The following is a 72,089-nucleotide window of genomic DNA, read 5'->3' on the forward strand; positions in this document are numbered from 1 at the left end:
TATTGTATTATTTTATCATTAGATTGAGATTGGAGAATATTAAAATTAAATGATATTTTATAAACTAACGAATAGGATTTGGGAAAGCGAAATGAAGGAAAATTATGAAAATTGAAAATTGTATGAGATCGAGAAAAATTAGGGCCCTTATATGTAAAGATGGAAGGTGAGATCCTAAGCAAGAGCTCATGGTGCTCTCCTAATAACGAGCTCTGGTCTAGCATGTGACTTGGTATTAAGACGGTTCATTCCATGGTTTTATTTAATTTATAGGTAAAGTATATAAATAGTTATTAAATTTTTAAAAATTATAAAGTGATTATTAAATATTTAATTTAATTACAGAATGATTCGAAGATAAATGGAAATTCACTAATCTCAAGTATTTGAAGTGAATCTAGATTTTGAAACCAACGTGGCAGTTCCTCAAGTTGGGGCAACAGTCGATTTGAATGAACTCCAAATGGCTAGCAGATGCTTTAAGAAGCAATCGGTGCAGATCCCTCAAATTTGGTAAATTGCAAAATATGAAACTATTTTGGCTTAAGCGAAGGTTTTGGTCTTCTATCCCTTGTAAATTGCAATGATACAAATTCATTAAAGACAAAAATCTAAGAGATGAGGGGGAATAATTGCTTAGCAATATTAAAAAAAAATTAAAAATAAGATATTATTTATTAATTTAATATATAAGTCGTTTTATTTATTTATTTTTCAATTTTTATGTATTTATTAATCTAAGAGATAATGGGTGTTCATGTCAAGTCATTTTATAAGTAACAATTAATGGTACAGTGACCATTTTATAATTAAATAAAAATTTAATAATTATTTAAAAAAATAAAATTTTAGTAGCTAAAAAATAATTTTAATACGAGCACATGTTCAAAGTTTGATGAATATTATGATTTCATATTCTTGATTGATCATCATGTGAACCGCCCACCAGTTTTCTCTAAAATTCTCATCATCAGTGGTACGGACCGAGCAAACTATTATGTGTAATATTAATATAGTATATACACTATTAACTAGTCCGATATCAAGTATAATCATTGACTATGAAATGCAGCAAGCATTTGGATTTTCATCGCTGAAGAGCTGAGAAGCCGGTGGCATTCGTTCGAAAACGTAGAGGGGCTGGTAATAATATATCATTTTCTTCATAGATTCATCCTCATTGTTGCTGCCATTATTGTTGTCTTCTTCCCTGTTTTCAGCAGTAGCTTCCTTGTTGCCTTCTTTCTTAGATTCTTCTTCGGCTAATGGTTTTTCTTCTTCTTTTTTCTCTGGGCTCTCTTCTGGTTTGGGTTCTTCCGATGGCTTCTCTTCGCCTTCCTTTTTCTCTTCTTGTTTTTCGGGTTCAGATTGTGGATCAGACTCCGGTTGGGGCACGATCCGAGCCTGCTTTTTGGTGCGTGTATATACATAATCAACTAGCTCGTTTGCGTCCATGGTACCCGTCACTGTAACTTTCCCTGTGCTGTGCTCGGCTACCACACTTTGTATACCTCTCATTTTTAGTATCTTTTTGCTGAGTTGCTCAGCACAGGCTTGGCAATGCATGTCTACGATAAGTTCCAGGGTTGTTACACCAGTAACCTGGAATACTTAACCCAAACATTAAGATTATTGGTTAAGGATTGAATGAGACATTTTATCATTATTTTGTTGGTTGAAATTGTAAGTGGAGAATTCCTAGATAAGTCAGCCTTCCCCTCAATGATATGTGTCTCATATTAACCTGTCATAAAGTCATATCATGCTTAACAAGAGTTATTGTCTAAGTTCATTAGCCAATCGCATAGCAACATATCCAAATAGACAAGTTGTGCATCAGTCCACAAGCCACAATACAATTTCAAAGTCACATGTACTTTTGAAAGGGAGATCCTGCATGATATAGCGAATGTTAGAGTGCAACCTCACTCTTCAATAAGAGTACGATATAGGTCTTACAAGCTCCAAACCGTCCCTAAATATTTTTATCCTTGAGAGACATTGTATCATCTACTTGGTTCCATGCTAGCATACCTAGTCCCTACACGAGCTTAGGAAAAGATCGTTTACACTATGATAACTTCAAATGCTAACTTAAAGTAAGGGGATGGTGGAATAATTAATTAATATAATTTTAAAAATTAAATGAATATTTAAATATTTTTATAATATTATAAATATATATTTTTAGAACGATTTAATACAAATTTATAAAATTATACAAATTATTAAATTATAATTCAGTATTTCCAAAGGAAGTGAAAAATTATTCTTTAGTTTAATAATGATATAAGTGAGTATTAAGTTTAATATAATAAAAAAAATTCATGTTATAGTTGAATGACTAAGCTTTCGTCATTAATTTAAAGTATCTCATATTTGAATTTTATAACCATCAGAAAATATTTATTTTGTGTTGATACTATTATATAAGTTAAATTCAAAATATGGTGAAATTAACTCAAAGGAGTAGTTTAACTCTATGGTTAGAACCTTGGATCTCATGCAAGAGGCTTGAGTTCAATTCATGTTGAAAGTAAGAATTATTTCTTTCATGTTATCCTCATATGTGGTGACATGTGTCATCACCTAATTGATTGAATAAAATTAAGTAAAAAATATTGACGAGAAAAGTGAAAATGATGTGAAAATAAAAAAAGTTAGCATATCATATATCACATCATGTTAAATTTTTAACGGTTATATATCAAATTAAAACTTAAATTAAATGTTATGTATGATTTTGAATAAAAATAAAGTTAAAGTACTAAAATAAAATAAAAATGATAATTTAAATACTAAACGTATAATTTACTCTTTTAATATTTACTTAATAAAAATAATTTTAATTAATGATGTGTTTTGGTATATGGCATGATGTATCAATACACGAAATTTACCGTAGAATTTTTCTTATTATACTCTATAATAATGGATGATTATGACGTCTTTCTCAGACTTGCCTTCAAAGCTTGTGGAACATGATTTTCCAATTGTCTTCCACCAACTAAACGGTTAGCTTAGAAATTTGAATACGCTTGACTGTCCACCATCTTAGTGATTGTCTCATGAAAGGCAGATTAATATACGATTAATATATGATTAATATACGATGTTATCGGATATATTAAAAGATATTTGATAAATTCAGTTTAGTGCTACTGGAAATATCGAGTAATAATAATGTAATAGGTGGAAATCATGAATAAATATTAAAAAATTTGGCAACCGGTAAACTTAGCTTGTCGGTTTGTATCGATATTTTATAAAAATATATTGATCCATAACAATATAACAGGTAAAAAAATGAAAAACCGGTCTATAAATGACAAAACAGGTAAAGCGCTACCGGATATATTGAAAGTGTCGATACTTTATAAAAATGTATCGATCCATAATAATATAACAGGTAAAAAAATGATAAAACCGCTCTATAAATGACAAAACAGGTAAAGCGCTGCCGGATATATTGAAAAGTGTCGATACTTTATAAAAATATATTGATCCATAACAATATAACAGGTAAAAAAATGATAAAACCGGTCTATAAATGACAAAACAGGTAAAGCGCTACCGGATATATTGAAAGTCTCGATACTTTATAAAAATGTATCGATCCATAACAATATAACAGGTAAAAAAATGATAAAACCGGTCTATAAATGACAAAATAAGTAAAGCGCTATCGGATATGTTGATAGTGCCGATACTTTATTGTAAGTATCGACACTTTTGGAATTTAAAAGAGAAGAAGTTATAGCGCTAATAAAATGTCGATACTTTATAAAAATGTATCGATCCATAACAATATAACATGTAAAAATATGATAAAATCGGTCTCGAAATGACAAAATCGGTAAAGAGCTACCGGATATGTTGAAAGTGTCGATACTTTATTATAAGTGTCGACACCTTTGGAATTTAAAAGAAAAGAAGTTATAGTGCTAATAAAGTGTCAATACTTTATAAAAATGTATCGATCCATAACAATATAACATGTAAAAATATGACAAAATCGGTCTCGAAATGATAAAACCGGTAGTAAAAAAGTGTGCTTGTGTGGTCATTTTTATTTTAGAATTTTCATTTTTTAATACAAAAAGTTGGATATTTTAAGCAAAACCCAGCAAGAAAAGAACAAAAACTTTACAGTAACAAAAGAATAACATTGGGAAACCCACCATGTTATCAGTTTCTTAAAGAACAAAAACCCAGAAACAGATAAATTTACAATGTAACCGGTAAAAATATACTGGTTAATTAGCAAATATGTTTACATTATGTATCGACACTCTTTAAATATGTGTCGATACTTTTTTCCCAAAATGAAAGCACGAGGTGCACGCATAAAGTGTCAATACATTTAAAATTGTATTAATCTCAAAAACATCAAAACTGATAATTATAATGTAATAGCTAAATTTACAATATTACCGATTTAAATATACCTGTTTAGTTAGAAAATATGTCAATATAAGCGCTACCTATTATATTATATAAGCGCTACCTAATATATTATTGTACTTGATAATATTTCCGGTTAAATAATATAACATAACCGGTCTAAATTTTAACCGGTCACTTATCTAACAGGTCACGCCAATTTTTAGACGCCGCACAGCAAAAATTCCCACCATCTCAGGTTCAGCAGACAAACACGTAGAATTTTATATTAAAAAAATTTATTAATAAAAATATAAACAATTTTAAAATATATATAAATTTTTTAAAAAAAATATGACTACTCTCACTCACTACCTTTTGATATGTTCCTGGGCTTCGGGGCCAAACTTTTCTATTTATCAGTTAATTTTTTAACTATAAAAAGATTTAATTAATTTATTTAATTACCTTTTTTATTTTCTTCTTTCTCGTGTCATGTTTGGTTAGTGTTTAAATATTGTAACAGTAACTTAATCTAATGTATTGTACACAACAATTAATGTAATTAATTTGCTTAAAGTTTATTTCATTTCAGTTTTACCTATAATAATATATTATCAACCTTTTTAACAATGTTAGACCTAGGAATAATGTTAAGCCAGTTTTTGGGACTTGGATTTAAATCGCAAGTCTTACACAAATTAACTTTTTATTTCAATCAACTAACTAAGTGGTGACGTATGTCACCACAAAATGATGACACATTTCATTTATAGAAATCAACCATTAAAATGAAATGAACCTAATTTATTGATTAAAACGATAATGAAACTTAAGTTCGGTGATTTATTTGCTATTTTGTTTTCACCTTTTAATGATCGAAATGAGTTTTTTTTATAGTTGAATGACCAATTGAATAGTTTGCTTTAAAATAAAAGAAGGGTGACACGTGGTTTTTCTAGTTTTGCTGAGAAATAAATCATGAACGAAGAATTTGCGAATTGGGAGGAAAAAGACAAGTGTCGGTATGGATGAAACGTACCATTTGGAATCCCAAAAATGTATATAGTCTTTGCGTGTTGAGATCTTTCGTATTGGAAAAAGTTGAAATATCAGATGGAATGCCAACCGACCTTCGAACTGCAAAGCTTCATCTTCCATTTTACTATTTATTTCATTTGCCTTTATAAGTTTTCAAGCTATTGAAATGGATGGATATAAAAAACAACATATTATTCATTTATTAATAATATTAATATAGTATGATTCAAAGAAATAAGAGTACTTAACAGTATCGTGTCAATATTTTAGGTAAATTGTACTATTAGTTATCAATTTATTCTTTCTTTCTTATTTTAATCTTTGAATATGTAGTTTTTTTTATTATAAAATCGATGCTAATATTAATTTTTTTATTGGGTAAAGTACACAAATTGTCTATCGATTATAAGATACTGCTTTGACTGAGTCCCTGACTATTAAAAATTACAAAATGATTCATCGACTATAGGGAGTTGCTTTGTTGAGTCTCTCGACTATTAAAAGTTACAAAATGGTCAACTGACTATTAATTATGCACTAAACTCGTCCTTTTTCCGTTAAAAATTAATGTTCGTTTGAGCTGGACGTTAACATGCTGACTGAGAATTGATAGCCGTTTGAGATAATGAGATCATATTTTACCATATCTCAATCAGTAGGTTAACGTCCAACTTAGACTACCATTAATTTTTTAACTGAAAAGAATGGGTTTGGAACATAATGAATAGTTGGATGACCATTTTGTAACTTTTAATAGTTGAGAGACTCAAAGCAACTCATTATAGTTGGGGGCCGTTTTATAACTTTTAATAGTCAAATGACTTAATAAAAAAAATATCCTATAGTCAGGGGACTATTTGTGTACTTTACCCTTTTCTATTTTGATCATTGATGATTAGATATCGGGAAAACGACTTCAGGTACCTGAACTTTGTCAGTTGAATCATTTTATACCGTTGAACTTTTAATTTTGTCAAATATAACACTAAACTTTAATTTTACAATCAATTATATTACTCAACAGTTAAGTCAATAACGAGACAATTGACATGGCTAACGATTGTTGACATGACATGCCACACCAAAACGATGTCATTTTGGTGTGATTGTTCTGATGCCTAAAATGATGTCATTTTAGACACTGAACTTTAGGGGTGTATCGATTTTGCCACTAAACTTTTAAAAAAAAAAAATTTTAACATTGCACTTACCGGCCGTCATCGGCAGCCAAACACCACCTATCATCGGTTATATTTTGCGGTAAGGTCAGTACCAAAACGTTCATATTTCACTCCTCTTTCTTCTCCTAGGATTGGTTCTTCATGAAACTGTAACATCCTCAATACTGGGTTAGTGATTAAATTATAAAACTTTAGAATTTGGTGACTAAAGTATAATAATTGAATAGTTCAAGGACTCATATGAAAAATGTTATGTATGATCAAATTATAAAGAATGAGGAATAGAAGGACACAAGGGTCATTTGATAGCAAGATAATTTTTTGTAGTGGTTATATTAACCCACGTGGAAAATGGAGAAGGAAAATTAAGTTTCAGAGTTCTCTTCTCCTTCTTCCTTCCTTCATACGTGAGAGCCAAGCAAAAGTGAGTTTTCTTGTTAGTTAATTTATTGCTGAATTTAAGGTTGGTTTATGATCATTAGATGATAATTAAGCTTAAGGAAAGTTTAAGTTATCTTAAAATCAAAGGATGAAGGAGTTAAGAGGGATTAAAGATGGAGGGTTCTTAAATGAAATCTTGGTAGAAAGATAGTAATTAGATTTTAAGACCAAAATTGACTTGTCATCAACCTAATTTAGAAGTATGAAATGCTAGAGTTAAATTTAGAACAAGAAAATTTGGTATGATTTTTGAATTCCATATGGAGGATGAGAGTTTGAGGATCAAGATGTGTTAAATGTCTAGAATTTTGTTTGAGTATGTATCCTTGAGTTAAGGGTATTAAGGGAGCTAATTTATGAAGGATTTAAGTTGATTTAGAGTGATTTTCGGGCTTAAAAAGGAAAATCTGGGCAAGAGGTATCGGTACTGCTTCAACAGGTACTGATACCTCAAGAGTAAAAATAGTGAATGCATTCAAAGGGTATCAATACCTGGGAGGGTAGTATCGATACCTGGGAGGGTAGTATCGATACCAGGAAATATCGAATGCAATTCGGTATCGATACCCAGGTAGGTATCGATACCCCAACTAGGGGTAGTATCGATACCCTATAGTGGGTACCGATACCACTTCAAAGGGAAAATGGAAATAGACTTTTCCTTTAGTTTAAGAAATTAATAATTAGAGTATGCCATTTGGAATACTGATATGTATCAATGTATGATTATATAGATATTGAAGGTAACCATGTTCCAGAGCAATCGAAGAATTAGAAAAGGTCGAGAGAGAAATAAAGTGCTAGAATCGATTCGAATCAAGTGAGGCTAAGGTGAGTGCATACCATAGTTAGTATAGATATGGTTTTATGGAAATAAGACTTGTGATAAATCTATTTCCTATATTTAAGTTCATGGTTCCATATTCATGTAAATGCATATGTTATGATTATAATGAGTAGGTACATGAATCATACATGTTTGGATATAATATAAATATGCAATGTATGCAATTACAAAAGAATGAATTCAAGTATTTGTAATAAGCAAGTGATCATATGTGTGCATGTGAAGTGAGTAATGTGTATATGAAAAGTGATAAAAAGAGATATGAAAATGTGAAATGTATCCATACTTAAGCCCATATTATTTAATATGAGAGTTGTATGTATAATTGGCATGCCAAGAGTCGAGGGATTATAAGTGGTCCTTCGGGACATAGTGGTCATTCGAGATAAAGTGGTCCTTCGGGACAAATTTTCAGTGCCCCTAGTGGGAATTTATTCGAGCTGTGGTGACAGCATTCGTGCACAACCTCAGTGTACTCATATACATTCTGTTCTCAATAATGTACATAGACAATCAAAGATAAATTAAATTGAACTCTTATAAGAAGTTAAGCTCCATTTGTGCATGTTATGATCATATATGTGATAGTTAGTAATTAACATGCAAATTGTAATGTCATGAGTGATTGATAGTAGTGCATGTTCATGAATTTATCATTGCATGTTCTTTTATGCCTCACTAAGTCTGTGACTTAGCGTGTAAGTGGTTTACACGTAGGTACCAAGAAATAAGAAGATCAGAATTAAGAGTTGCAAGGACAGTATCCCTACTAGAAGATCAGATCAAAAGTAATTGACAAAGTACGTATTTTGTTGTATATAGTGTGTTGGCATGTAAACAATTTGTAAATTACGAATGCTCTGATCGATTTTGTATTATTTTGGTCAAACTTGTGTAAGTTAAAAACTTTTGTTTTAATGAAAGTTTAAAATTTCCATGATTTTCTTTAAGAGTCAAAGTTTGAAAAGTCTACGTGACATCTCGAATTCGTATCCGGGTAGGGTACGGGTTGGAGGTGTTACAAAAACACTCTCAAAATCGACGAAAATTTATTTAAAAAATTCGATGTATTAATACTCTGATCAATTTCAATGACCGTTTGATGATGATAGTTTTGAGGTATTTGTTCGTATTTTCAAAATAATGCTCCTCATTGTTCAAATTTTTGAATAAACAACCCAAATCTCACAAATCTAAGAAAGTCTCCAAACTTCTAAAAAAGATAGATTTTGTGTTTAATTTCATCGATTTTGAGTGGATTTCGTAGAAAATTAATCATATGAGAAGAATGAGGAGCGAAATACTAAATTTTGGTATTATTTTTCTACGAAAGATTATCGATAACGAGCGGTGTTTGACTACCGACGATGTTTTAGTGTTGCATGTCACGTCAACAATCATTAGTCATATCATTGTCATATTAGCGACTTAACGATAGAGTGACATAATTAAATGTAAAACTAAAATTTAGTTTTATAATTGACAAAATTTAACGGTATCTAAAGTAGTTTTCTCTTAAATATTTAATGACATTGACATAGATTTATTATTACTATTATTTTTTTATTTTTCATGTTAATTTTCTTTCCTAATTAAGATTGATATGTTAATTTTTATTAATTTTATTTGGACCAATTAGATGATGAAATTTTTCGGCACCTAATCGGTCAAAATAAAATAAAGTAAATTTGTGCATTTGTTATGAAGAGAGTTAAACCACGTACCCTTTGAATGAGTATCCTACACCTATTACTGAGTTGGACTTGAAATTTGTTACGAGGAAAAACAAGTGTAAAGCCGGGACAAAGAGATTTCAAACCCAATACCCCTTGCATAAGAGGTCATGCACTTAGCCACTAAATTAAGCTAAAAATCTGTTAGAATTTCATCAAAATTAATATTTAAGTGAATTTTATCGACACTTTAAGATTATATTAAAAAGGTACTAGGAATTTAAGACTAAATAATATTTTTGTTTGAATTTTGATTAAAATTAAATATTAAATTAGAATTATTTTTCCATTTTGTTTGGAAACAAAAATGATTAATTAAATAATTATTTATTTGTTTTTATAAAATTCATATTAAATTAATTTAAAAAATTAAATTTGTAATATTTATTTAGAATATAATATTACTTTTAAATTATTTGAAAATAATCATTAATATTTAAATTTTTAAATAAAATTTAATTGATTTAAAAACAATTTGATTCACTAAAAATTAAATATTTTTAGTGAATCTAGTTTAAATCTACTTCTAGCGAACCAAATTTAAATCTAATTTTTTAGTGAATCAAAATATTAGATTTAAATTACATATAATTTTATAATATTGATAAATTTTGTTTAAATGTTAATTTTGATTTAATTTAATAAATGTTAGCTTAGTTTAGTTGATAAGTGCAAAACTCTTTGAAAAAATATTAAAATAAAATTTTAATTATATTTAAAAAATCAAATGATTAATTTTAATGTTACCACATAATCTTTTAACAATAATTAATATTATGATACACATTTTATAATAGAATTTATTGTTTAATGATTATCTTGTAATTTTTAAAAGTATAATGTTGATTTTTTAATAGTTTAGAGTGATTACAATGTAATATTTGTTTAGAATTTTTCATAATCATTGACAATGTACACATACTCTGTAAACTCAACTACTCGAGCTAAAACCTATAAAGAGAATAATATTTTTTAATCACTAAGCCCGATGGTGAGTGAGTGGATTTATTGTTAAAGATAGTTTGATTACCATGTTTAAGTTTTACAAGTTAAACAAATCGCTTCATTGTAGTTTGGGCTCAAGGGAAAGTGGAACAAAGCCCGGCTCACTCAATGTTCACGGGGGAAAGAACAGAGACTCGCAGAAAAAATTTGATTATGATTTTCCAGTTCATTTCAAAGGTTTTACTAGGGTTTTACATGTCCTTCTTGATTCGGGAACAAGAAAAACAAATTTGGAAAGAAACAATCGTAGAAGTAGAAACCAATCCAATTCCGAAATAAATAGCCAAAACACTGAAATGGGTAAGATTTGCAGACTGAATTCCCTGAGCAACGCCGTCAGGACTCTTAGATATCTCCAACAATCATCCTTCACAACTGCGGTTATCCGCCAGCATTCTTCTTCCACTCCGCGTCTCTCTTCGCCGCCGTTCTCCACCACCGTCCGCCTTCTTCGCACCGGTCGTGATCCTGGCATCAGGTAGATTAAAACTCGTATAATTATACTCTATTCTAGAACCCCAAAAAGAAACTATATCGGTTCTCGCTTCAACTTTTTGTTCAATTCTTTTAGGTACGAGACTGCAACTCCGTTAAACTGGGGCATCCGCATCGTACCGGAGAAAAAGGCTTACGTGATACAAAGGTTCGGGAAATACTTGAAAACGCTGCCGTCTGGAATACATTTCCTTATCCCATTCGTGGATAGAATTGCCTACGTTCATTCCCTCAAGGAAGAGGCTATTCCAATCCCGGACCAATCCGCTATTACCAAAGACAATGTCAGCATTCTCATTGACGGCGTTCTGTATGTCAAGGTCTTTCTTCCATTCGACCTCTGCTTTGTCCCTTTTTTTTCAATCTTTAAACCCTTTTCATCTATAGTTTGCTTTGGAATATTTGTAGATTGTGGACCCCAAGCTTGCCTCTTACGGCGTTGAGAACCCAATCTATGCCGTCATTCAGCTTGCTCAAACTACCATGCGTAGCGAGCTTGGTAAAATTACCCTCGACAAGACCTTCGAAGAGAGAGATACTCTCAACGAAAAGATTGTGGTTCGTTTTCTTTCTTTGATTTCCCCTTCCTATCTTTTTGAAATATTACTTATAGATTAGATGAATCAACCCAAGATAGGATGAATTGAGTTTATAATACACTTCTGGTTCTATATCAATAATGGAAAAAAAAAAGCATAAAATAGGCAGAGACTCATTAACAGTTTGAGTGGAGTGATTGTGAATAACTGCCCTACTTACCTTTTGCTTAACTTTTATTCATGATTAACATCTGTGTCAAAATTGTTGTGTGCCTTCTCTGATAAGTTTATCCCTGATGTGCGATATTTCTTTTAGTTAGTTTGTTCAATGTATCTAAATTTCCAATGACACAAGATTTTGGAAGTGTGGAAAAAGTTGGAAAGATACTGTATTAATCTTATACTTGTTTTTCTGGTTCATCAATGTCTCAAAAAAAAATTAATGTCTCAAAAATCACTCCCTCTCTCCCAAATTAATGGAAAGGATGATGACTCTTTTGAAATGACATGAGGATTGCAGGAGTCCATCAATGTTGCCGCGAAAGACTGGGGACTTCAATGTCTCCGTTATGAGATAAGTGAGTAATCTTTATCCATTATTTTCTTCCTGGAATTCTTTATGTTCACGATATATCATTTATATTTCACTTCACTGTCAACCCAGGGGATATATCTCCACCACGTGGAGTGAGAGCAGCTATGGAGATGCAAGCAGAAGCAGAGCGTAAAAGAAGGGCTCAAGTTCTTGAATCTGAAGGTAAGGCAGTAATAGTTATTTTTCCTTTTAGGGGAAGGTAGTATTTAATGGCACTTAAGCATCTTCTCTTTTAATAAATAATTCAGACAGCATGATCTAATCATAATAGTTAACTTTAACAGGAGAAAGACAGGCTGACATAAATATTGCTGATGGTAGGAAAAGTTCTGTGATATTAGCATCTGAAGCAGCAAGAATGGATCAGGTTAACCGAGCACAAGGTTAGTGATTATCAACTTGTAAGCAGTCATAACATTAAAATATGTCTGGGCTTTATATGAATTGTAATTAAAGTTGATACGGGTAACTAATTTTGGTTATTTATCTTTTTGTATATCATGAACTCTCCTCTTATGGACAACAGTAACTGATCAAGCAATGATTTTTTTCATTGTTGTTCCTTTTTTATTGTTCTCTTTGTGTCTTCAAAATTTCCTTCTTTACAAACGCATTTATCAGGTGAAGCGGAAGCCATCCTTGCTAGAGCCCAAGCTACAGCCAAAGGAATTGCCTTGGTGTCACAGTCCTTAAAGGAAAATGGGGGAGTTGAGGTGAGATTCTTCCATTATTCTTGTCGTGTGTAAATAGTAGGTGCTAACTTTTGTATCATTCCTGAAACTATTAGAGGATTCAAATAAGATTTTCCTATCTACTTTTAGGGGGCATTTGATAATGAGGGGAAATCAAAACGTGGGCATATGATTCCCGTGAGGGCACTTTTCTATCAGAGGATTCAAATAAGTTATCCCAGAAAGCGCTATTGTTGGTAATGTTTTTTCCCTCGTGGGAATGAGGGCAAATCAATTGTGGGCATATGATTCTAGAAAATATTATCACCCCTAGTAATGATCTTTTCCGCGAAGCAAACGCACCTATAAGGTGTCATGTATTTCCTATGATGTAATTGGAAAACATGTTGGGATCATCATGATACTTATAAATGTCAAATACACTGTCTAAGAGTCCCGAAACTTCCATTCCTGGTGTTTGCACTTGTGTAATGACTTGATGCTAGTTGTCTGGATTTTGTTGATATAGGAAACAAACTGAAGACTTGCGGGTTTTTTTGGTTTTTTCCTGTTGAAGCTAGGTTCAGTTGTTTGAACAACTAGAAGATATTCAGTCTATCCCTTGTATTTTAAATGCACTAGGAGAAAAATCACCTGTAAGAGAGAAAGAGAGAGAGAGAACCCTAGTTGAATATGAGGTGCTGCCAAACAGATTTTGTTGTTTTGAGGAATAAACTCTATTGCTTATACTTAGCATTTCTGATCCGAGTGTTATATGAGTCATGAATTCTTAAGGCTGAAGACATTTGTATATGAGAGGTACGTAAGATCATGCTTATTCCTAAGGGAACTAAAATTTATGGTTTATTTTGCAGGCAGCAAGTTTGAGGATTGCAGAGCAGTATGTTCAAGCCTTCAGTAATATTGCCAAGGAGGTAAAAAGGGGATATCATACACCTGTTCCCAGTATCAATGTTATCAAGGTTTTATTCACTCTAGCTTTCTACATGAACTTGTCATTTCTTCTTTTTTGTTAGGGCACAACAATGTTGCTTCCTAGTTCTACTGCGAATCCTGCAAACATGATTGCCCAAGCTCTCACCATGTACAAAAGCCTGGTAAAAAATACTTCTGCTGATGGTTCTCACGCAAACGTTTACCATGAGCTACCCAAAAGCACCAAGGATGCTCGTTCTGGAGCGCCTGAAGGCGAAACCCCGGATCCCTCGAGATCAGTGGAAGCAAGGGACACGAGTCATGATGGTGAACCAGTATTTTCACTCCAGAGCCCCAAGAAAAAAGATTAGAAACCGATTTTACCAAAATTCTATTGCTTGAAACCAGATTATATTTCTGGGTTCTTGTGTGAAGACTACTCTGATACTAGTTAAAACATTCTTAATATTGGAAAAGAAAAATATAAGGATTTAGGGGATATTAGAATGCTCATTCATTTGGCAAAGACTCTAGAACTGCCATGTAATACAGGCGGGTTAATCTTTCTAGCCTCGAGAATCCGACTAAAGGTTGAAAAGTTTTGAAGAAACACGTGCTTCGCCCATCAATCTGCAGTTAAATTTAAGCATTTGATTTGATATCCTTTTTTACGGTATTTGATTTGATTTCTTATGCTTCGATATAGTCCCTTGTATCTACTATTTCCTTTGCGAATCATGACAAATATTATCCACAACAGTCGGGGCTTTGGATTTATGCCCCCGAGTTTTGCAGGCATGCATGGTACAGATTACAAGGTAATATTACCGGAAATCAATTCCAGTACAGCTCCTGGATTCATGGCTCTTCTCTAGCTCTTGCATAGTTTGAGAATAATACCATTGACTGTAAATGATTTCGGTGGATAAAGCAGTGCTTAACCGGGGAAATATCCATTTCCACCAGTGTTACCAACCTCACAAAATCCACTAAGCATACGCACACCCACACCAATAGGTTATTGGTAAAAATACAACGACATTGAAAAAAACAAACACGTTAGAAAATGACTATAAAATTATTATGTCTACGAATTACCCTATCTTCATTTGTGGTTTTAAGAAGGGTCAATATCATACTACAAGGACTTGAGGGGTGGTTGTTAGTCACGTGCACATAAATTTATACTAGGAGATATGAATTTAGGAGGAAGTTATATTAGATATTTGGGTAAACTATACGAATGATCACTTTTCTTTTATTTTTGTATACTTTTGCTCACTAAATTTAAAAACACTTAAGTTTTGGTCACTTACGTTGTCGTTTTATTAAGATTTGATCACTAAGACGTTGAATGCCATTAAGTTGAGGACGTGACATGTTAATAAAAAGATTAATTCTTTTAAGCCCCTGAATTTTAAATAAAATACTATTTTTGAGTCTTGTTGTAATTCTAAAATAGTTTAAGGATAAAATTTCAATTTACCCCTTTTTTAAATATGTTTTCTTCCCAAATCTTAGCTTCCCTCCGCACACTCCATTGTTCTTCTTATTTTCCGTCGCCGGTATCCTGACGGACATGGAGCAAGAAGCTCTAACGAAGGATTCCTCACTTAAAAATCTAGATCCATGCCACATGTGTAAAACCCAATCATAATGTCAGATAGACATTAGTTTTCATCTATTTCCCACTCTTCAATATTCTGTTAAATTCCCCACAATTTCTGTTGATGAATAAAACCCTAAAACTAAAATCTCATCTTTTCTGTTGCAATGTAGTTTGGTATTGAACCTTTAACCATATGTCCTAAGAAGAATCAAACCGAAAAGCATTGTGATTTTTGCATGATGATTTCAAGCTTTCTTTCCCCATTGTCGTCGACAGCTTTCTATAATAATGAATAGATTTTCGCCAGCAACATCGACGCTAGGATCTGCAATGAAAGCCACGTGAAGCGACAAGTATCGATGATGATGGAGAAAGGAGAGCTTCCTCTGTCGCTATTGTTGCTTGCCCGCACCCAGAATCAGCCATCCCATGTACCTTGGTCTTCAAAATGCTTCGACTGCTTCCTTTTGTGCTGGTAACCAATTTGTTGTTTTTTAAAACTTCAGTGGTAAAATGAAATTTTACTCAAATATTAGTGACCATTTGGGTAGTTACCCTTTTTAATTTTATATATTCAATATGCCAGGTTAATAATTCGTTAAAGTTTAACGGCAGTTAACCCTAGTAATCACATCTTAGCTAAATAAAAACGAAATTGACCAAATATTATGTTTTTTTAATTCAATGAGGAAAGACGTATAAAACTTAACTAAAATAATTAATCATGTGGTTTACCCTAGAAATTTAACAAGGACTAAATCACAAAATTCTAAGAAGTACAAAATTAAATTATTAATAAAAATATTACTATAACTATATAAGAATTTAATTTTTTTTTTATGAAAATACGACCGTTCCAACATCCTTCTCTCGATCCATCCTTTAATCCACTAAGCACACGCACACTACGCCAATAGGTTATTGCTATCAATACAACCATGTTAAAAACAAACAAACACTTTAAAAAATGACTATAAAATTATAATGTCTAAGAATTACCCTATCTTCATTTGTGGTTTTACCGTTTTAAGAAGAGTCAAGATCATACTACAAGGACTTGAGGGGTAGTTGTTCGTCACAAACACATAATTTTATATTAAGAGACGTTAATTTACGAGGAAGTTATATTAGAAATTTAAAAAGAATGTAATTACAATATATTAGGGAGTACAAAAATCGAATTATCAAGAGAAAATATAAAAAAAATTATATAAAATTTTAATTTTTTTTTATGAAGGTGCGATTGTACCCAGTACTCTTCTCGATCCATCCTTTACCCGGTCCGGTTGTTATAATTTTCCATTGACATAACTGCCACAACCAAGTCCAACCAATATCCAAAATTTTCACCCTAAGATATTAACAAGGTCGCCTTATCAAATAAAGCCGTGAAAGCCGCCTGGAAAATTATTGGTTGGACTTGGTTGTTGTTGTACCAATAAATTTTCACCCCAAGTTATTTTAATGCTCAAAACAAATCAAAACGGTGTCGCTTTATTTGATAAAATTAATGTTAAATTGCTCTTCGCATGACTTGAACCACAATCACTTGAAATTTCAAGTTCTCAGCCAACTTAGGTTTTTGAAAGTATTTTTATCATAAATTATATATATCGTAAACTGCATTTGAGATTAATTCTAATATCCTGAATAACTCAAGGACTAAGGTCAAGATTTTCCATTATATTTCATCCTCGTCCTTGAATTGGTTCCTCAACGGCCTTCGCCTTTTAGACTGAAAGTGCCCTTTAGACTGAAAGTCACTGATCTGTCTTCAATTAAACATTCCTCAACAGTGAATTCTTGTTAAAAAATACTCTCTAAAAACAAAGCCTAGGGATCTTTTTTGAAGTAAACAATATAGATTTGGTGTTGCTGTAAATCAGAATTTCAAAACTCAGATTTCCAAAACCCATGTTCTGCTTGTAATCCTCCTTTCATCGGAGAATCTAACATTCCATGTCGCACAAGGTTCTAGACCCAAATTACTCGGTAGACACTTGCACTTTTCATCTCCATTCATGGAGACCTTTTCACCTCCAATAAACCTTACACTCCTCTGATCCCCAATATACCCCACGGAAACTTTCTTCCACCAATGGCTTCCATCCCAAGCATCATTGCCTCTTTAATCGCACCATTTCTTTCTCCATTGACCTCTCCAAGCTAACTCTCATCGACGACGATAACAACAACAGCAACCCAATCTCTGCAATCCCAAGAGAAGTAGCTTCAGGCTATTCCAAAAAAGAAAAAAAATGGCACCGCCGTGGGTCGAGGTCAGTGTCAGGTCGAAGCTCTGATCAGAGAGGGACTCGGAGATGCTATTCTGTGGGGCTTCGGCAACTTATGGTATGTGATTGAATTTCGCAGTGATTATGGGGACGGAATCCAGCAGAGAATTATTTAGCGATGGGATATCCTTATGTTTAATAATCATAAGTAAGACTACAAGAAAATGGTCTTTTTAATGATGCGAAGCTTTCTTTATATGGTAAACAATAATTCATTGTTAAGGAATGTTTGATTGAAGATAAATCATGACTTCCAAACTAAAAGGCGAAGGCTATTGAGAATACCAAGTCGAGGATGAAGGTGAAATGTAATGGAAAAATTTAGGTTTAGTCCTTGGATTATTTTGAATTTTAGAATTAATCGCAAATGCAGTTTACGATATATATAATTTATGTTAAATCAAAATCTAAGTTGGCTTAATGGTCAAATGTGAACATTGAACTTTTATTTACTTTGGTTCGAACCTCATAAGGATAAATTTAACATTTAATTTTATCCAACGACATCGTTTTGATTTGTTTTAAGCATCAAAACAACCACATCAAAACGATGTTGTTTTGATATATTGTTCATGTTAGTAACCGTCAGTCACATCATCACGTTGTTAACGATTTAAGGCGGAGTGATATAATTGAAATGAAAATCAAAGTTCGATGTTATAATTGAAAAATTGAAAGCTCAGTGGTATAATCGATACAACGCCTAAAATTTAATGGTATTTGGTGTAGTTTACCCTTTATTTAATTTTATATGAGAAACAAGAAATATTGTTATTGTCTCTTCATATTATAGAATGGTTAATTTACTAAATGTCCTTAGATTATCGTTCAAATTTTAAATTGATATTTAAGTTTTAAAAAATTAAAGACCTTAAAATATCATTATTACATCAATAAAGTCTTTTTTTATTATGCATAGATATATTACAATATAAAGATGAATATTGAGATTTAAACCCACATGAGACAAATAAACATCCTTAGTCTCTAGATTAATTAATGTATCTTTTTTCTTCTTTTCTTGACAGGCAGCGACACCAACTTTAGTGTTAGTTGTTAACCGTCTATATTTCTTATTTTCCCTATATTTTCTATATCGTATAATTGTTTTTTGTTCTTTTAGTTTTCGATAACTTTACCTTTATGACACATTTTTCTTTGTATTTATGACACGCTTTTTAGTTTCTATGTTGTTTTACATGTTTTTATTGTTTGACCTTCTTTCGTTTAATATTTGAATGACTGAATTTGACATAGCCACGACTTATCAAGATGACACTTATTTATTATTCTGCTATTCTTCCTTGCTTTGGACCATCATAATGGAGTTGGATACACAATTTGCATTTGTAGATAGTCTTTTACGTTCGATTCTGATTTTCGATTGTCGATGGTATTTCAGTAATTATCTCTTATTGTGGTTCATTTGTCGATGCAATTAGATTTATGTGTATCTATTTTTTGTTCGAGTTTTTTGGATGGGTTTTAACCTTTTCCTTGTATGGTCTTTCTATGATCTCGAGTGGCTAATTATCTTATGTTATAAGAAGATATTCTAATTACTTGTTTAATTTACGAACTTCATTATAATTTTGAATATTTTCTTTTTTTTAATAAAATTAACGGATATATATATATATATATATAAAAGGAATTAACGCCAAGTGCATTTAAAATACATAGATCAAAGTATAAACATTTATACATACTGCATTGATAGTTTGGTTGTGACGTATTAAAAAATGTTAATAAAACTTAAGAGGGTTATCTTTTTAAATGAGACAAATTCAAATTATCTATATGATAAATGCATATATATTTACATTTTTATCACATATTTAAATGTATTATATGTTAGATTTGTTCTAACACTTAATATCTAATTCAATGATTAAGCTGATAAAGTTGCTTGATTAATGTGATACGATAATTTGAGGGATCAACTAAATAATTCGGAAGTTAGGAGACCAATTTGAAATGTATTCAATAATTTGAGGATGTTGGGAGAAAATAACCCTTCGGCTGTGGTGCATCCGTTGGAATAAAAAGTCAAAAGAGAAAAAGGGGGAAGAAGGCGACAAAAATTGGGAGAGAAACGTTAGACACGTGACGGTAGAGAAGTAAAGAGTGGATATTTAAACGGAGAGTCTTTGATTCTGATTTCATTACATTTACATCTCAATTTGTTTCGCATTTGAATTTCATGTCCCTCGCCCACACCAAAACTTAACTTCACTCCCATTGCGTGCGTTTTGTACCCAAAAACAAGTAAATTTATTTGGATAAATTACATTGTTCATCACTCAACTTTCTTTTTCACTCTTATTTAATCATTAACGTTTAATTGCTTTTAATTTAATAACTATACTTTCAAATTGTTTCTATTTTAGTTATTCTAACTTGTTTTATTAATAGCTTTTTAATGATTTGCTATATTTTTTTATTATTATTTTCACATAGAATTAGAATAAAAAAATAAAATTAAAACCCTCGAATCATACTTTGAATCCTAAATCCAAACCCGTAGACTCTAAATCACAACACCCAAACAACAAAATGCATCACCTAAACTGCAAATCACAACACTTAAACCTCAAATTACAACCCCTAAACTCCATATCGCTACATCTAAATCCCAAATCACAACACTCAAACCCCAAAATCATAACACTTAAATGAAAAGCCAACCTACATCGCCATCAGAGCTTCTGGATGATTTACAGATTTGAATGAGTATGAATTAAGGTTACTGATTCGAGATTTGAAATAATTTTTTTATTTTAAAACACATTAGTATTAAATGTTAATAAAATATGTAATATAATAATAAAAATAATATTAAAATATTCTACGTAATCAGGGAGTGATAACTTTTTTTGAAAGTTTTATGATTAACTTAAATAATTTTAAATTTTGTCACATTTATCCAATTTATTTTAAGTAATGGTGCACCGCGTCAACTCAACCTCACTCGTCTGCCCTTCTTGCTACCCATCCATATTCCACTTATTCCATGTTTCTATATATATAACCGTCTCCCTTTCCTTGTTTCTCCCATTTTTGTTCACCTTGCCTTTTTCCTTCTTTCTAGGTTGCTGCTGCTTCAAGGAATTGCTTCATCTTTTTTTCTTTTCTTTCTGGGTTGTTGATTGCTTTCACTGTTCCGGCTCTAGGTGAGTTCCCCCTTTCTCTTGCTGTACTTTTCTTTTTAAAGTTTTGTGTTTTTTTTTACTGTTGGAGCTTGGGCAATTTATTTCGTGCCCATTTTAGATCTGTCTGCAATTTGATCTCGTATCTCGGTGGTTATTCCTGTGATGGGCTCTGTGCTTTTATTTCTTTGATAATTGAAATAAAGATCGGTTCTTTAAACTTTGATCTATAGCTGGTTAGGTCGTTTGATAATTTTGTATAAACAGGAATTTACTTTTTTAATGAAGAATTTTGACCCTAAAAAATGGTATTAGCAATTAGCTAGCAGGAAAAGAGAGTTGACCCATTTTTTGATCTTCTGTTGAGCACTGCAGAAGAACGTTTGAGCGTTACACGGCGGAGCTTAGCTGATTCTTCATCCCCTAAGAAAAAGACTTTTCGTTCTTAAAGGCAATGGAGATATACGGAAAAACCATGGCTGCTGCCCCTGCAAATGTTATTTATTTGTCTACTATTCTGGGCCGTGATGGTCCTTTTCCTGTTCACAAATGCGATTGGAAATGTCAAAACGAACATGTTTGTGGCAACATGTATCGCTGCAAACTAACAGGGATCACACACATCTGTGACAAGAACTGTAACCAGAGAATTTTGTATGAAACCATGGTTCCCTTTGCCGGGCAAGCGGCCGGTCTTTCCCCTCACTCAAGCTGAGGAACAAGCGGTCAGAGGCGTTAGGAGGAAGCTTGATGGCGACAATACCCCATCCCCTGATACCTGTGGTTTTAAGCGCAGACGTGATGCACAGTTCCATCCTTCTCCTTTCGAGGGATCTTTCTCTGCTGTGAGTCCAATCTGCAGCCAAGTCGGAGATGGCATGGATACAAACTAAGATTAGATTAGAGTTTACGTTACATATAGTATCCTATTATTAACCTTAAAGACTCCTATATCTTGTTTCCCTTTAAGTGTTCCTATTTGCTTCTCATGGGACAAATATGGATAAATGGTAATTGACTTTGATGTTGGTGGACGGTACCTTCCTGTAGGAAAAAGAGCACTTTTATTTCCTATTTTGCCAAATGCTATTTAGTTCCTCTTAGCTTTGGTGTGAAACTTTTGAGTTTAATTTAGTTTCTTTCCAACTCTTCTTATACTTGGATTTATCAACTTTGACAGCTACAGGGTGCTTCTAGGTTCTTAATAGGAGTTGAATTGTTATAATATTCATTTAGCAGTTTCTTGTTTTTATGTGATGATTGTAATTGTTAATCCTTCATTTTCATTTAGTTATTTTATTGAAGATATGCAGTTGTGGATGTATGGTGATTTATCATGGTTTTTAGGTACATTTTGATGTGCTTCTATAGTTACTTTTTTGGTTCACTAGCTGAATGCAGGTTGAAGAGAAATGGCATGGCTATTTGTCATGTGTTCTATATTTTCAAGTTTATTTTACTCTCCTTTTGTACCTGTTAATTTCTTATATAAGATCCTGAAGCATATGTTGATTTTGCAGGGTCAAAAGTGTGCAATTCAGGAAGTTTAAATATGCTTTTGCATTCTTGAGTGGATCTTTTCTTTTTAATTTCTAGGTTTTGTGAATTGAAATGTCCGACTTATTTTCAATCATTCTTATGTAGGTAATTTTTTTCATCGCTTGTGTTGGATGGCGAAACCAATGGAAAGGTGCCGTGTTATGCTTGTGTCCTGCTAGGGACCTCCCGTAGAATGCAAGGTCGTTCAACCTTACTCAAGTCGAACATATTGTTGACATCTTCAAACAGCAACCAGGTAGAATTATTTCTTATGTAATGGCACAGTTTTGCTATTGGAAACTGCTATGTGATGACTTATATCAATCATTTGCCATGTTTTTGCAGCTTTGATGGAGGGAATAAACCAAAGTGGGGCATCTTTCTGCGCGGCTGGTTGTGAACATGAGTTTATGATGTCTGAACATGGTTTACCAACTGAATTTGGAGTTATAGGCAAGTTGATTATTGATTCTCTTACTGTTTAATTGCTTGATTTAAGTTACATGCTGTCATCTCTATGATGAGAATGAAATAACATATCTTTTCAATTCTATTGGATCAGTTGCTTGAAACCTTAGGTCTCTACTTGGAACCAATGAAGAACTGAGACCACCATTTATATGGACCTATGAGAATCAGATTGTGCTTATCAGAAGGCTCGTTTTATTGGGAAATCGGTTTTAGCTGAACTTTGAAATCCTACCATGATGTTTGCTCATCAGATCCCGATAAAACTTGGAACTGCAGCGTAGATTGAATTCTTAGATGTGTATTCTGATAGGTAGTTTTGATTTAGTGTCCTACATTGTTGTTGAATTTTGATCATCATTTGGAGCTACAGTTGGAAACACTCAATCACAACTTCTATCTCCCAATTTCCTCTGCTGAGCATAATTGTAATTTTTGGCCCTAGCAAATGCAGCAAAATTTCTGCTATTGGCTTTATTTATTTAAGTACTGTTTATCCATGCTTGCTATGTTATAAAATTTCTTCAGTAGGTGTTGTGAGAAAATTAGGTACCACTATAGTTTAAATGACTTAAGATATCAATGATTATTTTGGATCAAAATCCGGATTTTATGCCATTTCACAAGGATATGTTTTGATCAAAATTATTCCACATTTTATGTGATCTATTGCGCTGTACGTAGGATCATGCGTGCCATGAAGGGACTACTTTCTAGTCTAAGTTCAACGTTTTAACTCCTTTTGTTTCAAAGATTAAAAGAAAATTGAATAAAAAACATAAAGTACACAAATCATCTCTCGATTATAGGAGATAAAATAAACCTCTGACAATAGAAAGTTGCTTTGTTGAGTCCATCGACTACTAAAAGTTATAGAATGATCATATGATTATTCATTATGTTTTACATTCGTCTTTTTCTTTTAAAAAATTAACAGTCGTCTGAGCTAGACGTTAACATGTTGACTGAGATATGATATTCGTTTGAGATTATGAGATTAAATTTATCATATTTCAGTAAGCAGGTTAGCCTCTAGGTCAGACCGTCGTTATTTTTTTTAACAAAAAAGATAAGTTTAGAACATAATGAATATTTAAGTGATTATTTTGTAACTTTTAATAGTTGAGTGACTTAACAAAGTATCTTCTCATAATCGAAGGATCGTTTTATAAATTTTAATAATAAGAGACTTAACCTATATTTAAGAGAAGAGACCATTTATGTATTGTACACTGAAATAATTGATGAAAATTATACATTTTGACTCAGGTATTTTAATATCAATTTTCTCTCTTTTCCTTGTTGTCGTTAGTCTCTTTTGTTTTTTCATCTTTATAATTAATGATGACATTAATTTTACTATCAATTGTCGGTATTTTTTATTTTTATTTTTTAATAATTTATTTTTATGATATATTTTTTTTTAATTTTATGACACGTTTTTGGTTGTTTGATCATTATTTTTGTTTATTTTTTTTTCTCATAATTGAATTTAACATCGCCATGACTGATGAAGACAATATTTATTCCCTACTTTAGTCTATAAGATTAAATTTGGATACACGATTTTCGTTTCTGCATAGTTTTCTCACGTCGTTTAATTTTTCTTTGCGGTTCATCAATGGTCTTTCAATAGTTTAATTCCTTTGTAGTTCATTTGTTGATACAGTCAAATCTATTCGCATCTGTCTTTTATTCGAGTTTAATTGATTAAAATTCTTAATATTTTTCTTGTATGACTCTTGTATAATTTTAAGTCGTTAATTTTTTGTATTATTAATTATAAGAAAACATTTTTTTATACGTTTAGTTTACCGTTGTAGTGTTAAATCTTTATTATAATTTAGATATTTTTTTATTTTTAATAAAATTACACATTTTATCTTATGAAAAAAACACTATAAGTTGAAACTTTCGAGAGTAAACCAATAGCATAGTTTATTTAAACATACATTTTGACGGGTTAGAAAAAGGAAAATCAAGAGATATATTTTACATCTTATAAAATTTTGGAAAAGAAAATACAGTTGATTAAATATTATCATTTAAAAGGTTTGCACTTTTTTCTTAACATTTAAACACAAACAAAGAGAAAATCTAAACCAAAAATAATTTTTTTTCTTTTAATAAATAATCAAATAGTTTTAATATAAAATATTTAAAAGTAAAAAGAAATTACGAATTGATTCGGTTGAAAAAATATTAGGGTGGACCTTAGTCCGTGACGGTGCCGTACCAAATATATGTGCATATCTATATCCATTTCCAGCGGCAGCACACCAGCATTCCAGTCTTCACTTCTATCCTTTGGAGCATCAGATTCTATTAAAAAAATCTTAAGGAAATGGACCGAGGAAAAGTGCAAGGAATGATGGTGATGCCACAAAAAAACCCACTTGAACAGTTGCAAGCAAAGTTCAAGGAAGTGGAGAACAATTTCAGGGGATGGCTAGCCAAGCAGTCCTTACCCGTCGAGGCCGCCGTGGTAACGACCACTAGCGCGGCTCAGGGTGCTGCTATCGGTGCTTTCATGGGTACCCTCACCAACGATGTCTCCTCTTCTCTTCCAACCCCTCCTCAAGCTTCCCTCGACCCTCAGGCCGTGGCTTCTCTCAAGCAAGCTCAGGTCTTTCTCTTGATTTCCCTCTTGTTTATCACCTCCATATTTGCAGAAGTGTAATTACCACCGAAGGATTTTTACTTGATTAATGAAGCTTGTAGTTGTTTTACAAAGAATTTCTCTCTAACTGCATAGAATTGTTGATGGGTGTGGATTTTTTTTATATATGATATATGTTTACTTGATTGCAGGCTCTATCAGGAGGTCCCTTGGTACAAGCTCGAAATTTTGCCGTGATGACTGGTGTCAACGCAGGCATATCCTGTGTTATGAAAAGACTGAGAGGGAAGGAAGATGTCCAATCTAGGTTAACCTTTTCATCACCGTTTTCTTTTATCTCCATTGATTTCTTTCTGTTGTTTTGTAGCTAGAGGATATTGCAACTGGTCATAGTTTCATAGCTTAATAAGCCAATAAAAGATACCAGTTGTTGACTGCTAGAAAGGACTTGTTTTAACCGGTAACAGTTGAAAGGGAGATGACTTGAATATATTATTGAGTTTTTAGGGAGATATCAAATTTTGAAGCTTTTTTCATGTTGAACTAGCATTTTTCCATATCAATTTTGAAGAGTTTCTTTGTCCTAAAAAAAATGCACTCGTTTTCTTTTCACATTTGCTTTTCTAGATTCGACCTCCCTCACTTTTATGTCATGCTTTCCAGGGGGTAATCTGCTTTCTGTATCTCCACTCAGCTCATCATAAATTAGAATTGCTATATTATGTGGAGAGCACTATTGGATAGTTATGTGTGACTATCAGAAGATTGTATAGATGAACCAAACTTGTTTCTGAATAAAGAATTGTTGGCTTCGTCTTTTTTCATCTTGTATCGGATGATCGTTATACTTCAGGTTTACACGGTTGTGTAAGATAAAAATACTGTTATGTTGCAGCATGGTGGCAGCTTTCGGTTCTGGAGCCATGTTTTCCTTGGTGAGTGGTATGGGTGGCCCAAATCAGATTGCAAATGCTGCTACATCTGGTCTTTTTTTTGCTCTCGTTCAAGGCGGTCTTTTCCAGGTGATTTATTATCTCATTAACCTCTCTGAGATCAATGTATTGTTCAATATCTGGTTATTAATTGTTTCGCTTGCTATGAACATGATGGATCTAGCATAAACCCAAAAGCTGTTACAACATGCTGTGCCAAAACTTTAGAATCAATTGTTCTTTGAGAGTGCCTATATCCATGAGCTTAAACTCCCGCTTCCTAAAATTGAATATTCTGAATGAATACTGCTTTGAAATATTGTTATACTAGCCTGCAGCGTCATATCGAACAACCTCTGTTTTGTGATTAATTATACAGTTGGGGCAAAAGTTTTCTCAACCGCCTGCTGAGGATGTGCACTATTCCAGAACACGGTCCATGTTAAGTAGTCTCGGCCTGCAGAACTACGAGAAGAATTTCAAGAAAGGCTTGTTAACTGATACCACATTACCTTTGCTCACGGATAGGCAAGCAGATGGATTGTCTTGATTCAACTTTGGTATTAATATTTAATGAACTGAGTAGATGTGCTCTGACATTTAAATCACGTTGTGTTTCAGTGCACTTAGAGATGTAAAAATACCACCCGGACCCAGGCTCCTTATTCTTGATCATATTCAGAGGTTCGATTTTATCTTCCATGTATGGTAATTGTATATTGCCCTTGACCACCGGAGCCTTTCTCACCTTCTGGTCTAATATTTGTCTTTAGGGACCCAGAGTTGAAAGAGAAGCAAGGGCGACGAAGACGGTGAGCGTATATCGTGCCTTCTCCACTGAAATGAATTATCCTTTTTTATTTCTTGCTTTTCTGAGCATCCAATTTGGATGAACATGGTTGTTTAGAATTCTTTAGACAAGTTTTCTGTAGCTTTAATTTATTAAGTAGTTTCAATTGTTGTTATAAAGATGCCATATGCATTAGCTTGAGACATGAGTGAAGTTATTGTGGTATGTTTATCTTATCAATCTTAGAATCAAATTAAAGTCTTGTGCCATTGGTCATTGTTTACTACTGTAGGCTGCCATTATCAATGGCGGTTGGATCTTAAAATTTAACCTAATTTTTTGTCGCACGAATCAAGCGACCTTGATGGTAAAGGAATTATTATTATTCTTTGAGGTCTCAGGTTTGAGCATATAGAATGTCAAGGGCATATGAGTGTATAATGTCAAGGTTGAGAATTATCTTTAAACAAATATTATATTGTACTTACTCCAGATTAATCAAAATGATGTATATTTTATAAGAAAAAAATCTCGATATAAACTTTTATTAATAAAATATTATTAAATAATCAAATACTTCTGTATCTTAGTTATTTACAAAAGATAATCAATAACAAGTTAGCATATGCTTTAATTTTAGTTTACCAATTTATGAAAATTTTGTACTGTACTGGAAAATTTATAAAAGATTATGTTTACTTTATTAAAATAGAAATCAATAGTATCAAAAAGATTATTAACTCGAAACGAATCGACAAAGGCAATATATGTGTTGTGATATATTAAAAAAATAGGGCTAGCAATAGTAGTAAAGCGGTAGCACAATATTTGAACTCGAAATCGAAATTAATGATTAAGCCTGAACTGTTTCAAAATTGAAATATTTAATTAAATAAAATTTAAACATCAAATTATACCTTAAAATCCCACATCAATATATATATATATATATATTCATCAATTCCCGCTAAAAGAATGAACTCGTTTTACCTTTCTTTTCCATCTACCCCACGATATATTATATGGTTATAGATTCAAAGTAAATGCCTTCTTTTCCCACCTACCATCTCTTTCTCCAATATACATTATATAGTTAGAGATTAAATGCCAGATTTTTATTCATCATTTATATCATATGGTAAATTAATAATGTTATTATATTCAATGCATTGAATAGATAAAGATGAGTAACTTGATCATTCAGTTAAATATGAAGTGTGAGATAAGAGAACGGGCTATATAGAGTTTTAAATAATCCAACGGCTCATAGTTGAGGATCTGGATCTACTACACTGAAATGATGCGAGTAAATGGCATTGTCAAGTTGTAGGTGAAAAATAATCAAGTACACCCTCGACTTTTCTTAAACTCATCTTGCTACATCACTCTGGTTTACCAAACTTTTTAATTTCTCATTAATTTACTCATTTATTAAGTAAACGACATTACCATATAAGATTATATATCAAGCATTCTTTTTCTTTCTGCTATATAGGTAGTAGGCATTAGTATATTTTTACCAAATTCCAGGTATAATACGAGTAGCTCAAATGCATACTGGAAGACTTGGAAGTGAAACATGGATATGGAACAACTTGACCCAAATTTAGCCAACAAAACTCTGTGGCTAAACCCAGAGGAAGAGGACGAGGTGGGCGTGGACCTTTTAGCAAGGCGTTCCAGCTCAAGGCATCCACCCAATGGAGTCGGAGCTACTGCTACTACTGCAGCAGGTGAGCCTGCCCTTCAAATTCCCGAACAACCAGTGGAAGAGAAAGAAGATGCACCAGTAACATATGGCGGTCAACCAAACGAGGAGGTGGGCGTTGGAAACAACGTTTACTTTGACAAGGTCCAAGGTACCCAATTTTCTCAACCATTCTCACTACGTTTAGCACTTAGCATCGTATACACAACGTTTAGTTCGTTTTCCTTTTCTTTACTGTGTGATCCCATTGAATCTCTTCTCCTTCACCTGTTTAGTTTTTTACCTTCTTCAATGTTAACCCTTTTTGCTCGCTGCTCCGTTTATACCAAAAACAAGGATGCCTTGCCCTGTTTAGTTCTTTTGTTTCGTTCATTTCTGGCTGGCAAATTCCTCTCAAGTTCTGTTGTGTTTAAATATGTTCATACTTCACTTTCCATCTATAAAAATGCGAGTTTCGGTTTATGTTCTAATATTCCATTTATTAGTTGCATGACAAAGAGTTTTGCTTCATGGATGTAGGCACTGAATCCATCAATGAAACTAATGGAATGCAATCTGAAATTATAAAAATCCCGAGCACCGAAACCAATCGTCAAACGATGAAAATTTCTGAGGATAAGAAAGATTTTGGTCAGCACCAGCTGAACATGTACATGAAGCAAATGGAAGTGTCAAGAGTTTTGAGAATGAAACCAAAGTAGAGGACAATGTTGACTTGATCGAAGAAATCGAAGAGGATTTGATGGAATTCGATGTTGAAAGGGTTTTAGATAAACAAAATACACATGATTTGTATTGTCCAAAGTGCAGTTCCTGCATCACAAAAAGGGTTATACTTATTAGAAGAAGGCCAAAAGTTTCAATACGCCACAAACCGAACCGTGGCAGCAAGCTGGATCCTGTTCCTAATTCTGCTGGTTTTGGTGGAAGTGATGACACACCTGAAATACATTCAGATGTAATTGCAGCAGCAACACCAGATGAGCAAAACGATAGTAGTGAACGAGATCAAAAACAGGAACAAGAAGCATTCAGCTGCTTATCATGCTTCAGCCTTTTCATTCCTTTAGGTATTCGGTTACTTGTCTCATAGTCGTCTAATTATCTTACTGATCATTAGAGCAGAAGCAACTCTATGCATACAGTACTAACCTGACATGCATGCAAATTTTAAATCATTACTGTTTAGGGTGTTATATGGCCATGGAACCTCATTTCATTCTTTAAATCTTGAAGGGAATGGTTGTTTCAAGATCTTTCAGTTCTTCAGATGGGGGAGACAGACTGAACTCCCACAAAGTACGCTAGAAATACGACAGAGGGAAAATACACAAAGACCACCTGAGATAAGGCAGAGGGAAGACACAGGAAGTGCCCAAGGAACAAACCTGAGTGAACACACAAAGTCCTCAAGTGATAAGCCCGGAGGGGAAAATACAAAGCCCTCAAGTTATAATCCAGAATGGAAACACAGAAACTCCTCAACACGTAAGCCACAACGAAGACACACAAAGTCCAGAAAAGATAAGCCACAATCTGGACATCAGTAGTCCTCGACATATAAACCATATTGAAGAAGCACAAAAACCTCAAGAGATAAACTGGAATGAAGATGCACAAAGTCCTCAAAAGAAAAGCTGTGATGCAAACATGAGTAGTTTTCAAAATATAAATCATAATGAAGATGCACAAAAAGCTCAACCTATAAGGTGGAATGAAAATAAACAAAGTCCTCAAAACCAGAACAACAGCAAGCAAAGTCCTCAAAATATAACTACAGAGAGAACAAATTGGATTTTTTCAATTTTTGCTTCTCATAAGCGCAAAGAAACAGCTAAGAAAGGTATGGTCAACTTTAAAATCATTAAAAGATGAAATTCTGTTATGGCTATTTGCCCATTAATCTTTGCATGTTATTGCTTACCTTTTTTTTCTTTGTACGGAGTTCGTAGTTGCTTAGAAGGTTTCAGATTGCCTAGGAACTTTTGTGTTAAGATTTTCCTCTCCGGTTCTATTTGTTTGTCTCAGTAAAGTCTTTTTAAACGAGTTGAAGTGGGTCCTTTCAAGTATATTTCATGTGCAAGCTCTCTGTTAGACTGTTAAAACTTTGTTTCAAAGGGAAGTTCTCATTGATTAATCTCGAAATTTAATCCCTTAACTATCGTGGTTGTCACCATCATTTTATTCTTACTAATAGCACTCTATTTGTGCCTGACATGGAATATTAGAATCTTCTCCGGTTCAAGCTTATCATGCCATATCAGTACAAAGTGCTGCAGTGCCATCCCCTTCACTTTTCAACAAGGGATATATTGATGGTACAGCTATAAAACCCAAAGAACCTGGAATAAGTAATATATTTTCTTCAACAAACAGCTCTATTGTTGACAAGCTGAAAGCTGACTCTACTGAGCAGAAGCCAGATATTGACTTGTTTCAGAGAAACGTTGGTATGTGCATATTTGTAGTGCTGCGTTTCTATAAGATAATTTTACTGCTAAGCATCCTTTTCAAACTCGCTTTATGCAGAAGTGACATCAAATTCACTTGATGGAACCTGCTCTTTTTCAACATATGAAGCATAAATTTTTAGCTCAATGTTTTTCATATCAATCTTATGTTTTCAATTCATACATAAATTTTGTTCTTGCTTGCTCTTATAGCGGTACCAATTCACACAATGCCTATGCCCCTTAATTGAATGTCTAACTCCCTAACATCTTTCTTTGAAACTGAAAAATATTGCTTTCCCGCATGCATTGACTCGTATACTTGGTTTCTGTTGTAATGCAATGTGTCGAATGTTAGATTCGTTAAGTCCCAACTTTTCGGCATTGTCTGCCATTGCAATATGATGCAGGTAACAATGAGATAAAGGATTTTGAAACTGGCCTACTTGACTCAACATTGCAGTCGGGGACGGATGTGGCACCTTTGTCTCAAAGAATAACAGAAACTGAACGTAGAGGTTCTGGTGCTGGTGAAATTCATGACTGGGAAATTCTGAAAAGCATTGTCTACGGTGGATTAGTTGAATCAATCACAAGTTTAGGGGTTGTATCTTCTGCAGCTGGTGCGGGTGCCAATACATGTAAGTTTTCTCCCTTTTCCCCTTCTCTAGATGACATCAAATGGTTTCAGTAGGTGCATATTTTGCCATATTTTCTCGTCCCTGAAATATGACTAATATATGTATATATATGAAGCACTTCCAGTAAAAGATTTTTGGTTGATGTATTTCCTTGCTTAGAGAGTAAAGAACAACATTTTTTTACGAAGGGAACGAACAACTTGAAACTTTATAATGATTCTGCTTCCTTGCATGCATCATATGCATTACGCCAAGTTTTTGTTTTCATATTGCAGTGAATATTTTGGCTTTGGGAGTGGCAAATCTGATTGGAGGAGTTATCATCATTTTTCATAATGTGAGTTATTGTCCTATCAAAAAAAAAATAATAATAATAATGTGAGTTATTGTCCCCCTTGTAGTCTATATCTTATTTCTTGCAACATACTTACGATTAAACTTTACAGCTTAAAGAACTTAAAAATGACCGACCTCCTATCAATGAAGCTTCCGGCATCGAGGAAGACCAGTATCAAGCACTGTTGGGACGGAGACAGAATTTCATGATGCATGTGACTGTAGTTATTTTATCATTCCTCATTTTTGGCATGGTTCCTCCTGTTGTCTATGGCTTCTCGTTTCGTAACAGTGACAATAGAGACCTCAAGCTCGCAGCAGTGGCTGGCGCTTCTCTAATATGCATCTTTTTGCTTGCACTCGGTAAAGGCCATGTTCGAAGACCACATCGAACTTACTTCCGATCTGTGTTGTATTACATCGGCCTAGGGATTACGGTGTCTGGCATCTCATACGTAGTTGGTCAACTGCTCAAAAAACTGCTTGAGCAGCTTGGTTTGTTTGAATCAAGTTCAACTGTCAGCTCCCTATTTCTGGAGACAGTATCGACGGAGGTTGGAAGGGCATCCTACTGAAGTTATGGGATTGAATTCCAATGAATTTTGAATAGAATTATGCCATGAACATTAATCCTCAGTTAGTCTCATAAATTATATTTTTGTTGTTGTGGGAATATCTATATTCTAGTCGGTGCCATATTTGCGGATACAAATGGACTTATGAAAGAAATACGATTCCCCAAACTTTCTTGATATTTTGCTTGCCAGTAAGTGTATTGTCGACACTAGTTTTTGTCCGTTCTCGTTATTAATATTATTATTATTACTATTATTATTATTATTAAATAATAATATTACAAGCCCAAATCAATAAACCGGGGCCCAAATACAAAACAACCCGGAGGTCCATTTACAAGAGTTGACCCAAGAAGCAAATCCACACCCGAAAGCCCAACAGCAGATCCAGGCCCAGATAACCCAGCAAGACCTGAACCCTTCTAGGGTTTTCATCTCATCTTCTCCAGTGCCACCAGCAACCATCACCGTTGGATCTGGAGAGATCCAACGACCCAGATTGATCCAGCAGAAACCCTAGGGTATCATTACCACCCTAGGGCTATTCCGGCCGTCGCCTTCGGATGGTTCAACCAGCCGTTGCCACGCCACCACTGCCTCAATGGAAGACTCCAGAAGATGAATGGCAGCTGCACACCTCATCGACCTAGGTTGAGTCACCACCGTAGCTCCGGTGACTCATCGAAACTTCATCATTGCAGCCGAGTTCTGAGCCCTATAAAAGGACTCGACCGATCCTGCAAGCAAAGACACATAGACACGGAGAGAAAAAAACACAGCAAGAGAAACGACAATAAACAAGGGAGAATAACAGAGACAGTAAGAATAGAGAGAGACGAAAACAATGACAGCCATTTCGAACCAGAGGAAATAACGAGGGAAAGGCAGTAAACAACGAAACAAGAAGCAGCCAACAACGAAAGGGAAAAGAGAAGAGAGAGACTTACCCTTGAAGGCTTGTCTGTCACCGGAAGTAAAACATTGCCGAACCGCCGTTTAATCGAAGGTAAAAGCCTTCTGTTTCGTTAGATTAGGTTGATCTTTGGACTTTTAGAAAAAAAAGGATGATAGATTCGGGTTAAGGGTATTACGATCTATGATTTGGGTGAGTTTGTGAAATTTCGACCACTGTCTGTGGCTATCGGCACCGGAGTACGGTGGCCGGCGTTTGTCGGCCAATGGCCAGTTTCCCTTCAGTGAGGGAACTTTAGAGAGAAGAGAGAGAAGAAAAACGAGGAAAATGAGAGGTGTAAGGTCTTTTAGGCCAAATTTAAGGTATTTATACCCCTCCCCGAACGACGTCGTTTTGGGGAGGGACCTTTGCGTAATTTCGATCGTGGTAAAATCCTTGTTGTAGTCATATGACTTTGTAAACTTTGTAATTTAGTCACTAGAATTATGTTTTTGTGCCTTATAATTTTATCTTCGCATTTTATTTATTTTTATTTTAGTCATTGCCCGTATATTTACATGTTTTAGGTCAAATTACATGTTTAGTCCTTATTATTTTAGTAACTTATATTTTAACCCGTATAATTATTTATGGTTAAATTACATTAATAGTACCTACATTTCATGATATTTCGAATTAGGATTATTTAGATATTTTATAATTTAATCCATGTAATTTTATTTATTAAATATTACTATAGGATTATTTATAATATTGACCTTGAATTTTTGTATCTTTATGATTTAATCATTAAATTTTATTTTATATATTCGAGTTATATTATTTTATACAATAAATCATAAAGTATCTCATTATTGATTAGGAATGTATCTTAAATGATTTCTTGCATAAAATAATATCCTTAATGTTTTATTACGGGATCATTAAATTAAACTCAGATTTGTAAATTTTATTGCAAAGACATTAATTAATAAACAAAGATACCAATTTTGGGGTTGTGGGGGTGCTAATCCTTCCCCACACGTAACCGACTCACGAACTCATTTTCTGGTAAAACAGACCCTTTTTATGTTATTTTAATATTACTTTTATAAATTTTATTAAAATAACATATCATTTTGGTGACCAATCACACCTCGACAAATGATTGGTAGCGACTCATCAAATTGTGTTTTATCTTATTCAAAGAAGAAAAACACTTACTTTCTTCGAGGTGATATTTAGAAAAGAACGACACTTGTTTTCGCCGGGCAAATACCGTCTCGACAGCTAGGCGACTCCGCCGGGGACATTTTTTTTAGAGAGTCAAACCACTAGTTTGTTAATTAATTATCTTTGCAATAAAAATTATATATTTGTTTTAATTTTGTTTTAATCCCTTGATTATTTTAATAAATAGTTGTACTAACTTGTTTTTTTATGTTTTCAGATTTAATTATGATTTTTTAGAATAAATTAGTATGGTGTACATTGTTTTTCCTTTTTCTGCTTTTCCTCGCACACTGTGCACTGCATTATCTGTACATGAGTAAAACCCCGCTCTATACCATTTAGCTTGAATGAGAAACTACTCCCTCGTGTGGGTTTCACCTCCGTATGGGATAAGGGACCATTCCTTGAGCTCACACTTTATGTTCCTCGTGTGGTTTTCACCTCCGTATGGACATAAGAAAGTGTGTTCCTTCGAATTGAACTTAATCCGAAAGTATGTGATGTACTAGGATTGAGGGTATGTTAGTCCAAGGGGGCACCAACAAAGGACAATTTGATTACCCTTTTCACCTTAGAGCCATAACTCAACATATAGTAAACCTAGAACTTGAGTTTAGGAAGAATATAACCCAAAAGAGTCTCGTAAGGTTAGCACACAAGGAAAAGCTTGTTGAGTCTTTTAATTTACTTAATATTGCTTTATTTTCTGAATAAATGTATGCGAACTAGAAATCATGCGGTTAGGTTTATTTTTCCAAACAAAGCATGGAATTAGAAAGCTTGAGGTTAGGTTGTATAGATACCATGATGTATAAGATCTTTTTTTCCATTAATTGGTACTAACAATTTTATTTTTCTTATCTGTCTATTATATAGATACATTTTATTCTAACTTGTTTATATTTATTTCTTTTGCTTGCATTGCATAATCATGGCATAATCAGAAGGTGTTGATTTGAGAGTGGTCATCAAAAATAATAGATTTTCATTATTGACAAAAGGTTTCATGATCAAGTAAACTATAAAACAACTAGGGAATGACATTTTTAGGGAACTCCGAGGATAAAAGAAAGATATGTGCCCAAGGATCGTATGTCCGTTGAAGAGAAAAAGGAAATACGAGAGATAAGAGAGCAAATGTCAAAGATGGTGAATAAAATATCTGTTTTGATCAATGGAAAAGAGACTATTGCACAAAAAAGAGAGAGAGCTTAATGAACCTAATCCTGCAATCTCATATATATAAAGGACTTCTGATCCTAACCAATTTAAGAAATTATGCACAGTCACCATTCGTATCAACAGTTCATCTGGAAATACCAAGGAAATGGTGACAACTGTAAAAATTTCCAGAGATGAGAAGAAATCATGCAATCAGAAGTCATTGTCATTTAAGAGTTTTTTCCCAAATTCAGAAACTCAAGATTAATCCAAGAGCAAAGGTGGTTCTTATTTTGATGATATCCCTATATCATATAAGGAGTTGTATGAGAAGCTACTAGAAGTGCGAGAGGTGGCTCCACATAATGTGAAACCTCAACAGCCTCCTTATCCAAATTGGTATGATGTTAATGTTCATTGTGAATATCATGTCGAAATTCAAGGACATTCCGTTGAGAACTATACCACTTTCAAGTATCGAGTCAAGCATCTCTTGGATTATGGAATTTTAGAATTTGAGGTAAAAGATCAACCTATTTTGGTCACTGATTATCCTGTTAGATTGATACCAAATGTATTCAAAGGTAAGAGTAACAATGTATGCATCCAAAAAGAAGAAGATTTGCTGAAGTATAAGGCTCAAATATGTCATTTGAAAATTGAAAATGATAAATTGAGTGTAGAAATAGAAACCATGTGTGAGGATTTCCAAAAGAACAGTCAAGCCTTTCAAAAGGCTAGTTTAGGAAATACCCTGGAAGAGTGGATAACAAGGGCCACTAAACTGAAAAAGAATTGCAAGACACACGAAAATCGAGCCAAGAAGTTTTCTCACGATTTACGGGTTACAGAAGAAATGTGCAATACAACCGTCATTAAGTTGGAAAGATGTCAAGTCAAAAATCAAATGTTGAATAAGGTTATAATCAAAATGGAAGATTCATATTATATCTATCAGTGTGAAATTGAAGCTAAATTAGAAGACACTAAAGCCATAAATAAGAAATTGATGACATTTTTGGATCCTGTACAAGAACTTATTGACCACAAAGATTCCCTTACAAGAAAAAATGAACAATATTATCTACAAATCCAAGAATTGACATGTAAGCTGAAGGAAAAAGACAATAAATGAAGTTGCTGCCCAGGCGAACAATGTGGCTCAAAAACTGATTGATTTAGCTGGCTTTACGCAAGAATTAAAGCAGATTGACAACTCTACTCCTGAGCATGAGTGGAAGTTAATTTGGCTTTTGAAAGAAATAGAGAAATTAGGAGTGAAAGCTATCCTTTATATGTAAAGTTTGTTTGATGTATCGAAACTTTTGTGTTCAATGAAAGTTGTTTTAAGATAATCACTCTCGAATGATACCTTTTGCATACATTTGTATTGCATAGTTTGCATTCACATTTTTGCACTTTTTCATTTACATTACATTTATTTATTTAATTATTGTTACATACATTAATTATAAGAGCATGTAAATAATTCATGAAAGGTTTTGTAACAGTAAAACCGAGATCATTCATTCATATTACTGTATCATCATCATGGAAACAATGGAGCAATCTCATGAGGGATCACAACATTAGCTGTAAGAATAGTTTGATGGGTTACAACAAGCATCAGGATCTCTGTAAGATGGATCGAATCATATAGTCCAAGTAATGGTAATTAAAACTGATGAAGAAGAAGAGATGATCGCTAGAGAGCAACAATGTTATCATGTTAATGCGTCAAAAATGATAACATACCCTGGGGCATCTAACTCAAACATAAAGAATAGTCTCATTAACTATGCACAATATGAGGATGGATTCAAGCAGGTGGAGGAAGCAATCAGAAATATGAAAGGTGTTAATGCCTCCCACAAAGAACTAGAAGCAAGAGAGCTCAGTTTGGTTCCAGATTTGGTTATTCCCCATAAATTCAGGGTGCCTGATTTTGAGAAATATAATGGCACCAGTTGTCCCATAATCCACTTGAGAATGTTTTACAGAAAAATGAAAGAGTGTCTAAATTTTGATGATTTGTTAATTCACTCATTTCATGATAGTCTCGTTGGGCCAACAGTAGTATGGTACAATTGCTTGAATTGAGATCAGATCAAGAGATGGGTTGATCTAGCTGATGCATTTTTGGGACAATATCGATATGTTAAAGGTTTAGTTGTAACACCCCCAACTCGTATCCGAACCGGATCCGAGTCCGAGGTGTCACATTGACTTTTCAAAACTTATATTTGTATACCAATATAAAAAAAATTCCACTTTTATTCAATATAAGTTCATAATTCATATCATTAAAATAAAATATCTCCAAAACTGATCAGAGCGTATATAATTCAAAACATTAATTACATGCCAACTATTTCCAATAACCAAATACAAATAATTCTAAACTCTTTTCTGATCTAATCATAGGAAAGGAGAGGCTGACCTGTCTTGCCTTGACTATCGCTGCTTCGCTTCTCTATTTGCTTCCAGAAACTACGTGTGAAACACTCACATGCTAAGTCGATGACTTAGTGAGGCATATAAAACGTATAAGGTAACTATAACTCTTAACAGTTAATGCATAATTTATACAATCAAATCATAAAATCTCATATACGCATTCATGTAACAAATATGTACATACAATTATATCATCGTATCATATAGTATTGTGTACTGTTTCATGTTCATATAATCATTTATTTTTCCTTACTCAGCTTATAACACATTCACTTGTTATCATTTAACTCATTCCCTTTTTCATAATTCTTAGTCATATAATATCTATACTATAGTCATCTATCTTATTTCTTATTTCCATTTACTTCTATTTATCATATACTCATAGACTCTTGCTACATATTCTATATCATATCTTTGTGTACTAATTCTTTATATTCTATTAGTTCATTTTCCCCACACAATTTGCCACATAAACATATTACCATAACCTATTATAATTTTAATTTCTATAATGTTCTCATATGATTTCATCTCCTAGATCTCTGTACTATGTTTTATATCACTTAATAATTGAATCAGTTTTGAATCATCATTTCATTTAAACATATAGAATTTTCTAAACAACATATTTATATATATATATATATATATATATATATATCCCTATTTGATGTACTATTTATTTATCTCCATTAATTTATCTAAATTCTCATTTCTAAGTATAATTCTATTATAATAGTTCATCTACGAAGTGTATTCCCACTATACAATCATAAATATTCTATTCATATAATCCTATAATCCATCATTTTATTACATATACCTATACTTATGGAATTCATAACATTTCTCATATAATTACTTGAAACATATCATAAAAGTTCATTATAATCTCATATATTCCAACATATCAAACTAACATAATTTTTCACATAGATAATAACATATGCAATACATACAACCATTACACTCATATTCAAACACAGTATTTACATAACAATCATATCAAATTTATTTCTATTATCTCTTTATTAGCCCATGTACATATGTGAGAACTATAGATATGTGAGTCTATTGAGGTTGTGTACTATGTTGTCATCACAGCTCGTATGGGGTCCCACTAGGGGCTATGAAATTTGTCCCGAATGACCACTATGAAATATCCCGAAGGATCATTGTATGTCCCGAAGGACTGCGTAGACCCTCAACTCTTGGCATGCCAACTATACCTATAGCTCTTGTATCATATAACATGGCATTTTCACTTATATCATTTCACATATACGCTTTCATATTACATGTCATATAAGCTCATAGCTTCTTTCACATATACATATAGTCACATAGCACATACTTCTCATATCATTACATTCAAAAGCATGTTAACACATATAATCATGCATACATACAATTCATGTCATTTATATACGTATAATCATATATTCATGCATTCTAATATAGGAAATAGACTTGTCGCAAGTCTTGTTTCCATTTAGCACCATAGACTAACTAATATGCACTCACCTGGGCCTCACTAAGTTTTCAATCCACTTTTATGATTTCATTTCTTTCGATCAAATCTTAACTTGATAATCGTTCTGGAACTTGTTTGTGCTCGATATCTATATAATCATACATTGATACATATCAGTATCCAATTAATATATTCTAATCTATCATTTCTTAGACCAAAAGAAAGGTATAATTCTATTTTCCCCTTGAAGTGCATCGATACATTCTACAGTGTATCGATGCATTCTTTAACATGTGCATCGATACACTACCCATGCATCGATACACAGATCACCTTCGATGTTTTAATTTTAAGGGGGTGCATCGATGCACTCCTTATGCATCGATGCACTAATTGCATTCGATGTTTCCATTTTTAATGGGTACATCGATGCACGTCCTGTGCATCGATACACACTAAACAATTTCTGGAAATACTCTTAATGCATCGGTACACTTTGAATGTGCATCGATGCACATAGCCCAGAAATGTCATTTTAGCACGAAAATCTCTCCAATTCTACTTAAACACTTCATATTTCATCTTCTACCATATTCTTAATTCTCATATACATACTTAAACTCATTTCTACTCCTTTATCACCCTTTAAATCTCAAAATTCCTTTCTCCGTATGGAAATCAATAATCATACCAATTTTTCAATATGTTCTAAATTCAATTTCATCACTTTATGTCTCTTAATTAAGTTGATGACAAGTCAAATTTAGTTTCAAATTCAACTTATCAATTCTTTTCTAAAAATTCACTTAAAACCCCATTTTCTTTAATCTCTCATAAATTTTTCATCTTTTGATTTTAAGACAAATTAAGCTTTCCTTAAGCTTAATTATCATCTAAGGATCAAAACCCAAACTTTAAATCAACAAATAATCAACTAATGAGAAAACTTACCTTTGCAAGCTTGGCTCTCTCTTTCTCTCGTACATGGAGAAGAAGAAAATGAAATGGAGAAATATCTCCTCATCCTTATCCCCTTACACATATATATATATCATTTATTTATCATTTCAATGTCAAATGACCATTTTACCCTTTCATTCTTTTAATAATTACTAATAACTTTCCGGAAATATCACCACACAAATCATTGAACTATTTAACTATTATACTTTTATCCCCAAATTCTGAAAATTTACCATTTATTCACTAACCCGATATTGAGGATGTTACAAATCTCCCCTCATTTTAAGAAAATTCATCCTCGAATTTTCATTGTGCATACCAATAAGAACATATCTTTTAATGGTCTTACGTTGCTTCACAACTTACTATTTCCTTCCTTTAGTTCTTTAACTAACTTTTTCTTTTATTCATTCATCAACTGTCACTTATCATATAAACAGTAACCAGTAATCTCATCCATTTTTTTTCTCTTGTGATTCTGCATTTTCCTTTGATATTTCTAAAATTCATACAATGTTACTCATCATTTAGACAGTAACATCCATTCTCATCACTCCATATCATAAATCAATCTATTTCTTCATTAATCTCCAATTACCTTATCACAATACCAACCTTTTATTCCATCATCATTTGACCAAAACACGACTTTAAATATTCTTCAATTGTGATTAAACATATATTTTATGGAATTAAACAATCTTTTCAAATCACCTTGTACACTTTTCATATTTCTATATCAAACTTATCATTTACACTTCCATATAACCTTTATCATTCTTATCCCTTTAATTTCATTTTTCCATTTAGTTTCATTATCCCTTTACTCCGTCATAAATTAAAATCTCCTTGTAACATATATCATATCTTTCCTTTCATATTCATATACTCTTGTCCTATCACCAATACTCATCTCTGTGTACCAATCTTCATTGCATCTTCGTAACTTTGATAACCCAATTTACTTATACATAAATTAATTCTTTACCTATACATAACTTAATTCTTTACCATCTCTCATACTTGTATTTACTTCTTTAAAGCCGCCCTTTTAAAACATACCAATACTTATCTCCTTGCCTACATCATATCTATATAATCAAAATATATAACCACACCCAGATTCATATCATACTTGATTAACTCCACTTTATCTTTTCTTCCAATCTTATAACTTTATCACATTTACTCTTACAGCTAGTCAATAAAAAATGTTCAATCTAGGCACAAGCCCTAATCAATTAATCATATACACACTTTTCCGTCGAAATTTTCCTCCACAGATACTCAATTTTTCAAACTCGGATTTGTACTCACACACAGTATTATTCCCCTATTTCAAAATCAAACATTGTAACTTCATTTCTCTTATAAACTGATCACTGATGTATCCATTCTTAAACTCTTCTTATAAATCTTTAGCTTTACTCAAATATACCAATCCTCAATTCCTTCACTATATCACATTATTAAGATCCAAATATACAACTGTATCCAGATCCACTTTATATTTGGTTATTTTAACCTGTCAATATTTTAAAATCTTTCAACTCCAATACACCTTTTATCACATAATCTGGTTAGCCAACGCCAACTCTTTCCATCTAAAATGCAACATCTTATCATATCCACACTTTTGCTTATACACATCACTATTCCTTTGTTTAAACTCATAAACTCTGGCTTTCTATATCTTATATACTTGTCATTGATGCACTTATTTTTGAACTCTTCTACAAATTCTAACCACATCTTTAGATCTTTTAACTTTCTTATAGTGACACTTGTTCACCATATTCTATCTTATCCATGAAATAATAAGAATACTTCACCTCATTTTTCCTATTCAAAACTGTAAAAACCTGCTATCACTATTTTAATATGATTTCAACTTTTGAAATCAATCTTTGATCTTACGAGGCATTTCTTGATGTGTTCGCTCTTCATCCTGCCTGGCCAGGGCAGGTGAATTGCTGTCACAATCAGATTTACCTCTCACTTCATTTCGAAACTATTGCAATCAGATTTCTACTATTTCATACTATTCTTATTCTATTAGCAAGACAGTATACTCCTTACACTTATCAGATCAGAAATTACTGACTTTGTGTTGGCATGTACAAATTTTTAAATCTCATTTAACTTCGGTTTAAGCCTAGAATCGGCTAAACCTTAGCTCTGATACCATTAAATGTAACAACCCCAACTCGTATCCGACCCACATCCGAGTCCGAGGTGTCACATTAACTTTTCAAAACTTATATTTGTATACCAATATAAAAAAATCCACTTTTATTCAATATAAGTTCATAATTCATATCATTAAAATAAAAATATCTTCAAAACTAATCAGAGCGTATATAATTCAAAACATTAATTACATGCCAACTATTTCCAATAACCAAATACAAATAATTCTAAACTCTTTTCTGATCTGATCATAGGAAAGGAGAGGTTGACCTGTCTTGCCTTGACTATCGTTGTTGCGCTTCTCTATTTGCTTGAAGAAACTTACGTGTGAAACACTCACACATTAAGTCGATGACTTAGTGAGGCATATAAAACGTATAAGGTAACTATAACTCTTAACAATTAATGCATAATTTATACAATCAAATCATAAAATCTCATATACATATTCATGTAACAAATATGTACATACAATTATATCATCGTATCATATAGTATTGTGTACTGTTTCATGTTCATATAATCATTTATTTTTCCTTACTCGGCTTATAACACATTCACTTATTATCATTTAACTCATTCCCTTTTTCATAATTCTTAGTCATATAATATCTATACTATAGTCATGTATCTTATTTCTTATTTCCATTTACTTCTATTTATCATATACTCATAGACTCTTGCTACATATTCTATATCATATCTTTGTGTACTAATTCTTTATATTCTATTAGTTCATTTTCCCCACATAATTTGCCACATAAACATATTACCATAACCTATTATAATTTTAATTTCTATAATGTTCTCATATGATTTCATTTCCTAGATCTCTATACTATGTTTTATATCACTTAAGAATTGAATCAGTTTTAAATCATCATTTCATTTAAACATATAGAATTTTCTAAACAACATATTTATATATATATTCCCTATTTGATGTACTATTTATTTATCTCCATTAACTTATCTATATTCTCATTTCCAAGTATAATTCTATTATACTAGTTCATCTACGAAGTGTATTCTCACTATACAATCATAACTATTCTATTCATGTAATCCTATAATCCATCATTTTATTACATATACCTATACTTATGGAATTCATAACATTTCTCTTGTAATTACTTGAAACATATCATAAAAGTTCATTATAATCTCATATATTCCAACATATCAAACTAACATAACTTTTTACATAGATAATAACATATGCAATACATACAACCATTACACTCATATTCAAACACACAATTACATAACAATCATATCAAATTTATTTCTATTATCTCTTTATTAGCCCATGTACATCTGTGAGAACTGTAAATATGTGAGTCTATTGAGGTTGTGCACTATGCTGTCATCACAGCTCGTATGGGGTCCTACTAGGGGCTATGAAATTTATCCCGAAGGGCCACTATGAAATATCCCGAAAGATCATTGTATGTCCCGAAGGACCGCATAGACTCTCGACTCTTGGCATGCCAACTATACCTATAGCTCTCGTATCATATAACATGAGCATTTTCACTTATATCATTTCACATATACGCTTTCATATTATATGTCATATAAGCTCATAGCTTCTTTCACATACACACATAGTCACATAGCACATACTTGTCATATCATTACATTTAAAAGCATGTTAACACATATAACATGCATACATATAATTCATGTAATTCATATACGTATTGTAACATTCTCAATACTGGGTTAGTGGTCAAATTGTAAAGTTTTAGAATTTGTCGACTAGAGTAAAACAATGGATTAGTTCAATGATTTATTTGGAAATAAATCATAAAAGTTGTTAGTAATTATTAGATTAAGTAAAGGGAAAAATGGTCATTTGATAAGGAAGATTTTTTTTATGTTTCCTTTATAAGATAATGAAACCACGTGGGAAGAGGGAAAAGAAGTTCCTGAGTCTCTTCATCTTTCTTCTTCGTTCACGCGTGAAAACCAAGAGTCAAAGGTGAGGTTTCTGATTATTGATTTTTTGGTTAAATTATTATTTACAATGAATTTGGTGACTAGAGTAGAACACATGAGAATAAGAGATAAGTGACTTGGTGATAGAAGTTATATGACCATGAATTATATAAATATGAATAATTTAAGTGATATGTAACTATGAGTACTGGAGTATGTATCTATGAGATGGGATATATGAGGTTATATAAAATATTATATTATATGAGTATATGAAAAAGAATATAGATTCATGTAAGTTACACATAAATGAGTTGTGTAAACATGTCTGATATGTATGACATGTTTATAGGAACACATAAGAAATGTTATATGCTATGAGATATATGAATACGAAATGATATTAGAATTTACATAAACTACGTGATTACATGTATATGTAAATGAAGTTACGAGTTTATATGAATATGGGATCTGTTTACATGAATATGGAAAAAAAAGATAAAAGATAATGCCCATGATATGTGTCATAAGAGCTAGGGGTATAGTTGGCATGCCAAGAGTCGAGGGTCTACACGGTCCTTCGGGACATATATGTATTCTTTGGAAAATGTATGAGGTCTTTTGAGACACATATTTGGTCCTTGGCATATGTATATGATTCTTAAGGAATTTTTTACGTGGTCCTTAGGGACATCTTATATGGCACTACGATGTATTTCTACGCGGTACTTCGGTGCAATTCTACATGGCACTCCGGTGTATTTATACGAGCTGTGGTGACAGCATTAGGCACAACCTCTATAGACTCACATATCTATAGTTCTCACATGTGTACATGGGCTAATAAAGAAGATGATATAAAAGAACCTTGTATGATATTATGTACCTTATTTGTAATCTTTATGGTGAAATGATATAGGTGATATGATTGTGATGTGTATATAGATTAGTCAAGAAGAATATGTACAAGAACATATGACTAAAACATAAAGAAGAAAATTAGACTATTAAGAGATAATGAGAAATTTACTATATACGCTTTATATGTTTTGGGTTAGGAAATATGTTACCTGAATTATATGATGATATGGGTATTTCTTTGTGAAGCAATATGTGTGTATCTATTATATATATATATATATTTATGTTTGGATACATTTTATGGGTTATCATGATTACATGAAATGTGCATAATAGGAATTAGTTATGATATGATATAGTCAGTTTGTTTATGCCTCACTAAGTCATAGACTTAGCGTGTAATTGTTTCACACGTAGGTTACAGAAGCGAGAAGAGAAGCGAAGAAGAGCAAGATAGGTCAGCATCTCCCTTACAAAATTTCATATCAGAAAATAGATGATTTAAATGTGTTTGGTTATTTGGAATACAGTTGGCATGTACTAATTGATTGAGTTAACTATGCTCTGATCGATTTTGGTTATTGTGGTCAATTTATGTAATTAAACCGCTTTGATTTTATGAAAGCTTTAAATTTTCTTTGAATTTTGTCAAGAGTCAAAGTTTGAAAAGTAAACGTGACATCTCAGACTCATATTCGGGTCGGGTACGGGTTGGGGTGTTACATTTAATGGTATCAGAGCTAAGGTTTAGCCGATTCTCGGCATAAACTGAAGTCCAAAGTGTCATAAAATGTGTACATGCCAACACAGAGTGAAAATTTCTGATTTGATAGGGTAAGGAGTATGATGTCTTGCCAATAGAATAAGATTTGTATAATATAGTAGAAATTGATTATAGAAATTATCGAAGTGAATCGATAACTGACAAATCTGATGGTGATAGTAATTCACCTGCCCTGGCCAGGCAGGATGAAGAGCGAAAACCTTAGAAAGTGCCTTATAAGATTAAAGGTTGATTTCAGAAGGTTGAAATCATATTAGAATAGTGATAGAAGATTTTTATCGTTTTGAATCGGAAAAGTGGTATGGATTAGTTTTGTTAGTACATGGATAAGATAGAATATGGTGAACAAGTGTCACCATAAGAGCGTTAAAAGATCAAATGATGCAGTGAGAATTGCTAAAAGAGTTCAAGAATAAGTGTATTAGTGACAAGTGTATAAGATGTATAAAGTCAGAGCTTATGAGTTTGATACGAAGGGATAATATTGTGTATAAGGAATTGTATATATAATAAGGATTTACAGTTAAGATGGAAAAAGTTAGCGTTGGCTAACAAGAATATGTGATGGGAATGTACTGGAAGTATAAGATTATAAGATATTGTCAGGATATGATAACCAAATATGAAATGGATCTGGATACAATTGTATATTTGGATCATAGTACTGTGGTATAGTAAAGGGAATAAGGATTTGTATATTTGAGTAAAGTTGAGGATTGATAAGAAACGTTTAGGAATGGGTATATCGATGATTAGTTTATAAGACAAAGTAAGTCAGAATGTTTAGTTGAACAACAGAAATTATAGGATGTATGAGAAGAGAGGTGAAATTGACAAGTTAAGTAAACGAATTTTGAGATAATTTCTATTGAAAAGGATGTATGTGATTGGTTGACTAGGGTTTGTGCCCTAGATTGGACAGATGTTATTAACTAACTGTCAGAGTAAAGGTGATAGAGTTATAAGATTGGAAGAAAAGGTAAAGTTGAGTTAATCAATTATGATGTGAATCTAGATATAGTTGTGTATTCTGATCAGATAGCTATGATGTCGAGAATGAGATAAGTATTTGTATAAAACCTTAAGGAAGGAAAATGCAAGTATAAGAAATGATAAAGAATGAAGTTTTGTATAAGTAAATAGGGTTATCAAAGTTATGAGGATGCAATGAAGATTGATACACAGAGATGAGTATAGGTAATAGGACAAGAGTATGTGAACATGAAAGGAAAAGTATGATTTGTGTATAAGGAATAAATAAAGGAATAATGGAGTAAAGAAATGAAAGGGATTGAGTTAAAGGATCAGATACGATAAAGGTTATATGGAAGCGTAGATGATAATTTTGATATAGAAGTAAAAAAATGTGCAAGGTGATGTGAAAATATTGTTTGATTCCGTAAAGTATATGTTTAAGTACATTTGAAGAAGATTTAAGGTCGTGTTTTTGGTTAAATGATGATGGAAAACGAATTTGGTTATTATTGTAAGGCAGTTAGAGATGAATTTATGATGTTGAGTGATGAAAATGGATGTTACTGTAATGAGTGACATTATATGGATTTTAGGAAGGTCGAAGGAAAATGCATAATCGAAGGAGAGAAAAGACATAAATGGTTGAAGTTATGGGTTACTGTTTATATGATAAGTAACAGTAGATAAATGTGTAAAGGAAAAAGGTAGTTGAAGAAATAAAGGAAGGAAATATTAAGTAAAGGAGGTAACATGAGAACAATAGAATATATGTTCTTATTGATATGTTCAGTGAAAATTCGAGGACGAATTTTCTTTAAAGGAGGGGAGATTTGTAATATCCTCAATACCGGGTTAGTGATCAAATTATAAAGTTTTAGAATTTAGTGATTAGAGTAGAACAATGGATTAGTTCAATGATTTATTTGGAAATAAATCATAAAAGTTGTTAGTAATTATTAGATTAAGTAAAGGGCAAAATAGTCATTTGATAAGGAAGATTTTTTTTTATTTTTCCCTTATAAGATAATGAAACCACGTGGGAAGAGGGAAAAGAAGTTCCAGAATTCTCTTCATCTTTCTTCTTCCTTCACGCGTGAAAACCAAGAGTCAAAGGTTAGTTTTCTGATTATTGGGTTTTTGGTTAAATTTAAGATTGGTTTTTGATTATTAGATGATAACTAAGCTTAAGGAAAGTTTAAGTTATCTTAAAATCAAAGTATGATGGAGTTAGGATGGATTAAATATTTGAGGTTCTTGGAAGAAATCTGGGAATGGAGTTCATAACTTGAATTGGAAGTTAAATTTGACTTGTCATCAATCTAATTAAGAGATATGAAGTAATAAAATAGAATTTGGAACATGTTAGAAATTGAGTATGATTCTTGAATTTCATAAGGGAGATAGGATTTTGAGGTTAAAGATGATTTACATGGATATAAGTTGGTTCAAGTAATGGTAATTGAGTTTAATGACATAATAGGGGCTTAAAATAGAAGAATTAAGGGAAGAGTTGATGATTTTCGTGCTAAAATGACAGTTCTGAGCTATGTGCATCGATGCACATTCAATGTGTACCGATGCATCAAGGGTAATTTCCAGAAATTGTTCAGTGTGTATCGATGCACAAGAAGTGCATCGATGCACCCTTAAAAATGGAAACATCGAATACAATTAATGCATCGATGCATAAGGAGTGCATCGATGCATATGTTAAGGGATGCATCGATACACTGTAAAATGCATCGATGCACTTCAAAGGGAAATTAAAATAAACATTTCTTTTGATCTAAGAAATGATAGATTAGAGTATATCCATGGAATACTGATATGTATCAATGTATAAACATGTAGATATCGAGCACGAACAAGTTACGGGATGACCATCAAGTTAAGATTCGATCGGAAGAAAGGAAATCATAAAAGGGGATTGGAACTTAGTGAGGCTAAGGTGAGTGTATACAAGTTAGTTTATGATGTTTAATGGAAATAAGACTTGCAACGAGTCTATTTCCTATATTAGAATGCATGAATTTATGATCATATGCATATGTTTGATTTGGGTATATGTTATATATATTACAGTATGTATTAAATGATTTGTGTGAATATATGTATTGTGATAAATTATAGGAATTAATATGAATGATCTATATGATTACATGGGAATATGAAATAGGTTATGTGATAGGTGACCATATATGTTACATAGTATACGTGATCAATTATAAGAATCAATATAATAGATTTATATGACTACATGAGAAAGGTGATGAGTTAAATAATATTAGACTATAGAGTAATATGAGAATAATATATTAGTGAAGGGAATTGAGTATAAATGATGATACCAAACCATAAGACAAGTATTTACTTATAGGATAATATGAGATTATATGAATATATAGTATAACTTTATGAGGAAGAATTAGGTGTTATATGATTTAGGTATGATAATGATCTACGTGTAAGTAAATTAAGTAATATATATATATATATATATATATATATATATATATATATGTTTATAAGTATAATATAGGTTATGTAATGTAAGTGCATACTAAGAAATAAAGAATAAGATAGATGATATGATATAAATTATATTATGAATTAGTGATGTAGGAATGCGATATAAATATGCAATAAATCTTATGTGTTATATGATAAATATGAATATATGAGAATAAGAGATAAGATAAGTGACTTGGTGATAGAAGTTATATGACCATGAATTATGTAAATATGAATAATTTAAGTGATATGTAACTATGAGTACTGGAGTATGTATCTATGTGATGGGATATATGAGGTTATATGAAATATTATATTATATGATTATATGAGTATATGAAAAAGAATATAGATTCATGTAAGTTATATAGAAATGAGTTGTGTAAATATGTCTGATATGTATGACATGTTTATAGGAACACATGAGAAATGTTATATGCTATGAGATATATGAATACGAAATGATATGATAATTTACATGAACTATATGATTACATGTATATGTAAATGAAGTTACGAGTTTATATGAATATGGGATCTGTTTACATGAATATGGAAAAAAAGATAAAAGATAATGCCCATGATATGTCATGAGAGCTAGGGGTATAGTTGGCATGCCAAGAGTCGAGAGTTTACGCGGTCCTTCGGGACATATATGTATTCTTTGGAACATGTATGAGGTCTTTTGAGAAACATATTTGGTCATTGGCATATGTATATGATTCTTAAGGAATTTTCTACGTGGTCCTTAGGGACATCTTATATGGCACTACGATGTATTTCTACGCGGCACTTCGGTGCAATTCTACGTGGCACTCCGGTGCATTTATACAAGCTGTGGTGACAAAATTAGTGCACAACCGCTATAGACTCACATATCTATAGTTCTCACATGTGTACATGGGCTAATAAAGAAAATGATATAAAAGAACCTTGTATGATATTATGTGCCTTGTTTGTAATCTTTATGGTGAAATGATATAGGTGATATGATTGTGATGTGTATATAGCTTAGTTAAGAAGAATAGGTACAAGAACATATGACTAAAAGATAAAGAAGAAAATGAGAAATTTACTACATACGCTTTATATGTTTTGGGTTAGGAAATATGTTACCTAAATTATATGATGATATGGGTATTTCTTTGTGAAGCAATATGTGTGTATCTGGTATATATATATATATATATATTTATGTTTGGATGCATTTTATGGGTTATCATGATTACATGAAATGTGCATAATAGGAATTAGTTATGATATGATATAGTCAGTTTGTTTATGCCTCACTAAGTCATAGACTTAGCGTGTAATTGTTTCACACGTAGGTTACAGAAGCGAGAAGAGAAGAAGAAGAGCAATATAGGTCAGCATATCCCTTACAAAATTTCATATCAGAAAATACATGATTTAAATGTGTTTGGTTATTTGGAATACAGTTGGCATGTACTAATGGATTGAGTTAACTATGCTCTGATCGATTTTGGTTATTGTGGTCAATTTATGTAATTAAACCGCTTTGATTTTATGAAAACTTTAAATTTTCTTTGAATTTTGTCAAGAGTCAAAGTTTGAAAAGTCAATGTGACATCTCAGACTCGTATTCGGGTCGGGTACAGGTTGGGGTGTTACACGTATAATCATATATTCATGCATTCAAATATAGGAAATAGACTTGTCGCAAGTCTTGTTTCCATTTAGAACCATATACTAACTAATGTGCACTCACTAAGTTCCAATCCACCTTTTTGATTTCTTTCTTTTGATCGAATCTTAACTTGATAATCGTTCTGAAACTTGTTCGTGCTCAATATCTATATAATCATACATTGATACATATCAGTATCCAATTAATATATTCTAATCTATCATTTCTTAGACCAAAAAAAGGTATAATTATATTTTCCCCTTGAAGTGCATCGATACATTCTACAGTGTATCGATGCATTCTTTAACATGTGCATCGATACACTACCCATGCATCGATACACAGATCACCTTCGATGTTTTAATTTTAAGGGGGTGCATCGATGCACTAATTGCATTCGATGTTTTCATTTTTAATGGGTGCATCGATGCACTTCCTGTGCATCGATACACACTAAACAATTTCTGGAAATACCCTTGATGCATCGGTACACATTGAATGTGTATCGATGCACATAGCCTAGAAATGTCATTTTTGCACGAAAATCTCTCCAATTATACTTAAAAACTTCATATTTCATCTTCTACCATATTCTTAATTCTCATATACATACTTAAACTCATTTCTACTCCTTTATCACCCTTTAAATCTCAAAATTCCTTTCTCCATATGGAAATCAATAATCATACCAGTTTTTCAATATGTTCTAAATTCAATTACATCTCTTCATGTCTCTTAATTAAGTTGATGACAAGTCAAATTTAGTTTCAAATTCAACTTATCAACTCTTTTCCAAAAATTCACTTAAAAACCCATTTTCTTTAATCTCTCATAACTTCTTCATCTTTTGATTTTAAGACAAATTAAGTTTTCCTTAAGTTTAATTATCATCTAAAGATCTAACCCAAACTTTAAATCAACAAATAATCAACTAATGAGAAAACTTACCTTTGCAAGCTTGGCTCTCTCTTTCTCTCGTACATGGAGAAGAAAAAGATGAAATGGAGAAATATCTCCTCATCCTTATCCCCTTACACATATATATATCATTTATTTATCATTTCAATGTCAAATGACCATTTTGCCCTTTCATTCTTTTAATAATTACTAACAACTTTCCGAAAATATCACCACATAAATCATTGAATTATTCAACTATTCTACTTTTATCCCCATATTTTGAAATTTTACCATTTAGTCACTAACCCGGTATTGAGGATGTTACATTAGCTCCCAAACGTAAGGATCTTCAAGAAATAAGGATGAAAGCCAATGAAAGATTTAAGGAGTATGCCTTAAGATGGATAGGAGTGACAACACAAGTTCAACCTTCCATGATAGAAGAAGAGATATCATATATGTTTCATGATTCCCTTCCAGCTCCTTTCTATGAGTTAATGCTGGTAAATTTGAAAAATAAATTTAAGCATCTGGTGACAAGTGGAGAATTGATTGAAAATGCAATCAAAGAAGGAAACTTAAAAGTCACATCCAAAACCCAACTGATCAAAAAGCGAAGGCTGATAAAGTGAATGAATGTCACATCCAGAACCCCTGCAACCGCAAAAGAAAATGAGTAATTAATCTTTCGGACAGACCAAAGAAAGTCATATGATCGAGAAATACTTTGGAAGTGTTCCAAACTTCTATCTCATATTTGTACCCTCATTTGATTAAAGGTCAATACATCACACCGAGGCCAACAAAAGTGCCACCAAACCCTTCTCCTCATAGCTATGATCAGGATAGTATTTGTGATTTCCACTTAGGGGTAGCTGGGCATTCTACATGGAATTGTAGACCACTGTTGAAAGAGATAGAGATGCTTATTGATGATGTGACATTGACACGAGAATTTGTGGAACAATGGATGACAAACTCAAGTAGGGCATCAAAGCATGATTAAGTCAATTGTCATCACATTGGATAAATAATGGGGCATCCTGATAAAAGAAAAGCTCATTTCATCAGTCATGGAGCTTTGTCTTATTTTGTAACATCTTGTTTGAACATGTTTTTTTGTTTCTTTCTCCGCTTTCTTGTAAGGTTATTAAAATAAACATTGTGTTGCTTTATGAAAGGTTATGAGCATTGAATCAATTTTGCAATCTTGCAGTTCTTTGAATATCAACTGGATTAAAAACTCTTTATGATTAGAGTTATACATCTTTGACAAAACATCAAGATTGAAAACTGATAAAACAAGGACCCTTGACCTTACCTCATAAGAAATACACTCAAGCACCATAGCATCCTCTTACAAATATGAGATAGCCTTCTCCTATTGCAAGGAATTAGACAAAAGGCTTGGTATTTATATATAGGAGTGTACAACATGGGACATCTTATGTGTATGACATTACGAAACCAACTAGATTACTCTTCTATTGATGACGTTCAGTGATGAACGTAATTTTCACAAATAGGTAAATCTAGTTTAAGTCAGTTGCTTGGAAATTGAACTTTAACGATAAGATTTTCTGACTTTCAACAAACACCTAGACTATAATAGGCTCTTCTTAACAAGCTTAAGAAGTTGGAGTCGTATACCCATGTTATATTATTATATATACAATAAAGCTTGAGTTATCCCTCTAGAGCAATTGGTTAATCGCCCTGGCTTTATGGATAATATTCAACTAGCCTATTATATTACTATTATATACAATAAAGCTGAGCTATTCCACTAAGGCAATTGGTTCTAGAGGAAACTCAAAAGCCCCGGCTTTATGAATATATTATGTTAAAAAATGACATTGTTTGGATACTCGGCAGTTTAGTGTTTGCTCCATGTGATTGTCAAGTCGAAGACTTTGTGATGAGATGAACCCTTCAGCTAGCCTAATAGAAGCAAATTACAATAAAGCTGAATTCAGCTAGCCAAAATGGAAAACGGTTACTAAATAAGAAGTTGTTGTAAGTATAGACTAAGGGAATTAAGGAACACCTGTTATAGTCAACTTCACACGAGCACACAGAACTTTCATTTTTAGACCGATATTTTCGCACTGCTAGTAATTGGCTATGCTAGTTGCCAGTTGCGTCATTTTGTCTGCATCCGGTTAAAATACCAAGTCAAGTGAGACATGTGATAATATTTACAAAGAGCGAGAGAGGAGTGAAATCTATAATAGATGAAACCATAGAAAATAGGGAAGCCAACCTGAAATCAACACATCAATTTTGATACTTGTCAAAGAGCTATAACTCTAAAACATTAAAGAGCTTTTGATTTTTTTTATTCTTTGAACTCATGCTTATGATTTGATTTAATTGTGAACTTGTAAGGGGCAATATTTTACAAAATTCTTTCATTCTTTGATAAAGAAAGGAGGAAAACATTTTCAAATATGATAGTCTCAAATGATCGCCTCATTTGAAAAAAAGGCATATATCCCAGTGCATAGCAAAAAAGGCAAGAATGTGACCAGTCAAGAAGAAGATGATTACTTCATTCAGAAGATGCATATATCTTATACATTTTTGTCAGAATGATTGATCATTTCTTAAGTTTGTAACAACATGAAGAGAATCCCTCAAGTTACTTGACAACACTGTTGTTTAGTAACACTAGAATGAGAGCATTCAAGATTAAGAGATTTGGCACAAAAAAAGCCACGAGTACCCACAATGGGGCATTATCAAAGTTGGACCTCATGGAAATCATGAGATTCAAAGCCAATGGAAATTAAGAGTGAGCCTTAAAACTTAGAATGTTGGGACATCTTGAAGGCTCACATCAGTATGAAGAATGTTAGGGCATTTTGAAGGCTCATATCAGCAAGAAGTAATGTGAACGCATTTTGAACGTTCATATCAGCAAATGTTGGGGCATTTTGGGAGGCTCATATTATCCAGGAATATAAGATCATTGATTTGAGAAAATATTTCAATGAGATAGAAAGATATGAAGAATGAAAATGGTGAAATAATGACAGTTGGCTTACCATATATGATCACTTTGTTCATCATACAGTTGCATTATTTTGGTGATTCGATATTGGCAAGCCAAAGTGTCTCACTTGCATTCCCATTGAGCTTTGTTCTTAAGTGTCCTTATGACATAATAAAAAAGCTCTGAACACCATGCAAATAGTTTTCTGGTTGAGAAATCTGTACAGGAAATGATGAATATGTTGTCAAATACGAACCAGTGATTATGGTGCTAAACCAATATTGCGATTATATGGTGCTTACATTTGTTAACCCAAGATAAAGGTTGTATTCCCAAACCCCAAGGTTAGAAATAAGAAATAGTGAAAATTTCTTTCCACGAAGGGGGGCTGAAATTTTTACAACAAGAAACTAATGGAGCCAACTAAGGTTGAATGATAGGTTGTTGTTAAACATCTCGACATGATATAGTCTTAATAGCCTTGTTCGAGATCCAATTAGATGTGGAGTTATGAAAGGAATTAGGATAAATCCTCCTTGGGATGTGTTTCAAAAGTCAAATTAGAACAGACGTTGCTCTCCTAATTAATCTATACTGAGTTTGGCATATTTACATCTACATTCGCCAAAGATGATAGATTCTCATTTCAAAGATGAAAGCTTTATTGGATTTCTACACAAGTTCAGACAAAGAAAGACAGTTTTATCAAGGATAAAATGGAGACAATTAGGCCATAATTCTGAGTGTGGCAAGAGTTCCATAAATGAAACATTTTTTATGAAACTTTAATGCAAATAGAAGAGAAAAAGACATAAAGATGCAAGTTGATTAGATGGTTCTTCAGAATTGCAAGCTTGAAAGAATAAGTTGCTAAATTGATGTTTGAAGTAAACCCTGGAAAGGAATGATCAATTGAAAGATTGAATTCACCACTTTGGAGTCAAATGAAAATTGAATCAACATTCATACATTCATAAGAACATCATTTGCATAAAAGAGAATGCATTACATTGATACATTTGGTTGCATTTGCATAAACACATCTTCATATGAAAAAAGAGATTCATGATGACAAAATACCTTACAAGTATAAGGTAGAATTCAAATATCAAATGCAGGAATCATGTTAGGAGAAACAAACATCTAAAGAACAGATGGTCACAATCCACATATGAAGCATTATTCTTGGGGCATGTTACCCAACCAATAAGTTGTTTTGAAAATGAGAAAATGATTTCCAAAGTTTCTCATTTAATCCTTTTTTTAAAATGAAAGTTTTGAAAAGTAAGAAGTTTCATACCCAATAAATTATTTCTCACAAATTTGTAAATCCTTAGGGTTATCTGTCATTCTTTTAAGCATGATGCTTAAATTCTTAGGGTCATCTGTCAGTCTTTTGAGCTAGAAGATAAGTCCTTAAGGCCATCCGTCAGACCTTTGGGTAGGATGTTTACATATGATTTTCACATGAAAATGAGAAAATGATTTTCAAAGTTTCTTACCCATTAAATTATTTACCGCAAATTTGTAAATCCTTAGGGTCATCTGTCAGTCTTTCAAGCATGATGCTTAAATCCTTAGGGCCATCTTCCAGTGTTTTAAGCTAGAAGATAAGTCCTTAGGGCCATCCGTCAGACCTTTGGGTAGGATGTTTACATATGATTTTCGTATGAAAATGAGAAAGTGATTTTCAAAGTTTCTCATTTAATGTTCTAGAAAATGAAATTCTTGAAAAGTAAGAAAACAATTTCCAAAGTTTCTTACCCAGTAAATTATTTCCAACAAAATTGTAAATCCTTAGGGTGCATTTGGTTCACAGAATGTAAGATTACCAGTGAGAATAAAAGATTATCAGGGAATAGGATTACTGGAATGTTGTATTTTGTAATTGGTTGGTTTAGTAGGAATGTAAGATTACCGTGTTTGGTTGGTTTAGTAGGAATGTAAGATTATCGTGTTTGGTTAAAGGAATAAAAAATTATTAGAATGTATATTTTACCAAATTGTCATTATTATATATTTGTTTTTTTAACAAATTGAATTCTATTATAATATTACTATAATTAATTCATATATTTTATTTAAAAATTTTAAATTCATAAAATTTATATAATTTATTTCACAAAATTGAAAAGATAAATAGGTTTAATGAAAGGGTAAAATTTTATTTTAACCCTTGAACTTCATATAAAATTCTAATTATGGACTTTTTTTGTAAATCTAAAATAGATTAAGGATAAATTTTAATTTAACATTCGAAGAATTTTTATTATTCAACAACAAAAGAAGGATAATTTTGAATAAATTTTTTTAAGGGCATTTTAGTCCAAAACGTCGGTAATCCAACAATACCTAAAGGAAGAGAGGTAATCACATTCCCCGTAATATACCCCAAAAAATCTACTGTTCGTAATAAAAGATTACCAGGAATAAGATTACCGGGGGAATGAGGATTCCATTCCCCCGGTAATCAAGGATGTGTGAACCAAACGGCCCTTTAGGGTCATTTGTCAGTCTTTCAAGCATGATGCTTAAATCCTTAGGGTCAACTGTCAGTCTTTTGAGCTAGATGATAAGTCCTTAGGGTCATCCATCAGACCTTTGGGTAGGATGTTTACATATGATTTTCACATGAAAATGAGAAAGCGATTTTCAAAGTTTCTCATTTAATGTTCTAGAAAATGAAATTCTTGAAAGTAAGAAAGTGATTTCCAAAGTTTCTTACCCAGTAAATTATTTCCCACAAATATGTAAATCCTTAGGGTCATCTGTCAGTCTTTTGAGCCAGATGATAAGTCCTTAGGGTCATCCGTCAGACCTTTGGGTAGGATTTTACATATGATTTTCGCATGAAAATGAGAAAATGATTTTCAAATTTTCTCATTTAATGTTCAAAAAAATGAAATTCTTGAAAAGCAAGAAAGTGATCTCCAAATTTTCTTACCCAGTAAATTATTTCCTACAAACATGTAAATCCTTCGGGTCATCTGTCAGTCTTTCGAGCATGATGCTTAAATCCTTAGGGTTATCTGACAGTCTTTTGAGCAAGATGATAAATCCTTAGGGCCATCCGTCAGACCTTTGGGTAGGATGTTTACACTCATTATTGACTTTCTAGTAAAAAGAAGTTAATCTTTGATTTCTTAATAAAGAGAAATTAACTGGACAAAAACTTATTGTCTTTTTGTCTTTGCCCTATTCTTGTTAACACAAGAATGAGGAAAGAGGGGCAGCTGTCGACACTAGTTTTTGTCGTTCTCGTTATTAATATTATTATTATTATTATTATTAAATAATAATATTACAAGCCCAAATCAATAAACCGGGGCCCAAATATAAAACAACCCGGAGCCCATTTACAAGAGTTGACCCAAGAAGCAAATCCAGACCCGAAAGCCCAACAACAGATCCAGGCCCAGATGACCCAGCGGACCCGAACCCTTATAGAGTTTTCATCTCATCTTCTCCAGCGCCGCCAACAACCATCACCATTGGATCTGGAGAGATCCAACGGCCCAGATTGATCCAAAAGAAACCCTAGGGTATCATTACCACTCTAGGGCTATTTCATCCGCTACCTTCATATGGTCCAACCAGCCGCTGCCACGCCACCGCCGCCTCAATGGAAGACTCTAGAAGATGAATGGCAGCCGCACACCTCATCGACCTAGGGTGAGTCACCACCGTAACTCCGGTGACTCATCGAAGCTTCATCATTGCAGCCGAGTTCTGAGCCCTATAAAAGGACTCGACCGATCCTACAAGCAAAGACAGACATACACGGAGAGAAAAAAACATAGCAAGAGAAACGGCAGTAAACAAGGGAGAAGAACGAAGACAACAAGAACAGAGATAGACGAAAAAAATGACAACCATTTCGAACCAGAGGAAATAACAAGGAAAATGAAGTAAACAACGAAGCAAGAAGCAACCAACAACAAAAGGGAAAAGATAAGAGAGAGACTTACCCTTGAAGCCTTGTATGTCACCGAAAGCAAAACGTTGTCGAACCGTCGTTTAATCGAAGGTAAAAACCTTCGGTTTCGTTTAGATCTAGATTGATCTTTGGACTTTTAGAAAAAAATAAGGACATATTCAGGTTAAGGGTATAACGATCTACGATTTGGGTGAGTTTGTCATCCGATGGACAGAGTACGGTGGCAGGCATTTGTCGGCCGATGACTAGTTTCCCTTCGGTGAGGGAACTCTAGAGAGAAGTCAGAGCTTCTCTCTCTAAGAGAGAGAAGCAAAACGAGGAAAATGAGATGTGTAAGGTCTTTTAGGCCGGATTTTAGGTATTTATGCCACTCCCCAAACGATGTCGTTTTGGGGAGGGGCCTCTGCGTAATTTTGGTCGTGGTAAAATCCCTGTCGCAGTCATCTGACTTTGTAAACTTTGTAATTTGGTCGCAGGAATTATATTTCTGTGCCTTATAATTTTGTCTTCACATTTTATTTATTTTTATTTTAGTCATTGCCCGTATATTTACATATTTTAGGTCAAATTGCATGTTTAGTCCTTATTATTTTAGTAACTTATATTTTAACCCGTATAATTATTTATGGTTAAATTACATTTATAGTACCTACATTTCATGATATTTTAAATTAGGACTATTAATTTAGATATTTTATAATTTAATCCCTGTAATTTTATTTATTAAATATTACTATAGGATTATTTACAATATTAACCTTGAATTTTTGTATCTTTATGATTTAATCATTAAATTTTTATTTTATATATTCTGGTTATATTATTTTATACAATAAATTATAAAATATCTCCTTAATTGATTAGGAATGTATCTTAACTGATTTTTTGGTATAAAATAATATCCTTAATGTTTTTTTACGGGATCATTAAATTAAACTCAGATTTATAAATTTTACTACAAAGACATTAATTAATAAACAAATATACTAATTTTGGGAGTTGTGGGGTGCTAATCCTTCCCCACATAACCGACTCCCGAACTCATTTTCTGGTAAAGCATACCCTTTTTGTATTATTTTAATATTATTTTTATAAATTTTATTAAAATAACATATCATTTTGGTGATCAATCACACCTCGACAAATGTTTGGTGGCGACTCCTCAAATTGTGTTTTATCTAATTCAAAGAAGAAAAACACTTACTTTCTCGAGGCGAGATTTAGAAAACAACGACACTTGTTTTTACCGGGCAAATACCGTCTCGACACGTATTGTTTTGGTAACTAGTTTGTATACGTGCAATGCATGTGAATGATATATTTCGACAATGTTTTTTTTCCCTCCGCAAGATGAAATTTTATTATAACATCACATTTACCTAAACTGATGACTTCGTTAAAAACCTTCCTAATCCTAAATGGAGAACAATTAGGGGAAACAAAACTCATTACCGCACATATAAACTAAAACCAACAGTTCGAGACTGCTCAAGCACTAATCTGACTATCTGCAGAACCAAACAACAACTCAATATTACACACAAAGTTAAAAAGTATTTCAATGTGGGTTTATAGCTTTTCTTAATAAGGGTTTATAGGTTTGTACTTTATGATTTCATTAATGAAAATTTAAAATAAATATAAGTACTTCAAATTTATTTGGTATATAATTTAAATTATTTATAAATATCTTTATAATTAATGTCCATTTAAATTGTATTCAAATTAACAAATTCATTATTGTCAACTAAACATATAGTGTGCTAGCAAAGGATAAGATAGAATACAATTTTATTACGAAAATATAATTTATACATAAGATTTTAATCTTTGGAGTGTCAACCTAATCCTAACATTTTGAAGTATTTGAAAGGAAAAATAGAAAAAATGATGAGTTATGAACCTCAATGTAGTCTAAAGGTGCAATAAATAAACTAAATAGAATATCAAATAAGCATACATGGTAACTTCAAATTTACAAATAGTTATAATGTTCACGTAAATGCATTAGCGGGCTAGTAAGTTCCCAGCTACCACACCATCAGTTATTTATCTCAAAATCTCTAAGGTGGCGTTTGGTTCGCAGGAATCTCTTGGAATTAGGAGGAATTGGAATCTAATTCCACCACTTTCCCATGTTTGGTTCAAGTTTTCAGAGAGAATTGAAATCCTAAGAGAATGTAAATTCCATCAAATGAGGGAAAGTAAATTCCATCCATTTCATGAGGAAATTGAAATCCTTTGGAGGAAGGAATGTAAAATTTGATCATACTACTCTCATCAATCTTTTGGTAACTTATTAACATATTTTGATCGGGTCGGGTCGGATTTTTTTAAGTGTGATATTCGGGTCGGGCGGGTTTAGGGTGAAAAATACCCGACCCGAAAAATATATATAATTTTACTTTATATATTTAGGAATAATTACAATAATACCCATATATATATATATATTTTTCAATTAAGTCACTGTTTTATTTAATAAAAATAATTTTTATTATTTCGGGCCGGGTTTCTAATTCATATATTCGGGTCGGGTCTCGGGTGGAGGTTCCCTTGTTCTCGGGTCGGGTCGGGTGGACCAAAAACCCGACCCATGGATAATTTTAACTTATGATGTTTATTAGTATGATCTTTATAATTTATTGAAATGAATAATCAATCAATAAAATGAAAATTTAATATTTTTTTAAAATTTTATAATATATTGTTACATGTAAGTTATAAAACAAACTAAAATTAAGCAAAAAACAAGAAGGGCAATTCTATCATTTTACATTACTGAAATCAAATTCATCTGACATGTCTGCGAACCAAACAAAATATGGAATTGGATTCCAATTCAATTTCCTGCCAACCAAACATGTTTCAGATTCAGATTCCAATTCCTACAGATTTCAATTCCTTCACAGATTCCAATTCTCTCAGAAACATTCCAGTGAACCAAACACCACCTAAAACTATTGAATATAAAGTAGAATGCGACGAAACACATAAACAAGAGTGATGAGTATGAATGGACCACTAGAGATAATAAATTGCTGAAACAGGAAAGATGCATAAGCATGTAATTAACAATATACTCTCATATATTATTGATACTGTTACAATGGTAACCATACTCTTAAACAAGTATCGATATCAACATGAGGTTTGAAATAAGAAAATAATTCTGATTAGTTTCAAGTATAGATACCCAAATTTGCCATTTGATCTTCTTAAGCCACAAGAAACCCTTAACATATTCTTAAACATTAAAAAACCTCTATAGATAATTTTTATCTTAAAAATTCACCCAACATGCATCTAGATCCTAATAAGAAAGGCACATACAAGAGTTTATTCATTCGTTTAATCGTTATACAAGTTGATTAACATTCAAAACCATCTTTAAGATTCATTTTATACATTTATCAAATTATTAATTATCTTAACTACGAATCCATCTTTTAAAACATGCACCATTGCATTCATTACTCATGTAACTTAACTATTAACATACAAAGCTAGAACATACGTAAATTTTACCACAAGCACATAAGATTAACATACATACACTTATCACAACATAGCAACCAAAGCCTTAACATGAAAAACTAAACTAATTTAACATAAAGACCATATATGCATGTCAAACATAAATCTACTTCATCAATTAATCAAAATAACTTAAGTTTGCATGCTACCATCATAAGAGTTTGGCTTATGAACCCTAAAATATAATCTAAAAAGAACATAGAAATCAAATCACGAAATAATCCTATAAGATATATGAACACAATATGTATTATTGTATAGCAACGTAATATCTTTGTATCTATTCATTACTTTGATCATTTGAATTCCTTTATTTAACATTATTTATTGATTTGATGCCTCTTTTATAACTATACCTTTTGCTACTTTTGGTTCAATATTTTTTCTTTCATCTATACTTATGTACTATTAAAACTCCCATTTGATAAAAATACCTTTGAACTTTTCTTTGTGACACTAAATGTCTCGATTCTATTTTTCTCTCAAAACTCTCTTTTGGCAAAATTTTTATTTTCTCTTTAAATATCGATTTTAGTTATTCGGCTTATCTCTTAGTCACTGAAGTACATTATTATTCAAATTCACTATTTTAACATAATAGTACTTTCACAATTCTTTCGTCAGAAGATCAATTCACATAACATTTAGCATAAAGTTCAATTAATACGATATACATACTATATTCATGGCATTCATTCATGTCAATCTTTCATTTCATTTATCATAACAACTCTTCGCATAGTACTTTCCTGATAAAAACACGTACAATCATGCCTTTGATGATAGTCGAAAGTTTAGTTTAAAACTCGTTTTCAAATATAATGTATGAATTTAACCTATACATATATCATCGAAATAATATAAATACAAAATCAATAACACCCACCTAATATAAACTTATAATATTCTTCATATTTATCGATTACTCATCCCCCCCCCTTTCTTTTACTTGAATAAACCCACAATCATCTTAACTTCAAAACATAAAAATACACACATTATTCAATAACTTTTAAAATTTTAAAAAAGATTATGACTTTTCTCTCTCACCAATTGATTTTGAACTCAAAAATGAAACAAAACGGTGTTTTTGGTGTAGTCAATTATTTTAATTAATTTCGTAATATAAAAAATAAGCATTATTCATCCGTTTAGGAATTCTAAACATTATAAGTTTGACCCCTAATACTTGAATTTCCATCAAAGCCCACTATATTATCTCGGTAAATTTGACATACAAAACTTCTTCCTTTGTTCACTTTTAAATTAGTCCTTCAATTTCTTTTCATTTTAGTCATTTCTTTAGAATTCACATAATTTTCATTTAAACTATTCTAGCCCTTCATTAGTAAAACTATATATTATCAATGTTGCATTTTTCAGAAAAGCTCAAATAAATTAATAAAGTAATTAAAATTTAAATATCTCGATAATTTTCATATTTTTAATTACCGACTTCGGATATATTTTTTAATATCAAAATTTGAAGTGTTATAAAATATATATCTGATTGAGCATGTTGTGACTCTATGTGACTAGTAGAGTCAGTGATTGGAAACTATTTTCATAAAAATAGGGTGTCAATCCCTATGTGACCCTATGTTGTGACCATACGTGACTAGTAGAGTCAATTCTTTATAAGAAAATTTCATATTGAAATTTAATGAGATTCAAAGAAATTACATAATTTAAACCATAAAAAATTTTGCATTGAACCTACAAATGTATGTCGTAATTATAATGTTTAATTTTATAATTAATATTATTTTAAATTTTAGATTTATAGACTTTTATAATTATAATTTATATTAACAAAATTCACACAAGAAATTAAAATGTAATTACATTCCACCAATCGAATATGTCTAAAGAATTATAATTTATTGTAATTATACTCATATAATTACTAAGATAATGATTACATTTTTATATAACTATCCAATGTTATCCAAACACACACCTAATTTATTTTAGCATGTACAAATTCTTTATTACATAAGGTCCATTGAACATTTGTTTTGCTTTTAAATAGAATACACTACTTATAGCTTTTTTTAAATTATTTATTATTGTATTGATGATTTTTTATGTAAATAAAAGTCGATAGTTTTATTAAAAAAATTAAATATTCAAAATTATAATGAAAGATTACGATCATAATCGTAAATTAAATACATAATAGATACTTTCTTATAACCATCGACACAAAAAACTAGCCGCTTGAGATCATACAAGGAAAATGTCAAAAACTCATCCAAAAAAACTCGAACAAAAGATAGATGTGAACGGATCTAATTGCCTCTATAAACGAATTACAATATGAGATCAAATTACTGAAAGACTACGAACAACTACAAATCAGAGTCGAGCATCGTGAGAAAATAATTTATGGATGCAAATCGCGTATCCAAACCCAGTCTGAGGGTCCAAAGAAAGAATAACCAACATGATAACAAATAGGTGTCACCTTGATTAGTTAAGATGACGTCGAATCGATCCTTAAGAAAATTAAAAAAAAAAAAGAACTCCGAAACAACTTATAAAAAAGACAGGAAATGTATCAAAATATAGAGAAATTGTGTCATAAATGTAGAGAAAATCATGTCATAAAAACAATGTAATTATAAACTAAAAAAAACCCCAAAGATGTGATATAAAAAATAAAAAAAGAATAAAGAATACATAAAGTCAACGATCAATATCAAAATTGATGTCGCCACATGCTAAACTACTATTGTTCTATTGATGGTTTGTTTTAATGTAATACATTGGTAGTGTATATCATATATTTTTACTATATCAAATACAATTCGTTAAATATTATTAATTTTTGCATTTATATTATGCAAATTAATATTTTGACGGAAACTAAAAATATTTCTTCAAAAACCTTTAGAATTAAATATATTTAATTTTTAAATATAATTACTTACCATTCGTGTATTAATAAATTAATTTAGATTCGAATTTAAAAAAAATATTATGAGATAACTCTTAACTAACATGTTACATTTATCAATAAAAAAAAGCTTAATCATATAACCCACTTGTATAATTTGTAATAAAATATAAATCCTAAATACTTTTGATAAACTGATGTGGTAGAAAATAACTTAATAAGTTTTTTTATCGAACATCAAAATCATATTAAGATAAGAAAATTTTAGAATAGGCATCGCAAACTAAAACGTATTATTAGTTTGACACACTAATGTACACCATTAATTAAATTATTATTATTAAATAAATATAAAAATATAATGATTTATTCACAATTTATCCTTTATTATTATTTAGTTTAAATTTTTATAGTAATATAATTCGATTATATTTTTTATTAAATTTATAATTGTTTTAAGAATTTCTATTTGTTTAGGAGTGGAGCACTTATTTAAATTTGTAAAACCATCCTAAAACAATCATCAAGGAGACCCTATTTTGCCAGTAAATCGCATTCTTCAACATACACTGCCGCCGTCAAGAGAAAACCAATCTTTTTCTTCACCAAACGTTGCCCAGCTCGCCTTGAAATACTATTTGTCGCAAAGACACCAAATTCGAAACCAAACCAATCTACTTCACGACCTGTTCTTCCATCACCAAACCAAGATAACAAAGTGTTGGATCCCAAAAAGGCGCAAAACATAGCAATTTTGTTAATGGCACTCAATGTGACTGTCAAGGAAGTTTGTGAAGCCCTTTTAGATGGTAATAAAATTGTTGAAATTATAGTTCAAGTTTCGTTGATCTTAAAGACTTAAAATGTCCATAATTTGCACAAATGTCATTAAGCTTGGGTATATCACGTGTTTGATGCTCTGCTTTTTATATATTGCAGTTTGAAGAAGCAGCAGCAGCATATAGATTTTTTTTTAAACAATTTTAATTGCCACGTAATATTTTCGTTAAAGGGTTAACGGAGTTAACACCTGAGGGATTAAAACCGAACAAATCGATAACGTTAGGGATAAACGCACTTAATTTTTGAACTAATGACCAAATTTGGCTAGACCGAAAACAAAGTGGACTATTCATATAGTTTACTCTTATAATTTTAATAAAAAAATATAATCTAATTATATTTTTATTAAATTTAAACTAAATAATAATAAAGATTAATTATGAATAGATTATTATATTTTTTATATTTATTTAATAAGAATAATTTAATTAATAATGTACATTAATATATTTCGATGTGAGATATGCAACGTACACTCTAAACTCATTCATTAATATATATATAAAATATCTTCTTTTTAAGAAAAGAAATCTTTTGTATTAAAATTCATAGTGACGAGATTTATCAAGTCTCTTCTTATCCTGAAATACATAGGCACGCGTATCCGTAAAGCTTTAGGACCGTAACATCCCTTTCACACAGAACTGTGGTATTTAGTATTTGCAAAGCCAAAATACAAAAAGGAAAAGTCGCTTATAGCATTGCAATTGTTTAGTCATCTTGAAGAAAGTAGAAACAATTGCAAATCATCTTTCAAATGTGTGTTTTTTTTTACTTCCACATACAGTAATCTTAAATCATTTTATAATTACATATACTATATTTCCACTCACACCAATCATTTTTCTCCTCTAATTAAGGGGCACACAATCCCATGCAGGACAGGCCCTGAAACATTTAACTAAGTAGAAACAATTTCAATTTTTTGAAACCGGAAAACGCCCCGATAAAAGACGATATTGATTATTTGTGGCAATCCAAGATGTTGATGGAAGTGATCTTCTCCTTCATTAATTCCATGATTTGAGAAGCCGAAGGCCTAACAATGGGAGACTGGTGAAGGCAGAGTGCAGCAATTGAAACCATAACCTCAGCTTCTTCCAACTCAAACTCACCACCCAAATGTGGATCCACCAATTCCTCCACTTTCATCTCCGCCTCAATGGCTCTTAAATTGGGTGCCAATATTGATGTCAATAATTGTCCCCTCTCAGGGCAAAAAGCTTCCATACCAGTAACAAGTTCCAGTATGATAACACCCAAGCTGTACACATCGTTCTTTTTGGAGGCGAACCCAGTCCTTAAGTAATGAGGGTCAGTGTAACCAGGTGAGCCTATCATCACTTGCTTCATCCTAGAACAATAGGGTGGCATCACCGTCGACGAAAACCCCATCTTTGATGACCCAAAATCGCATAGTTTACAGTTAAATTGCTCATCCAACAAGATATTTGAAGCTTTGATGTCGCCATGAACTATTTGGAGGCTGCATTTCTCGTGTAGGTATTCGATTGCTTGAGCAAGTTGGTAAGCTATGGCCGTGCGGTTCTTCCACGGAAGTACTTCCTTATTCCTTTCGTGTAACTTTTGTTGTAAGTTTCCATTAGGAATGTACTCAAACACCATGGCCCCTTCCTCTGAGAAAAATGTATTAAAAAGATTCAATTAATCGAAAAGACTTCATCTTTATTTCTTTTTAAAGAGTAAAGCAAAAGACTCACGCAACGAACCTAGATCATCGCAGTAACCGAGAAGTTTGACGATGTTGTTGTGACGGAGACGGAGCAAGATATCCAGTTCTTGTTTGAACACTTGGTTTAGTCGATCACTACCGACGTGGACCTTTACTGCTCCTTGTCTTGAACCAGACAAGTTAGCCAAGTAGACATTGCTGAACCCTCCTTGACCGATTACAAGTGAGAAATCCTTGGTGGCATCCTTAATCTCGTCCCACTTGAATTTCCTGACAAACCCTTCTCCATCGACAACGGAATCTTTCCCCTTGTTTTGATCAGGATGAGTGTCCGACGTGGGCTTACCTCGTCGGAATTTCCTAAGCTTAAGAAATTTGAACAGAAACCCCATGGCAAACAACAAGGCTAGAACAAAGACGAGAGAGAGTATGATGAGGATAACGATTTGATAGGGAAGGTGGTGTTGGATTGTTTTTAAAGAGGTTGTCGGAGGGTCACTGGAAGAGGGGGAAGCGACGCAGAAAGTGAGCGTAGATGATAGAATGAGCATTGATAGTAATAAGAAAATGGAGGGAATGGGAGGGTACCAGCAGACAAATTTCGAAAGACATAAAATCCATACCCTAGATTTGTGAGTGGTCAAAGATGTAGCCATGGTGACGCGCATAATCCGACAAACCTCCATCTAATATTCCGATGTAAGACGTGAGAGAGAACACAAAGAGACAAAGGATGAATACTGGAAGCCTCCTTGGAAAGCCACAGAGGTTCTTCTCTTTTACGCCTAATATGCCGTTTGCGTTTGAGTTTGACCGACCGGCTAATTTTGTAGGGACCATATTTTTAACATTTATATTATATTTTGTGTTATATTTCTATTGAATCAAATAGCCACACCTAATTAATATGATAATTTCATTTATTAATAACATAAAAAATTAGTTTTTAATAATTCAAATATGTTTATAGATTTTAAATATTTTTTGAATTTTAAAATTTAAATTTTTTACATAAAAAAAAAAAATAACTAACGTTGATAACTTGATATCAACAAAAAGATAAAACATTTTATGTCAATTTAATGAGTTTGTTACTTTTTTTCATTAGTAGTTTCATTTATCAAAAAGAATACAAAGATTTAAAAAACATAAAGATTAAAAAAAACCTTTTCGGTTCCAAAACTTCGCCTTGACTAATATGAATTGACCTGCGTCGCACACCTAATTTCGGTGGATAAGTCTCTCAACATAGATTTTCTACATACAAAAGAACTCGACCTCAACACCTTACTTAAGCAATATCAAACTGCTTACCATTTGAATCAACCTCTGTTGGTAGGATTAAAATATTTTTAAAAAATATTCATTAAAGTAATTTTTAATCTATACTTATATAAATATAAATAATATCTTTTTTAATTACATGAACGGCTTAGGATGAAAAAGAATTAAGATGGTATTCAGATAACCTTTAATCCATATTTATGAAAATCCCAATAATCAAATCCTGAAGAAAATATTTGATGCAAATTCATAAAAACGAAATGTGAGGTTGAACTCATCAATCATGATTACCAACTCCTCTACTCGGATTGTCTTGTTCAATTCTTCAAAACAGAATAAAACATGTCCCTCTAATTTAAATATATGATTCAAATCCTCATGTCATTAATTTTAAATTGGGTGTCTCTAACAAAAGAATACACATCGGCTTAAGAAAGCGATTTCCCAATGGACATACAATATATAACTTATTTTTCATATGTACGAAAGTCTTTCCTTCTATTTTTCTTATAATAATCTTGGCGATCGTAAGGTAATATCTGTCCAATTTTTTTTAAATTGATTGATGATGCATACACCCTGCAAACGAAATTTCTCAAACTCAAGATTTCTAAAGAGAACAACATCTGCTTTTATAATTGAAACCACTTGATGGATTCATCTTTCTTTTTATTTTTAAAGAGTCTAAGGTAATTATAAGACAATATATAGTAAGAATATTTCTTAGTCATTGACGACACACATATATTTTACGGATGCAATTACTCGAATTAAGATCCTTAATGGATAATAAAACTCCTATTTACCATATAAATTACTCTATGAATTTAATCTTCCTTTCCATTTTACTTGATAGTTTTAACTTAAACTTGCATATTAATTCAAATTTGTTGCAACATTTAGCTATGCATGTTGTTCATGCTCGGTGATTTATTAGATATAAAATGGTATAAAATCATTTGTTAGAAAAATTAATTTGTCACTTTCGCACAAATGTCCTTATCAATCTAACAACCCGTGCCTTTTGATATTGTTAATAAAATAATATAAATGTGTAGGCATTGTTTATAATGTCAATGATCGCACGGGGGAATGGTCAGATCAATTTCCGTCAATAATTGGGTGGATAGTATACATTTTTTTTATAACAACCAGTTTCTGATATATTGATATCTAATTTAGATCAAGTACTGTAAAGGTAATAACGATCTTTTAATTTTATTTAAAAAATTTAATATATCATCTTATTAGATCAATTGATTGTTAGTACAAAATTATATACATTTTGATGCACAATTAAGACTCATTAGTTTTCGAACAGCCGTCCGTAATCTTCAAACACTGGATTTTATTAAACAGACCCATTTATCATTTTACATTATAAATATTTTTTAATTTCTATTAAAATATTTGTTTTTCAGTTCACTCATTAAAATGTTTTCTCCTTATAAATTTTGACATTTTAATAAACAGACGTTAAAAAATTAGAGCAATCCGCGATTGTCAAATAAATCCTTTATTATAATAATTCCTTCTTTAAAGTATATATATATATATATATATTTCTTCAATTTACATCAGAAAATAATTTTTCCCCTTTGATTTTTACCAAAAAAAAAAAGTTAATGACAATTCTTTTTTCTACTAAAACTCGTTACGAATAATAATATTACTTACAATGAAAAATATCATGATCAAATATTTGTTTTCAATTTTAGAAGAAATATCCAAATTTCAACTAAGTACTTAACTATTATTTAACACCATTCAAATATTTTAAAAATTAAAAGAATAAATTAATTAAATATTTATCAATATTTTAATCATATTTATAAAATTATATTTCCACTACTAATACACAAAACTATAATCAAATTATAAAATGTATCAAAAACCAAAAATACAAGCAAGATAATTTATTGCAAAA

The 72,089-nt window shown here is 32.0% G+C and overlaps 4 protein-coding genes and 2 pseudogenes across 5 annotated transcripts; 4 read left to right on the top strand and 2 right to left on the bottom strand.

Moving 5' to 3' along the window:
• Window positions 1-906: 906 nt before the first annotated feature.
• On the bottom strand, window positions 907-5,544 carry LOC120120435 (heavy metal-associated isoprenylated plant protein 9-like). The gene is made up of 2 exons (XM_039140077.1): window positions 5,517-5,544; window positions 907-1,610 (listed from the first exon to the last, which is right to left on the bottom strand). The coding sequence occupies exons 1-2, from the start codon at window positions 5,542-5,544 to the stop codon at window positions 1,060-1,062; spliced, it is 579 nt and encodes a 192-aa protein (XP_038996008.1). The 3' UTR covers window positions 907-1,059.
• A 5,281-nt stretch (window positions 5,545-10,825) lies between these two features.
• LOC120120359 (stomatin-like protein 2, mitochondrial) lies at window positions 10,826-14,474 on the top strand. Its single transcript, XM_039140018.1, has 9 exons — window positions 10,826-11,109; window positions 11,203-11,446; window positions 11,535-11,684; window positions 12,186-12,243; window positions 12,330-12,422; window positions 12,545-12,643; window positions 12,882-12,973; window positions 13,807-13,866; window positions 13,969-14,474. The coding sequence occupies exons 1-9, from the start codon at window positions 10,928-10,930 to the stop codon at window positions 14,236-14,238; spliced, it is 1,248 nt and encodes a 415-aa protein (XP_038995949.1). The 5' UTR covers window positions 10,826-10,927; the 3' UTR covers window positions 14,239-14,474.
• Window positions 14,475-20,879: 6,405 nt separating this feature from the next.
• Window positions 20,880-22,031, top strand: LOC120120360 (annotated as a pseudogene).
• A 3,176-nt stretch (window positions 22,032-25,207) lies between these two features.
• On the top strand, window positions 25,208-27,476 carry LOC120120361 (chloroplastic import inner membrane translocase subunit HP30-2-like). Its single transcript, XM_039140019.1, has 6 exons — window positions 25,208-25,552; window positions 25,738-25,853; window positions 26,442-26,568; window positions 26,858-27,006; window positions 27,100-27,162; window positions 27,252-27,476. Exons 1-6 carry the CDS (start codon window positions 25,271-25,273, stop codon window positions 27,292-27,294), a joined length of 780 nt encoding a protein of 259 aa, XP_038995950.1. The 5' UTR covers window positions 25,208-25,270; the 3' UTR covers window positions 27,295-27,476.
• Window positions 27,477-28,847: 1,371 nt separating this feature from the next.
• On the top strand, window positions 28,848-33,142 carry LOC120120437 (annotated as a pseudogene).
• Window positions 33,143-66,863: 33,721 nt separating this feature from the next.
• Window positions 66,864-69,679, bottom strand: LOC120120395 (probable receptor-like protein kinase At4g10390). Of its 2 annotated transcripts, XM_039140057.1 has the most exons (3): window positions 68,916-69,679; window positions 68,141-68,822; window positions 66,864-66,876 (listed from the first exon to the last, which is right to left on the bottom strand). In XM_039140057.1, the coding sequence occupies exons 1-2, from the start codon at window positions 69,562-69,564 to the stop codon at window positions 68,149-68,151; spliced, it is 1,323 nt and encodes a 440-aa protein (XP_038995988.1). In that variant the 5' UTR covers window positions 69,565-69,679; the 3' UTR covers window positions 66,864-66,876; window positions 68,141-68,148. The 2 variants fall into 2 exon arrangements, with proteins under 2 accessions (XP_038995988.1, XP_038995987.1); XM_039140056.1 differs by lacking the exon at window positions 66,864-66,876 and having other exon boundaries at window positions 68,072-68,822.
• Between the last annotated feature and the right edge of the window lie 2,410 nt (window positions 69,680-72,089).

This window comes from Hibiscus syriacus, unplaced genomic scaffold (genome assembly GCF_006381635.1).
Source record: "Hibiscus syriacus cultivar Baekdansim isolate YM2019G1 unplaced genomic scaffold, ASM638163v2 tig00110338_pilon, whole genome shotgun sequence".
Taxonomy (NCBI): domain Eukaryota; kingdom Viridiplantae; phylum Streptophyta; class Magnoliopsida; order Malvales; family Malvaceae; genus Hibiscus; species Hibiscus syriacus.

Bases quoted from the DNA above. Each gene is read 5' to 3' on its own strand.
- LOC120120435 (XM_039140077.1), bottom strand. From the start codon at position 5,544: ATGGAAGATGAAGCTTTGCAGTTCGAAG. The intron at 1,611-5,516 runs GTCGGTTGGCAT...GTTTGGGTTAAG, and splicing joins TGAAGCTTTGCAGTTCGAAG to TATTCCAGGTTACTGGTGTA.
- LOC120120359 (XM_039140018.1), top strand. From the start codon at position 10,928: ATGGGTAAGATTTGCAGACTGAATTCCCTGAGCAACGCCGTCAGGACT. The intron at 11,685-12,185 runs GTTCGTTTTCTT...TGAGGATTGCAG, and splicing joins CTCTCAACGAAAAGATTGTG to GAGTCCATCAATGTTGCCGC. The intron at 12,974-13,806 runs GTGAGATTCTTC...TTTATTTTGCAG, and splicing joins AGGAAAATGGGGGAGTTGAG to GCAGCAAGTTTGAGGATTGC.
- LOC120120361 (XM_039140019.1), top strand. From the start codon at position 25,271: ATGGACCGAGGAAAAGTGCAAGGAATGATGGTGATGCCACAAAAAAAC. The intron at 26,569-26,857 runs GTGATTTATTAT...TTAATTATACAG, and splicing joins TTCAAGGCGGTCTTTTCCAG to TTGGGGCAAAAGTTTTCTCA. The intron at 27,007-27,099 runs GCAAGCAGATGG...GTTGTGTTTCAG, and splicing joins TTACCTTTGCTCACGGATAG to TGCACTTAGAGATGTAAAAA.
- LOC120120395 (XM_039140057.1), bottom strand. From the start codon at position 69,564: ATGGAGGTTTGTCGGATTATGCGCGTCACCATGGCTACATCTTTGACC. The intron at 68,823-68,915 runs GTTCGTTGCGTG...CATTTTTCTCAG, and splicing joins CGGTTACTGCGATGATCTAG to AGGAAGGGGCCATGGTGTTT.